Source organism: Cricetulus griseus (genome assembly GCF_003668045.3).
Source record: "Cricetulus griseus strain 17A/GY chromosome 1 unlocalized genomic scaffold, alternate assembly CriGri-PICRH-1.0 chr1_0, whole genome shotgun sequence".
Lineage (NCBI taxonomy): Eukaryota > Metazoa > Chordata > Mammalia > Rodentia > Cricetidae > Cricetulus > Cricetulus griseus.
In genome coordinates this window covers 217948793-218020881 of record NW_023276806.1, presented here as the reverse complement: position 1 = coordinate 218020881, position 72089 = coordinate 217948793, and the positions used below count along the sequence as shown (strand labels likewise).

Here is a 72089-nt window from a genome sequence, read left to right as displayed (position 1 = left end):
TTCCTGTTAAGTCACGTTTGCCACCCTGCGGTTTGTTCTCTGTGGTATGAAAATATCTTATTCTCCTTATACTCTTATTCTTATTCTTATTCTTATACTCTTATCCTCCTGTACTCTTATTCTCCGCCTAGCTGCCTGTCTGCCTTCTCTATCCATGATGGCATTGTTAGCATTTATCTGTTAATTTGCCTAACGGTTCAGTGTAATTTTCCCAAAAACATTTTTACCGGGATGCCTCATTGTTAGATGTTGCTGAGTATATAAAGATTATGAAAGAAACCAAACAAAACAGACCTCTATTTTTTTTAAAGAGCCAAAGAACCAAGTAAAAAGACAGGAGGTCTATGCACCATTTTGTTTAATCCAGATCACTGCTACCCCTTATTATAACTAATGAAAACCTGAGCTATAATAGAAATAAATCTAAACACTCTGATGGAGGAGCAGGAGACGTGGAATCTAGTTCTTGCTTAGCTTTTAATTAGTTATACGAACTTGGGCAGGCCATTTAGTCACACTAGGTCCTCAATTTTTTCATCTCTAAAATAAGAGGTTTGGATGGAAAGTTATTTAAAAGTGCCCTTCAAAGTCTCAAATCCTAGTTTGTGATTACAATAAATTTATGCAAACTAAGCAATCATCTAATTTATTCCAGATTATCAAAAATGACCTTATAATTAACCAGTGTTGCTCTCACTTTAGTTCAGAACACTGAACAAAATTGAAAGTACAAATTGGAACAAAGGTTTCAGTGTTGGTCAGTCGGCAGGGAAGTCCAGAGTCAAGGTTCAAATGTCTATTATATAATCTCCTTGTTTGCTGTGTGCTAATCTACGGTGGCTGCATGGGGTGGTGGTGTTCTCATGCCTTTCCAAAGCATAAATTATAAAACTATGCATATACAGATCTCAACTGAGGACGGAAAGGCAGTTCAGGAAAGTGTTGTGACCTAGAATTCACAACTCACAGACTCTTTCTACCAAATGAAAATTTCCTTTGTCAGGCTGTGGTTAGTCCTGATCGGGGGAGTGGGTGAGCCCAAGACAGGCTGGTACGCACGCACACACAGCTCAGCCAAAGATCCTGCCCAGAACCCAGACCAAAGAGCTTAAAACTGCACAGAGGGGGTCTGGGTCTTTAGGACCAGGGACTGACAGGAGACAGTACAGAAGAGCTCAGATTTGTGTAAGTAGCCCCAGGGTTTAAAAATACATGTATTTCTGCATATCTTTGCTCTCCTTTCATTCTTTTGAGGTTTAAGGGTGGTCACTGGCAGAATTACACAAAAACAGCACTCAGGGCTCAGCAGGCCTTGGATCCGCGTTTGGAGGTCTCCGTGGGTGGCACAGGAATGCATGCCAATAAGAAGCCAGGGCAGATCCGCTAACAGACATTAAATGGCTCAGGATAGATCCCTGAGTGCTCCCACGCAGGGACCTGAAAGACTTACAAATTATAATAGTAGAAAAATGTTGCTTTAAAATTTACTATCAGTTCAAATGGTTAATCTATCAAAACATGCATCTTCTGGGGCCTCAAATTAGTATTTTCAATATTTTTACTATGGGAAATAAAGGTAGCCTTTAGAATTAAGTTTTGGTCTATATTCGATTTAAAAAGTTTTGCCTTTTTATTTAGTATGCTTTTAGGTGTGGTGGGGGCCGAGGTAGGTTCCGGGCACAATGCTCATGTGGAAGTCCTGTGGAGGGCAGAGAACAACTTTACTTTGGGTAGCTGGTTGTCTCTTTTCACCTCGTTTTGGGGGCAGGATCTGTCTTGTGATTTCTGTCACCGCTGCGCTGTGTGTGTAAGCTTTTGGGTGATTCGGCTCTCCCCACCTCCCACCTAGCTTTAGGACTGCTGGTCCTGGGACTACAGATGTGCTAACACATTTGGCTTTTTACATTTGTCTAAGGGGTCAAAAGCAGGTCAAAAGAGTTGTGTGGTAAGCATTCTTACATACTTAAGTAAGCATCCTAGAATAGATTTTTAAAGATTGAAGGGAGCTTATTCAAGCCCAAAGCAAAATGTTTGTGTTTTTATTCTAGCAAAAGTGAGAGGAGACTGTCACCTAAAGCAAAGCATATGAAACACAGCTCACTTACTCCTTAACATCTTTGAATGTTATTCGTTATCTTGATGCAATAAAAATTTAGTGCACTGAACTCAATGAAGCTATCGAATTGCTTTTCCAGAATCCTACTTAGTTCGGGGTCAGTGATCTGTGTCCATCTTTTTGTTTCGAAAATATTGGGCTATGTTGGCATTTTTAACCAATAAAGAGCCTGCTCAAGGCTTTGACTCAAATTTCACAGCTTAACAATTCACGATTTCTCGTATCTAAGAGTCTATACATGTTTTAGAAAGCATTCTCAACCTTAGTCTTCGGGGGAGAGGATATTTCTGATTCTGTCTTTGGCTAGTGACAGGACAAAAATCCAAATAGACAGTAAGAAAAGTCGTTTTCAATATTTCCCTCATGCTCTTGCATATTAGGAGTGACCCAGGTTCAGAATTGTCTTTGCAGTTGTTTCCTGCCTGGTTCTGGGGCCACCCACGCCGAGCAGCAAAGCCTGGTTTCTATAGCAAACGTGAAATTTCCCCCAGGAGTCACCATACCACACTAGAGTCGGCCTTGAATGAGAACCTCAGGCAGGGCTTTCCTGGGACATAGCTTTGTATCCTTCTCTGCTTTATTGCCAGGGTGATTATTCTCAGGGAAAATAGGTTTCCAAAGGGATTATGAAAGATTTACTAACTGCCAAAGGAAGGATTTCAAAAAGAGCCACGGTGCTGAAAGAACTGATTGTGACCACATAAGTTCCGCCTAGGACTCACAGATATCTACCACCACAAGGAGGCCTCTTGGAGAGATTTTTCTATGGTTTCTCGGACTGAAAAACAAGGGGTCTGGCCTCGTGCAAACAAAGACTAGAGAGCCAGTGTGGCAGCGTGCTTCTCTTTGCTGTAGGGAAGCCATTGCCCTTCACATGTAAGTTGACAGCCACAGGTGACTGAGAATCATCAGACCCTGTTGGGTGAGCTAAGAGGTAAGTCAGTTTGTATAGCATCACCCACTTCGTGCAGCATCAGCATCTTACAAGGCTTTCATGAAGACGGGCGGACACGAGGACCCTGAGCCACAGGCTGCACTTGCTAACCTCGCTTCTTGGCCGGATTGCTCCCATCGTATCCTGCCGACTTGACAGAGCCTTTCCAAAAGCCACGTGGGAAGCAAAGATATATTCCCTTTAGTGTGTAGATGTGAGATTTGAAAAATAAGTGAATTACTTCTATTATTTAAAAAATAATGGGGGGGGATGTCTGTCTGTATGCTATGAATACATGTTTCTCTAATTGTTTAATGAATAAATGCTGATTGGCCAGTAGCCAGGCAGGAAGTATAGGTGGGGCTACCAGACTAGGAGAATTCTGGGAAGAGGGAAGGCAGAGAGTGAGCCCGCAGAGAGATGCCATGTACCCACCAAAGGAGTAACATGCTGTAGCATTACGGGTAAGCCACAGCCTTCTGGCAATACACAGTTTAATAGAAATGGATTAATAATCAAGAGAGAGCTAGCCAGTAAGAAGTCTGAACCATTGACAAAACAGTTCATAATCAATATAAGCCTCAGTGTGTTTATTTGGAACTAAATGGCTGTGGGACCAGATGGGACAGAAAATCTGTCAACAATTATTTTTATTTTATGTGTATGAATGTTTTGCCTATATGTATGTATTCATGTATGTATGTATGTATATATGTATGCATGTATGCTGTGTACACACATGGTACCTTTGGAGACCAGAAGAGGTCATCAGATCCCTTGGAACTGGAGTTAAGGACTGACTGGCTAAAAGCTACCATGTGGGTGCTGGTAACCAAACCTGGGTCCTCAAGCAAACTTCTTAAAGTTGACCCTTATAATCAAGATAGACGAAAGCATAAAGCTAGGATTCTTGATTCCAAACTCTGTGGTATGTAAATCCAGTTTGTCAGGCTCATGGTCATGGGAAAAATTGGATAGTGGGCTCTGTACTTTTGGTGGCCGCATTGGTAATCTGTGCTATTTAGAGAAATTACCCAAGCTATGTTGCTTAAAACAATAATAAATATGTTTTAACCTTTCACAGTTTTGACAGCAGTTAAATAAGGACTCAGTTACACAGCTCCTGCTCCTCCATTTACCCCCAACTGTTCTTAAATTACACCCTACACCTAGATGGTTCAGGAACACTATGAAGCAACCTTAGACTTTAATTGCTCTATGGAAATTGTTAATCACAGATATTTCTTCTGGAACAAAGGGCATCCACAGATGTTCTGTTTTGAAGATCAATATTTAACCAACTAAGTATTTTTGTTAGACTGTGGTTTCTGAGTGTTTGATCAGTTTTTGTTATTCTGTTTGATGTGCCTGGGCTCTCAGAGCATTCTGTGGAACTTCCTAGACACAATCCAGCTCCTCAGTCCTACCCATGCCCCAGAAGAGTACGGAGGCCTCTCTTCTATAAATAGTCCCAGCCACAAAGCCCTGAAAAAATAGGTACAACACATATGTACCTGTTTCCGTTGCTCAGGCAGCTACCCCTGTGTCATTAAGTGATGATTCTTTTTCATTTAAAGTCAAAACAGCATAAACAGTCTCTTTTCCAGAGTAATTCTTTGTTAGGAGAGCAAGGAAGATCTACTAGAGGATCTTGGAGCAAGGGTCTCTTGGAGCCTGTGTTTCTAGATTCCTCCCATCAGCCAAATAGAAAACATTTAGCGAGATACTTGCTAGATAAAACATGAAGTACGAGGACTGGGGTTATAGTTCCATCGCAGAGCTCTTGTCTACAAGAGACCTCAACACAGTGGAAGGCAAGAACTGACCCCAAAAGGTAACCTCTAACATACACACACACACACACACACACACACACACACACACACACACACACACACTTAAAGATAGAGATAGACAGATGATAGATAGATAGAAGATAGACAGATAGACAGATAGTGATAGATATTAGACAGATAGATGATAGACAGAAGATAGTGAGAGAGAGGGTGGGGAGGGAGGCTGTAGAGATGGATCAGAGATTAAAAACACTGCTCTTCCAGAGATCTTGAGTTCAATTCCCAGCACCAACATGGTGATTCACAATCACCTGTAACCCTAGTTCCAGGAGATCTGACTCCCTCCTCTGGCCTCTGAGGGTATTAGACACACATGTGGTGCACAAACATGGATGTAGGAAAAGCACCCACACTCATGAAAGTTAAATCTAAAACAATTTGAACATAAATAAACAAAAAATTAAAATAAACTGAACATAAATCTAATATTGTAAACAAAAGTATATGCTTTTCTTATTGATTCGAACCTTGTAATTACTTTGCACTGGTTATTTAATTCAGTCATTCAGTGCAATTTATTGCCATCTTCTTTGTACCATGAACCGTGTTTGGCATTGTGAATTCACTGTTATACATTACCTAGGTCTTTTTGTACCTTCCTGCTTGCTCATTTGGACCTGAGGACTGAACCCAGGTCTCTTGTTGTCTCTGTTACTAGGCTGTTTATTCCAGTCTTGCTGGCCTAGAAGCTTCCAGACAATTCCCCATCTCTGTCTCTTGTCTTGCAGTAGGAGTGTTGGGAATCATAGATGTGTGCCACCACATCCTGCTCTTTTTAATTTTTAGTTACTTATTTGTTTTATTGTATTTTTGGATTGTTTTGCTGATGTCTATAGCATTTGGTCGGTTTCTTTAATCTTTTGTATTTATTTATTTGTTTTACATCCTGACCATAGTTTCCCCTCCCTCCTCTCCTCTCAGTCCCTTGTCCTACCTCCCCTCCACCCCATCTCGTCGTCCACTCCTCTGTTTCTGTTCAGAGAGGGGCCAGCCTCCCATGGTTACCAACAAAGCATGGTGTATCCAGTTGCTAGGTAAGACTAAACACCTCCACATGCATCAAGACTGGGCAAGGCAAACCAGTATGAGGAATAGGTTCTCAAGAACCAGCCAAAGGGTTACACATCCTGCTATATTTTTTACTACTAAGCCTCAGGTCCTCTAGCTAATGTGGCAAGTGTTGTACCAACCCCAGAGTCTTCTATCAGAACTTATTTTTGTGTTAAAATGCCCAGAGATTTTGGGAGAAGGAAGCAGAAGAATCATAAAGAAAAGAATTAAAAATCAACTTTGATTTTATTCTTAAGAAATAATCTGGACTGGAGAGATGGCTCAGCCATTAAAGGCTAGGCTCATAACCAAAAATACAAGAAACAATCGTTGCCAGCATTTAGGTTTATTTCTTCCTGTCTTTTTTCTATGTATATCTTAGTTCATATGTGAATTTTTATGCATATAACTCAAGTACATAGCCTGGAGAACAGAATCATAGATTAAAGGATGCTTTGGGAATTTGCTAAGTTTTCTTCCTTGCTACAGTCTTAAAACAAAGCAAAAATAAATACAAATGTAAATACATATCCACAGCTTGTGTGAGTCATATTAGCTTAAGTGTACATGTTGGGAGCTGGCTATACCAGCAAACATACTTCATATTGTACACAAGCTCCTGTTCATTCTCAGTTTTAAATACATGATCAACTAATATTAAACTAAAGCAAAAAGTGAGATTAAACAAAATCTTGAAATTATTCAGATTTCTAATGTACACAGCCATTGGCAGTGTATTCCGTTTGTCACTTTTGGATTTCTTCTCTGAGGCCTTTATTAAGAAGAGAGAAGCTAGTGCTGCCCCCTTTGGGTTACTCTGCTAGTCAAGCACTTCAGTCACTGAAATCAGCCTCTGAAGGAGCCTCAAGTCCAGAGATCTATGGTGAAGATAGTGCCTGGGCCAGCCAAAGCCTTGAATACATTGGCATCGAAGAATTGGACACTATCCCTGGCTTCCATGAGCCTTGGAAAGCTTTCTGCATGGTTGGCAAAGATTTGAATACCCCTCACCCATTACCACCAATAATGAGTTTTTCTTCAACATGATACTAGGGACTTCTATGAAGGCATCTAGTGTGCAGATAGATGGTCCCTCCTGTTTATTCTGAATTCCCATCTAGCTGCACAGGAGGTATAGTTAGGAGAGGAGAGGGGAGACTGGTATGTGTTCTCTCAATCCTTCACCACAAACCCAGCTGCCAACGCTGAGGCAGCCACACAGCAAGCTAAGGAAACTTTAAAAACTTAATTAAGGGAGAAAAAGCAAACAAAATAATACACCAGTGGATTTACTTAGTGCTGTAGCCTTGCTGGGAAACCACAGAGTCTGCATTTATATGTTTCTTATGTAAGACATATCTAATTAAAACAGGAGATGGAACAACAAGCTTTCTTCTAAGTCCATTTAGATACATGTTTATGTTTTGTTAAATTCCCTGTGGGGTAATATAATGATGATCCAAAGGCATTAAAAGCAATTCAACTAGGCAATTGTGGACCATCAGAAATACTTTTAGCTTTAAGTACTTAGTAATCATCTTGGGTTACCCGGTATAAAAGCTATCTCCCCAGGCCTGGCAAGTACCTGGACTGAAGACCAACCTCCCCAAACATGACTGATGGGCCCCATACTTTTGTAGACTTTTCTTTCCTACCTTTGTTTCAAGGAAGAATCTGGAGATCTTGTTCTTTTTGAAATTTCAGTTCAACTTGAAGAAACTTTTTTTTTTTTTTTACAAAGAACATAAGATACCCATGTTACACATAGACTCTTAAGAATAGTGTTGAATTTGAAAGCCACAAAATGCTACTTTTTGTAAGCACATGATGTGAATGATGTATGAAGATTACAGTCCTCACAGCCTATTGTCCACAGCATTAGTACCAGAGAGGCCGAAAGACAGCCTCAGGCCCCTCCCTGGCCTAACTGAATCTCCATTTGCATTTATCAAGGAATTCATATAATTCATGAGCTCGTTAAAGTTAAAGTTGAGAGCTATCAGTTTACAATGAATTCCTTCTAGAGAGACCATTCTTCCCTCCAGGCTACCTTGTTAAGTTAGTCATAGGTTCTGGGATGAGAGCACCCTGGGAATTGTGGTATGTGTTCAGGACAGACAGTTTTTACTTATCTGGAGCAGTGCTTTGTAATATGGTGACTTAAAAGAGCTTACTAATAGAATAAAAGGAGTCACAGTATAAATTTTAACCCCTTTCTTTAATTATATCTGTATTTAACTTACATTGGTGTGAGGTGTGTATTAGCATATGTGTGTATACATGTATTTAACCTACATTGGTGTGAGGTGTGTGTTAACATATGTGTGTATACATGTGTTCATGTCTCTGTGCACATGTACGTGCAAATGTATGTGTGTTTAGTCCCACAGTTTAACACACACACACACACACACACACACACACACACACACACACACACACACACACAGCTCTTCCAGACAGAGTTGGAACCCTGTGTATACCGATTGTCCTGAAACTCACTTTGTAGGCCAGGCTAGCCTCAAACTCGGCGATTCATTTGTCTCTGCCTCTTTAGTGCTGGGACTAAGTGCATGTACCTAGCTCTACCATATTTTTTGAGGCATGGTATTTCATTGAACCTGGAGCTCACTATTGGCTAAAGCAGCTTCTTAGAGCACTTCAGGCATCCTCCTGTCTCTGCTGCTCTCTTTCTTGGGATTAGAAACAGGTGCTGCTCTGCTTCTGGGGATTTAAACTCAGGTTCTTTTTTTTTCCCTCAGATTTTTTTTTTTAAATTTGAATTAGAAACAAGATTGTTTTACATGACAAACCTAGTTCCCTTCTCCTCCTGTCCTCCCCTACAGCCCCTCCCAACTAAAGCCCTACCTATCACATATCCTTTCTGCTCCCCCTGGATGGTGAGGCCTTCCATAGCCTGTCATCAGAGTGTATCTTATCCTTTGGGATAGGGCCTACGCCCACCCTGGTGTGTCTTGGCTCAGGGATTATTCCTCTATGTGGAATGGGTTCCCAAAGTCCACACCTATGTTAGGGATAAGTACTGAACTACTACAGCAGGTCCTGTAGATTTTCAAGGTTTCCTCACTGAAACCCATGTTCCTAGGGTCTGGTTCAGTCCCATGCTGGTATCCCAGCTATCAGTCTAGGGAGCAAGAGTTCCCCGATGTCTAGGTCAGCTGTTTCTATGGGTTTCGCCAGCCTGGTCTGGACCCCTTTGCTCTTCACTCGTCCTTTGCATCTGGATTCCAGTTCAGTTCAGTGGTTAGTTGTGGGTGTCTGCTTCTACTTCCACCAGCTGCTGAATGAGGGCTATCGGGTAACATATAAGTCAGTCATCAATCTCATTAAAAGGGGAGGGCATTTAAGGCAGCCTCTCCTCCGTTGCTTAGGTTGTTAGCTGGTGTCATCTTTGTAGATCTCCAGACATTTCCCTAGTGCCTGATTTCTCTGTAAACCTAAAATGTTTCCCTCTATTATGGTATCTCCTTTCTTGTTTTCTTCTATTCTTCCCCTGACTCAACCTTTCTGCTCCCTCATGTCCTCTGCATCCCTCCTCTTCTCTCCTTCTCATTCTCCTAGCTCCCTCCCCCCTCTTCCCATGCTCCCAATTTGCTTAGGGGATCTTGACTCTTTCCCCTTCTCTGGGGGACCATGTATGTCTCTCTTAGGGTCCTCCTTGTTTACTAGCTTCTCTGGCAGTGTGGATTGTAGGCTGGTAATCCTTTACTCTAGGTCTAAATTCCGAATATGAGTGAGTACATATCATGTTTGTCTTTTTGTGATTGGGTTACCTCGCTCAGAATGGTTTCTTCTAGTTCCATCCATTTGCCTGCAAATTTCAATATTCCATTGCTTTTTTTCTGCTGAGTAGTACTCCATTGTGTAAATATACCACATTTTCTCTATCCATTCTTTGGTTGAGGGGCATCTAGGCTGCTTCCAGTTCCTGGCTATTACAAATAGTGATGCTATGAACATCATTGAACAGATGTCCTTGTTGTATGAATGTGCTTCTTTTGGGTATATGCCTAAGAGTGGAATTGCTGGATCTTGTGGTAGACTAATTCCCATTTTCTTGAGGAGTTGCCATACTGATTTCCAAAGTGGCTGTGCAAGTTGGCACTCCCACCAGCAGTGGAGGAGTGTTCCCCTTTCTCCACATCTTCTCCAGCATAAACTGTCATTGGCGTTTTTGATTTTGGCCATTCTGACAGGAGTAAGATGGTATCTCAGAGTTTTTTTTTATTTGCATTTCCCTGATGGCTAAGGATTTTGAACACTTTCTTAAGTGTCCTCCAGCCATTCTAGATTCCCCTGTTGAGAACTGTCTATTTAGTTCTGTACCCCACTTTTTAATTGGATTGTTTGGTGTTTTAGAGACTAGCTTCTTGAGTTCTTTGTATATTTTGGAAATCAGCCCTCTGTCTGATGTGGGGTTGGTGAATATCTTTTCCCAGTCTGTGGGCTGCCATTTTGTCTTGCTGACTGTCTCCTTTGCCTTACAGAAGCTTCTCAGTTTCAGGAGGTCCCATTGTTGATCTCAGTGTTTGTGCTACTGGTGTAATGTTCAGGAAGCAGTCTTCTGTACCAATTAATTCAAGGGTATTTCCCACTTTGTCTTCTAATAGGTTCAGTGTGGCTAGGTTCATGTTGAGGTCTTTGATCCATTTGGACATAAGTTTTGTGCATGGCAAAAGGCTTGGGTCTATCTGCAGTCTTCTACATGTCCACATCCAGTTATGCCAGCACCATTTGGTGAAGATGTTCTCTTTGTTCCGTCGTATAAATTTGGATTTAAACTCAGGTTCTTGCACCTGTTTCCTGTCTTAGTTATGATTCTATTGCTGTAAAGAGAAACCATGACTACAGCAACTCTTATAAAGGAACCTTTTAATTGCGCGCTGGGGGGGGGTCTTGCTTACAGTTTCAGAGGTTCCGTCTGTTGTCATCAAGACAGGGAACATGGCAGCAGCAGACAGATGTGGTGCTAGAGCTGAGAGTGCTACATCTTTCAGGCAACAAGAAGTCAACTGGGTGGTATCCCAACCATAGGAACCCTCAAAGCCCACCCCAGACACACTTCCCCCAACAATGCCACACCCACTTCAACAAAGCCAGACTTCCTAATAGTGCCTCTCCCTATGAGTTTATGGGGGCCAATTATATTCAAACTACCATATATGACAAGTGCTATACTGAATGAACTGTCTCCCCAGCTCACCAATATTTTTTTGTTTTTTGTTTTTTTAAATTTATTTATTAGTTCTAGTTAGGGAACAAGCTTGTTTTACATGTCAATCCCAGTTCCCTCTCCCTCCCCTCCTCCCCTGCCCCCACTGACCCCTATCCCATCCCCAGGGAGGGTGAGGCCAGAGGCTCCCTGGAGTGCAGAGGCCTTCCTTTTTCAGAGAAGTCAGGATATGATCAAGAATACTGATGAGAAGTTCGTAGGACAAGATGGTAGAGATTTTATGGGTCTTTATTAAGAGAAGTTTAGGGCTGAGTGGATGTAGAAACCTTTGCATCACTGACTTCCAGACATCTGTGCAGTCAAGTTGACCCCACTTCCAAGGCCCCACTGCTTATGACTTCTAAGTTGGGCGTCCTAGTGGGGCCCAACACTGATCGTGTAATAGAGACCAAGGACCTCGAACCAGACTCTGCAATGAACACTTGTAAGTCTAGATGCATGGACAAAGGGGCATACTGCATGACTTGCTGGGTCGCACTGCAGCTTCCATGACGAGCTTTATCTTATTTTATTTGCTTTTTTACTCTTGAATTTTGTTTTATTTGGGGGCTGGTGCCTGAGAAAAGTAAAGTTTGCCACTTGATCAGAATCCTATCTTGTGGTCGTTCTTTCTGCATCTCTTGTCCCCATTCCCTATCCCTGACTCTCTTGCCCCAGGTTGATGTCCTGCAGGTTGGGACAATCAAGTTTAGTTCATAGGTCCATACTACTAATTTGTGTGCAGTCTTCTAATCCTTGCACTATAATCAATACATGTATTCTGGTCTAAACAAAAGGTACCCATCTTGGATAAATTAAACTATACTTTAATCTTCATTAGTTATTTGGAAAGCTTAAATCATTTTCCAAGATACACATGGTATTTCGTATATGGCGTGTACACAATTACGAGGTGCACTCTGTGGAGAACCTTAAATTCTAAAGGTTTTATAAAGGAGCATGCGTCTAAGAGTTACGGTCTCAGCTGTTTTCATTTTGCATTCTCTTCCTCAGACATGTGTTACTTTCATATTTTGCTTGTGTATTAAATTTTAGGTGCTAAGGACTGAACCTGTGCTGCATGGGTGTTATGCAAATGCTCTACCATTGTGTTGTCTCCCCAGACAGTTTTTAGAAACATTTGATTTTGAAAAAAAGAGTTGTGAAGGTTTCCTGAGCTAGCTTTGAACTGTGATCCTTCTGCCTCAATCTCCCAAGTATCTAGAATTACAGGTTTGTGTCATAAAACATGATACTTTACCACTTAAAATATTATTAATTATATAAGACACTTATTTCCTTTGTTGTAAGACTTCTTAGGATGAGAAGGCTGAACACCTAATAATGAGTTTTCAGCAGTATGTTAGGGTTTTTTTTTTTTTTTTTTTTTTTTGGGAATTGTCTGAGATACTTTTTTCATTGTTGAATGAGGACTCCCCTCATCACTGCAGGCTCATGTATTTGAGTACTGGGTCCCTTTTTTAGTGGAACTGTTTGGGAAGGATTAGGAGGTGTGGCCTTGCTGGAGGAGGTGTGTCACTGGGGGCCAGGCTCTGGGGTTTCAAAAGACTCTTCTATTCCCAGTGTTCTCTCTCTGATTCCTGTTTGTAGATCCAAATGTCAGTTCTCAGCTGCTGTTTCACTGTCACACCTGCCTGCTTGAGTGTTGTCATGCTCCCAGATGGTGGAGATGGACTGCTATCCTGCTAGAAATGTAAGCTCAAATAAACCCTTTATTCTATAAGATGCCTTGATCATGATATTTTGTAACAACAACAGAAAAGTCATTAAGACAATTACAGTGACAAAAATACTTATGAGAGGGAAGATTTATTTTGTCTCAACTGAAAAATGGATAGAGCATATGTGGAACATTTACACAATGGAGTACTACTCAGCAGGAAAAAATGGAATCTTGAAATTCACAGGTAAATGGATGAAAGTAGAAGAAACCATTCTGAGCAAGGTAACCCAATCACAAAAAGACAAAGATGGTATGTACTCACTCATATGCGGATTTTAGACAGAGTAAAGGATTACCAGCCTACAATCCACACTGCCAGAGAAGCTAGGAAATAAGGAGGACCCTTAGAGAGACATACATGGTCCCCTGGAGAAGGGGAAAGGGACAGAGAGATGGGGGTGGGGGGAGTGGGGAGATGGAGGGATTTCGGCAGGTAACTTAAGGAAGTCCACAGAAATAATGCTGTTCAGTGGAGGTGTTTCCACACAGGAACAGAGTGCAGGCCAGAACTTGTGGGCTCACAACCACCTGTAATTCCAGTTCCAGAGGGCACAACTTCCTGTAACTCAATTTCCAGGATATTTGGCAGTCTCTCCTGGCCCCTTAGGCATCCACACACATGTGGCATACAAACACACAGACACATGAAGGTAAAAATGAATTTTAAAACAATAGTAACAACCACACCACTCCCTATGGGCCAAGCACTCAAACACATGAGTCCATGGGAGTCACACCTATTCAAACCACCACAGTTATCATTCCATGCAATTAGAAATTTCATAAAATTAGCAAAAAACCTAATTTCATCTACCTAAATAAATTTTTGGTTAGGAGAAAAAAGGTGCAAATGGCAAGCTTTAGAACAAAATTTGCACTATATGGCCAGAAATAATTGTAGAGGTTTGTTTCAAATATTAATGTAAGCTTTAAAAATAAATTTAAGCCAGCTGTGGTGTCCCACACCTTTGAATCCAGCATTTGGGAAGCAGAGGCAGGCAGATCTCTGAGTTCAAGGCCATTCTACATAGTGAGTTCCAGGATATCCAGGGCTACACAGAGCAACTCTGTCTTGAAACATCAAAAATAAATAAATAATTTTTTTTACTCTTAAAAAGTAAAAATTAAAGTACAAACTCATAAACTTCTCATTTTCATTACTCTCTTTCCATCTTATCCTTTTATCTTCATTGGAAACTTTAAAAAGTTATCTTTTAGTTTATCATTTTTTGCACAACTAAGAAAGCAAAGACATTATTTTTCTATTCCTTTCTGTACAAAACCTTGCCTGTCAGGTGCTTTCCCATTAACTAATACACTGATAATCCACTGGTTTCCATTAAAAATCATAGTTATCAGAAATGTGTGTTGAACTTGTCGATATTTAATCAGCATCTATACAATGATCATTTCATCCTTAAAGCTCATCGTATGTTATCCAATTACCAAAATAGAATTTTATCTAGGTTTTTGACTGATTTCTTCATCCCAATTCATAAGCAATTGTAAATATTTCAAAATGTCACTTACAGACTTAGAGTCTTTCCATCCAGCTACAATTGCATGTCCTTCTCTTTGCTATTATTTATGTAATGTTTCAGAGATTGAGGAATATACTAAAAAGACCATTGCCTAACTTATTTTCATAGAACAGATTTTTTTTCAAGACTGGGTTCCTCTGTGTGGTCCTGGCCATTCTGGAACTCTTTATGTAGACCAGGCTGGCCTCAAACCTGGAGATCCACCTGCATGGGCCTCTCAAGTGTTGGGATTAAAGGTGTGCACCACCACCACCCAGCTCATAGAACAGAGTTTTCATGAATTTATTTGTTTCTTTCATTCTTTGAACTTCATGCTTAACTTGAATTTTATTTATTTCCTCATCATTGTCCTTACATAACTAGAAATATTAAGATACCAAGCCAAGTAAAAGTATCTAAGAATTTGCTCCTTTATATATCTAACACCTCAGTGTGGTGATAAACAATGTTCAAGGTAGGGATGAGGAATATTTCTGGTATTGACTGAGATGACTATAAGGAGTCACTGTGATTAGACAAGCCTTACTCATCTCTCTGGTCATTGAGTTCATGAAAACTATTTAGTGAAAGATTTAGCTGCCACTAGCCAAACATCTGTAATCTCAGTTCTTTATGAGGCAGAGGCAGATGTTCAAGGCCAGACTGGTTGACGGCCTGGCTAGGGCAATTTAGTGAAACCTTGTTTAAGACATTTTTAAAATGGAGAAGAAATGTAGTTCAGTGGAAGAGTACTTGCTTAGTAGGAGGCCCTAAATTCAATCCTTAGTACAGTAAATGAAGCCTGCTACGGACTTCTTGTGTTTGAGTGTTTGCTGTGTGTGTGTGTGTGTGTGTGTGTGTGTGTGTGTGTGTGTGTGTGTGTGTGTGTGTGTGTGTGCACGCCAGGGGCTCATGGAGGCCGGGAGAGAGAGAGTTGGGTCCCCTGGAACTGCAGTTACAGATGTGGGTTCTCTGCAGGAGCAGCAAGTGCTCTTAACTGCTGAGCCATCTCTCCAGCCCTGGAACATGTTTTTAATATTATCTGATAGTAAGACTTCTTCGACATTCAAATATAAAGGTTGGAGTGTGGCATAAAGTATCACTGCAGCATGCCCAGTGAGATGTTCTCTTTATGTTGTTTTTTTTTCCAGGTGTTTTTTTCTTTGTTCACCATCTCTATCTTTTTAGCCAACACTCCTCTCTGCTTGTCAAACACCATTTCTACCTGCTCCTTTCAGCTCCTCTTGTGTGGGAGATGATATGTACAAACTCTGACTGTTTCCATGACCTTCCAATTCTAATTTTCCTCTTGCGGTCAAAATAAAGTGTACTAGTCTGGATTAACAGCCAGGGAATCAGTTCAAATGTCATTTCCCATTCATGGAATCTTTGACCACAAGAGGACAGCTCAGGTGAATGGTCAGAGAAACAGAAAGTGTCATCCTCAAAATAGTGCAGTCTCACTCACTGTGAAAAAGAGTTCATCAGTCACTACACCCATTCTTACTGCTTGGTTTCCTTTCTTAAGGTCTAACTATACCATCATGTCTTAGAACAGTGGTTCTCAACCTGTGTGTAGAGAAACCCATAGGGATTGAATGTCAGATACCTTGCACATCACATATTTACATTGCAACTCATAACAGTAGAAAAATTACAGTTAGGGAGTGGCAATGGAATAATTTTATGGTCATGGATCACCACATGAGGAACTGTATGTAGTAAAGGGTCATGGCATTAGGAGGGCTGAGAACCTGTCTTGGAGTCTTTCTGGCCATCACCTCCATATCTGATCATTGATTTGCCAGTGTTTTATGGAACTTTTCTGTTCCCTTTAGGCCCAATCAACTCTTTTATTAGTTCATTGGCAGAAAAATTTTGCACATTTTTATACAGAGCTTTGGCTCTGAAAGGAGTATTTATTATACCCATAGTTTAACCTGAAGGGAAACCAGAAAAAAGTAAACTAGAATAAGAAAATAACTTTCAATTTACAGGGATATTAACAGATGGAATATGGTTAGAAAATTTTCCTGAAATAAAATAACTACACTGCTCTTCAATCCTCACCATCAATGTGGTCTGGTACAATACCAAATTAAATCCATTAAAAATATCCTGAATTCTTGCAGACAAATATTTTTCTTAAAATTAAGTTAAAGGAAAAACTCTATTCAAGGCAATAAATATTGGAGTACTTCCTATTTGTGAGGCACCATAGAGAGCTCTGGAAATGGGCAAAATCTCTGAGGTTATTTATTGTCCTTTTGGATTTCATAGTTGTTACAAGGACAGAAATCCAGTGTCTGTAAAAGAACTACACTTGTGTTTTACTTACATGAAAACCCTGAGAGGCTCAATATCATTAAAAAACCTCATGTATCAATGCAACAGATATTTACTGTGTGCTTATTAATATATATATATATATATATATATATATATATATATATGGGAAACACCCCTCCTGAAAGATTCCTTCCTTGAGTATTCTAGTGAGAAACAAACAAGTAACTAAGTAAATTTGGTGTAGTAAATATTATGGAGAAAAAGAAAAAAAAAACAGGAGTAGCATGAGAGTTTTGGCTTGGTTATGTTAACAGTTTTAAACAAGGCTGTTAGGAGGGGTCTGATTTGCAGGGTTCTCAAACTGAGCTGAGCAAGGAAAATGGGTTGTTTTTTAAGAGGATACATATGAGAGACGCTTGCAAGCAAATGTTTGTCAAGTGCAAAGGCCTTCGATTGGGAGTGTGCCTGGCCTTCCTAAAACAGAGGAACGACATTATCTAATTTACACCTAGGTAGATCATAACAGAAGTTCAAAATTGCCAGAGGCAGGAACACAGATAAGGAAGCTATCCAGTGGGAAGAGATGATTATGGTACAGGGTATGTTGGAAATGATGTTTGACTTCTGCGTGATTTTGGTGGTGGAGCCATTAGGATTTGCTGGAGAATTAAAAACGTAATGGGAATAAAAAATAAGAATAAGGAGTTATTGGCTCTGGAAAAGCTCCATTTTTCTTGTCATCTCCACATCTAGATTCCTGAGTTCCACCTCACATTATTTAATAAGAATCCCATGGCTGTGGCCTTGGAAAAATACACTTAAAACACCTCACGTGATTCTTCCACAGTCTACTTGACCTGGACTAACAAAGCCTACCAGCTAGTGTTAATGACCCGGGAGAAGTTATGCTTGCAGGACACAGGGCAGCTCTGTGCGAAGAAGCTACAAACGGTTTGGATTAACCCAGGAGTACTTTTTGGAGGAGACTGGTTTTGATGAAGCGTTCTCGAATCTTTAATAAGAAGGCACTGACGAAGAGAAACGGAAACGACGATGATTATCTCTGAAAGGTAACATCTCGTTCACTCAAGACTTACATAGCAGCGTCTCTCTAGGGAACCAAGAAATGGCAGAGACGCCTCCTCTCTAGCAGAGAGAGGCAGGGCACTTTTCTGTCGGCAGCAAAATTAGGGCTTCCGGAAGGACGGGATTCGACGACGGACCAAACCGGATGAAGGTCGGGCGCCCTTTGCCTCCGCCCTTCCCAGTGGGGCGGGGACGCGCCGACCTTCTGCGCAGGCGCAGCAGGGCGAGCAGGCGCGGCGCGATGCCGGGGCGGCACGTTTCGCGAGTCCGCTCCTTGTACAAGCGCATCTTGCAGCTGCACCGGGCTCTGCCCCCGGACCTCAAAGCCCTGGGTGACCAGTACGTGAAGGACGAGTTCAGGAGACATAAAACTGTTGGCTCTGGCGAGGCCCAGCGTTTCTTGCAAGAATGGGAGGCAAGTGGTGCCCCCTCCCGCCCCCTGGGCACCCCAGGCTTCTGGGGTGCTCAGTGGTGTTCGGCTCAGGAGCTCCTTCCTGGCTGCTCCCCGTGGCTCGTGCGCGGCCACACAGGGCGTTTGAGTGAAACAGCCTGGTCGAGCGGCGCTTCGCCCAGTTCCGTCCTGAGCCCCTCGGCTTCTGCAGCCCCCCCTCCCCCCGCTCGAGCACCTTAAGCTTCCCCGGTGTTCAGATCAACTTAGTGAGAGTCTGAGGTTGCCGGGTGTTGGAGAGATGAGGGTGGGGTGCCTCAGAATTTACTCCATCACCCACTGCCAAGTCCTCCAGGTTCGCTGGGCTGTTGTCCCTTTGTGCAGCCCGTGTAATTAACAGTATTCCATTACTTAGCTTCCAGAGTTAAGGAATTTGTTTCGATCATCTGTTAATTTTAACTTTAGGACCTTACTAAGTTTTCCACTTGATAGATCAGTTAGGTAACATGCAAAGACTTAAGCCAAGTGAAAGTTGTTTCTTCTTCTTCTTCTTCTTCTTCTTCTTCTTCTTCTTCTTCTTCTTCTTCTTCTTCCTCCTCCTCCTCCTCCTCCTCCTCCTCCTCTCCTCCTCCTCTCCTCCTCCTCCTCTCCTCCTCCTCCTCCTCCTCCTCCTCCTCCTCCTCCTCCTCCTCCTCCTCACTTAAGCCATGTGAAATTTGTTTTCTTTCTTTTCTCCTCCTCCTCTCCCTCCTCCTCCCGGGATTTCTCTGTGTGACTGCCCTTGTCCTGGAACTCACTTTGTAGACTTGGCTGGACTCGAGTTCACCTGCCTTTGCCTCTCAGAACACTGGGATTAAAGGCGTGCACTACCACCGTGGGGCTGAAAGTTATTTTCTTTAGGCTCTCAAATCCTGGTAAATTTTTAACATACACTGCGCTGTTGGATAATTCTTAAAGAGATGCAGGCATTTGGTTTCAGTTGTTAGACTTTTTGCTTTTCTTTCTTATTGTGTATTTTATTTTTAATTACATTATTTGTGTGTATGGGGGATACATACGTAGGATAACCTAAAGGACTCTGTTCTCTTCTTCCACCACATGGGTCCTGGGGACCAAAAGTCAGGTTGTGTGGCCCAGAGGCAGGGTGCCTTTCTCACTGAGTCATCTCTGCTGCCCAATAATCTTTTAAGAATGAAAGGGGGGGAAAAAAAAAGAGGATTTCATGGTGCTGAGAGTCTTGCAGGACTTCCTCCCGCCTTGTAAATATCAGAAGGCTAAAGAAATTCCGGAGCACAGTGCTTCTCGGTATTTTAAAGAAACTGCTATGATAAAATAGTTTTCGTATGATACAGGCTGAAGAGAAGAGTGATGTTTACCTCTAAAACAAAGGTTATGCTAGGGTAATCATTTTTATTGAATGCTATAATTCTTGATTGTAAATCATTGACATTTTAAAGGGAGTTTAAACTATCTTTAAAGTCTTAGTTTATTAGATGTAATTTGGTTGCCTGAAGCTGGGGAGGTTTAATCTTTTTAAATGCAAAGCACTTTCTATAATCGTGTAATTGATCTTGGAGTCAGAGAAAAAAAACTAGATTTAAATTCAGACCTCTACATTTACTAAATGTCTCATCAGTTAATTTTTCTAGTCTTACAGTGTTATCTGCAAAATAACAGTATTTACAATAAGCATCTCAGAGCTTGCTTGTTTGTATATTATTTTATTTTGTTTGCTTGAGACAGGGTTTCTGTGTGTGTAGCCCTTGGTTGGCCTGGAACTTTCTCTATAGACCAGGCTAGCCAGGAACTTGGAGATCCCTCTGCCTCTGCCTCTGCCTCTGCCTCTGCCTCCTGAATTTTGGGATTAAAGGCATACAAGTAGCACCATGCCCAGCTAAAGCTAGAATATTTAAAAAGTACTTTGTATATTGTTGATTACATTGAAGCCGTGATATATTAAGGTGTTTATAAAGTCGTAACCGTTGAGTTACTTTGAAGCCAGACAGGAAGACTATGTTGGTGCTGAGAAGAAAGGAGTCTACTTTGAGAAGTCCTAAGTTTAAGAATTTGGAATGTTTAAGGGAAATGTAGGAAAGGGTAGAACTTAGAATAAGTAGACAAAAAGCTGAAGCAAAGGGTACAAGATAACTGGGCAAATGTGTTGATCATCATAGGAGGCTTGATAGCAGCAATTTCACTTTTTAAAAAAATATTTTAAAGTAATTTAGACTTACAGAAGAGAGGAGGTAGAGTTCACAAAAATCCACCACTCTTCTTCTCCTTGTGATAACGTATAACCAGGGAATTTTCAACTTGTAGGAAGTAACATTGCTGGGGAACTCTTAACTACAGGCTGTATTCACACTGTGCCACTACTTTCAAGAATATCCCTACTCTGAGTTTCAGGAGCAGGACTGGATTCCACTGGTCTTTTAGGCATTTTTTTCCCCCTCTTTAATCTTCTGGAGCTTGTCAACAGCTGTTCAGTGTTCCCTTATTTTGACATGTACCTTTCTGTTATTTAGATGTATCTATTTGGGTTTATTTGATGTTTACTCATGATTAGATACATGTTGTGCATTCTTGAAAGATTATTATGAGGTCAGTTGTCCTCAGCATATCAGGCAAAGGGTGTAAGTCATGATAAATGTGCTGATAGTTTGGTTAAGGTGATACCTGTCTGGTGTTTTTACTGTTAAGTCAGAGCTGTGGTTTAGGGACAGTTTATCCATCAGGGAAGTCCATAATGTGGGGACAGCTTGTCCCCAGTATGACTTGTTGGGAGTGAGTGGAAAGGCTAAGAGGTGGCACTCCAGTGTGAGGCCATAAACTCATTGGGCATCACTGATGGGAGAGATTTGATGCAGTTTCAGAAATCTTGGAAATTCCTGTTATTGCTGGTTGTTCTGTATAAAAAAATAATAAAATAAAAGCAAAAAACCGCAGCCTGAGCTCAATGTGGTGATGGGTGCTTGTAATCCTGTCTACCTAGGGCCAAGGACAAGAGAGTTAAGGCTAGCCCATGTCATTTAGCAAGACCTCATCTCAAAATGAGACCACAAGAGGCTGGGGTGTGGTTCACTGGTAGAGTATGTACCTAGTATGTGCCAAGTCTTGAGTTCAGTCTCCAGTTCCTCCCTCCTCCCTCTTCTATACCTCATCCCTGAATCTTCCATACTTCCTGCCTAGCCATGGATGGATGTATGATCATTCCCTCTTACATACACTCCTACCATGATGTAGTCAAAAGACTTCCAGCATGCCAAGAAGTTGCTAGTGCCATGGTCTTGGAACTCTACTCTGTGAGTTAAGTAAATGTCTTCATATGCAACTCAGGATCAGTATTTTTCCTTTGGAAATTACTAAATATTTTGGGCCAAAAATCTGAGGCTACATAAGTAGCCTGTTTCTCCTTAAACTTTGCCTAATTCAGCACTCATAGCTATATACTCTGGCTGTGTTCCCGTGTTAATTTTCTGTTCCCAGTATTCCTTCTGAATGCATTACTTGAAATGTTTTCATAGAGAAGAAATGGCAACCATAAACTGCTTCATAAAAATCATTAAGAAAAACAAGTTGAATTCACATTCTTATATAATCCTTTATGTTTTAAAATTCAGTGTAGAATTTGAGATTTTGGAGATTGCATATTATATATACCACTTACTAGTCTGTTGTTTCAGAACCATGACTAGTATCATGCTAGTGATTTCATTATTTTATATTAAATCTGTGAAGTTCTATTTAAATCACGGAAACAAATGGCTTGCCAACTCCATGCTCTAATAATACTATAAAATCAATATATGCCATACTGATCATTACTTCCAAAGCACTTTTACTTTGTAAGAATTGTTTTTTTAAAATTTATTTAATACCCTTAGCTTTACAAAAGTCCCTGTACATACTGTTAAGAACCAGTGTAGGAAAACTTATGATAATAAACAATAAATAAATGGGGGCTGGGGAGATGGCTTACTGGCTAAGAACTCTTACCACTCTTGCAGAGTACCCAGACTTGGTTCCCAGCATTCACATGATCAAAGGCACCAGACACACATGTGGTACACAGACATACATACAGGCAAACACTTACATACAGAAAATCAAAATAGATCTCTTTTAAAAAAAGAACAAGATATTATTATTTTTTGTTCCTTAATTCATCTCTTCTTTGGGGACATTTGTATTATTTAGTCTGTTCGGTGTCTTGTGAATTTTGGTAATGTGTCCATACTTTTGAGTAAAACAAGAAGTTGAGTAGAACTCTTCACATGTCTAGGTATGGTTGACCGGGGAATTGCATTTTGGATTACAGAGTTTTGGTGAACTTCATTTCTGTTGGCTTTCCACTCTATATTCAGTTTCCAGTGTGATGCTTGAGTTCAGGTGGCTATGGTATCTTGACTTTTTTAAAGCTGCCTCCTCCTCTGCTTGGGCCCTGAGGCTTCCTCTGCCTCTCTACCACCCCACCTGCCTCTGTCTTCCAGTTCCCTGAAATGTCTTAACTGAGTGAGTTTGTTTTTGTTCTTAGCGACTATGGATTTTCTTTAAAACATTTTCTTCCTGCCAGTTCATTGTCGTTTTGGAAAATAGAAGAGGTAAGAAATAAGATCCTGTCATTTAAACGGAAGACAGTATGGCTTAAGGAAGTAAATAACTTAATTATGAAAATCTTGTGTTTTCACCTCATAAAAGCATACTTGGAAAATTTATATTTTGGAATATTTGGATTTGGAAAATTTATATTTTCAAGAACTTTTAAGCTTTTGTAGTATAAAATGATTACAGTTTTTTTCTTTGACTTCTTGTTTGTCAGGTACAATTTCCTTTCTGGCATCTGACAAGGTCGGCTTCTGTATGGAAGGTTTGTTTCTTCTATTCAGGAGACATGCACCTGCTGCTGTATAAATTGTTTAACACAACCCTCTGTGTTGAATATAAAGGCAGTTGTATACTTGGTAGTCTAATGTGATTTTTGAAAACAGTCTCTAGAGGGATGAAACTTCAGTGGACTAGACCTGTGATATCTGCAACAAGGAGATTGGGGCACGTGGTGGACGTCTGTCATTTTTGTCTGACTAGCATTCACTTTCCATTCTTTTCACAAAAAATGATCTCTGGAGAATCATTTGTTCTCCATTCTAAATTACTGTGTTTTGGTTTAAATTCAAGTCACATCTTCCAAATATTTTTGATAAATATTATTTCTAGGGATTTCTCTGCAACCGTCAGGACACAGAGGATCACATCCCGGTGGGATGTCAAGTCTGGAGAGAGGATACAACTCCACATTATATAACTTGACATATACAGAAGACTATTCCTGAGATAGGAAATTGTCTATTTGATTTTTCACTCTTTCTTGAGGGGAATGGCAACTTAATAATCACTACTTTATTTTCTCTACATTTGACATAATATCTCATAATTAATATTTAAATAGTTTAATAATTTCTATTTGTTTTTATTGTGAGTTGCTTTTGCCTCACATTTGCATTTTAATGATGTATTTTCAGTCATGAAATGAAAGTGGAAATTGCTGGTATATAAATATTAAACTGTCATATTGACAAGGTACATATTTATTTTCTGTGTAAATGTTTAAAAAATTTCTTTAGGCCTCTGTTGTCTCAGTAGAAAAAAACAATATATTTTGCCCTTGAAATTAATGGCAAAGCAGAAAGTGCTTTTTCTTCTTATCCAATTGTATCATGAGATGTGTTAATCTGTTTAATTAAATAGTGTAATCTAGTCCATATTCTCCACAGGCAGTCTTGTGTGTTTTTTTTTTTCCCCTTTGGTCATCTCTGTTAACAAATTTAACGAAAAATTCCATAATTTGAGTTTTAAAATGTTTAAAAGGCAAATGGAAAATAGTTGAAGTTAATATAATATGTGGTTGATGGGAATCACAAAAAAGGAAAAAATGTGGTTGATGGCACTAATATATAAAAAACCTTATTTAACTTGGTAAAAAACACTAACAGTTTAAATGTGTAAAAGATGGGCTGGTGTTAGTGGTGCATGCTTTTAATCTCGGCTCTCAGGATCTCTGTGAGTTCAGGACCAGCCTGGTCCACCTGAGTGAGTTCCGGGACTGCCAGGGCTACAGAGAGAAACCCTGTCTGGAAAAACAAAACAAAGATGTGCAAAGGAGAGTCTAACAGACCTTTTTTGATTTACATATGAATAATGCAAATTGATATATTGCTTGGATATAGTACAAGCAAGATGTTGAAAGCAGTGTAGCTGCCCAACAGTAGAAAAGAATTCTAACATAGGAATAAAGATTTCTTGCCTTTTTCTTCTGCTTTTGTAGGCTAATCTAGGAGTTTTCATATTTTTGTATAAATATTGATGCCAGCTACATAGTTCTGATTTCTTACTGAATTTTAGAAATGAAATGGAACTCTAAATATATGCAGCTTCAAACTCCAGTGTTTTACTCTTTATCCATCAGCATTTAGAATGTATACATGTAGCTAAATATTCCATGGTTTTCCAATAACTTAATTTGCTAAAAATTAAGTTACTACCTAATAGTTGTATTGTATTTAGTTTTTTACTTTTTAAAAAATTTTGTAGGATAACAGTGGTTGGGGGATTCATTAATATTTGTTTTGTCTTGTGAAAATGTGTTAATGTGCTCCCTTTGTGTCTTAGAAACTGGTACTAGGCTTAAGGAAGAGACTTGAGGTGGGCAGCTGTCACCCCTGTCATTACAAGGCCCAGTAATGATCTTGTGTTCTGGAGTGGACTTTACCAAGATGCTCAAAGATGCCGAATTAACTCATGTTAATTAAGCTTATACAATAATGAAATATAAACTGAAATGTCAGTTGGCTCTTTCCACTGGAGACTAGTGAAGAACATGTCCTTTTCTAGAAATCAGAATATTTGACTTGATTTCCAGGGGACCCTTTCTCAGTTGTATCTCAGAAGAAAGAATTACTTTAGATTATCTAAAGGATAATAAGGAGTCTACAGCTGACATTACAAAATATCCCTTTGATATCTGGGATGGTACCTGTTACCTGTAATCAAATACATTGTTTGCTGGAAACAAAATTGACCATTCACATTAAACGTAGTAAATAAAGACTTCATGTTCAATTATGTCAAAATTGACTGCCAGATCTAAGGCTTTTGTTGTTGTTGTTGTTGTTGTTGGCATTGTTTTAGGATTTCTTTGACTTTAAACTTGCAAAGAAGGGATTGTGGACCTCTACTAACCTTCCTGGGAGATTGGATTCATGTCTACATGGTTGCCTAGTGAACATGACAGTAAAATAAGGGAAGTGGGGTGGGCAGAAGAATGTTTTTATCAGGCCTCATTGCATCTGCAGTAGCAAAGGGTCCTGCGGCTTCCTTTCTTGTTTTTACCTAGACAGTGCTGGACTCAAACTAATGTTTTCTCTCAATCCTGTGTTTTAATGTACCCACTTTTGCTTGACATTATTGCTGTATCTGTTAATAGATTAAGCGGATTAAAGCAACCTCCTAGGCCTCAGAGACATCAGCTTATTCTCCTTGTGTGCAGATTTAATTAGCCCATTTCCCAAGGGGGGATTGAATTTTCCTTGTTTACAATTTTTTGCTCCTAATTCATTATTACTGAGGCATGTCTAAAGGGAAAGGTATTTTTTTTTTAAGTTCTAAAACACTGAAGTGTTAATGCTTTATTTAAATTGGTTTAAAAAATGCTAGACATTTGAGGCCTTTGATGCTGTGACCCTTCACTTTGCCGCCCATGAACAGGTCTGTAGTTTGCTTAAAAACTATCCCACACAATAAAAGAAGTGCATATACTTTGTTAAGTATAAGTGTATACTCCCTTTGTGTACAATACTCAGAGCGGTGGAGGATGGCATAGCTAGCACATACTTCCAGAAACAGCTACAGTGGTTACACGAGTAACAAGAGTACTTTTCTAGCTTCAGACCATGGAGTTTGAACTGTGAACTCTCTAAAAGACATCTTGTTTAGTGACTCATGTAAAACACAGCCTAGGGAGTTTGTTGTATCACTTACTCATTTGGCAAGCTGCAAATACACATAGCAATTGGGAACTTCAGAACTTGTAGCCAGCAGCAACAGTTACCATTGCTTTACCTGAAGATATATACAGTGCATTGGGAACTTCAGAACTTGTGCAGTAACAGTGGTTAGTGCTGTTTTAAAGGGGCTTTGTGCTGGTCTTCAATGCCTTTGGAAGGCTAACAGAAAGCGATCCAAGGCCAGAATTACTATGAAATGTTTGGAAAGATGTACATCTTTGACTGTGGTCAAGGTGTTGATCAGATCTGGTACATTTTATGCAAATTGCTGGTTTCTAGAGCACTTCCAGAAACAGCAGTGTGATCATACTTTAATTATGTTTTAAGGTCAGCAGAAACACTTTATCTAAGGGCTTATTTTGTAGACTTACGTGGAAACAGGTAATTCAGTTCTGTTTCTTTATAATTACTTCCTCAGACCTTTCTTCTTGTCATTCTTTTGGTTTTTGTCATCATGGTTTTCAGGCTACTATAGCCATCCTTTTTGATGAATCCTTGTCGTCGTCGTCGTCGTCGTCGTCGTCATCGTCATCATCATCATCTATGCTTTCAGCAGCTGTCCTTGTCATCCTTTCTTTCAACTTCACCTCTTCATTATTATAAGGCTGCTTTTCCCTGTCATTCGTATTGCTAGCTTTTTGGTCTATATTGGAGATGCCAGAGATAATGGATCTGTTCTTAGGATGACACTCTGAAACAGGAAGAAGTGAAGAGTGGTGAGTTGGGCTCCTCAGGATCCTTCTTCTTGTTTCTGTTTAGCTGGTGGCCCCAAATACTTCATTTCTAGATTATCAAATTTGGATTGTTTTTCTAGGCATAGCCATTGTGGTGGTTTGAGTATATAGGGCTCTATAGACTCAATGTATTTGAATGCTTGGCCCATAGGAAGTGGTACTATTAGGAGGTGTGGCCTTGTTTCACTAGGTGTTGCCTTGTTGGAGGAAGTGTGTCACTGTGGAGGTGGGCTTTGAGGTCACATGTGTGCTTAAGCCACGCCCAGTGTTACAATTCACTCGCTACTTCCTGTGGACTAAGATGCAGAACTTTCAGCTCCTTCTCCAGCACAATGCCTGCCTGCATGCTGCCATGTTTCCTGCCATGATGATAATGGACTAAGCATCTGAAACTGTAAGCCAGCGCCTGTGAAATATTTTCCTGTATATGAGTTGCCATGGTCATAGTATCTCTAAATGGTAATAGAAACCCTAACTAAGACAAGTTAATGTCTTGTGGGGTATTTGTTATGATAGGCCTGACCATGTTTTGGGGACTTTGGGTTAGGAAAACAATGGAATGCTTTAAGTGCTGCTTAATGGGCCATACTAGTAGAAACATGGACAGTATTGGGGCTGAGGGTGATTTGAACTGTGGGAGCCTGGCTGAAGAGGTTTCAGAGAAGAATTTCAGTATGTTGCCTAGAGATTTTTCTTGTGATATTTTGCTGAAGAATGTGGCTGCTTTTTGCCCTTGTCCTAACAATCTGCCTGAGGCTAAAGTGGAGAGTTTTGGATTAATTAATTGTACTGGCAGAAGAAATCTCAAAACAGCCTACTATTGGCTCTGTCATGTGGTTATTAGTGGTTACCCTTAAGAAGATCTATAATGAAAAGGACAAACTGATCTATAATGAAAAGGAGCAAACAAGATGCAAATACATAATGTACAATTTGAAGAAGAAAGAGTCACCTCACCAGAATGTGGAATGGAGCTCACTTCTGTGTTCAAGGAGAAAAACTGATTAGGAAATGGAATAAAGGGAGTGGTGACCACAGGGTAAGACGTTCCAACTTGTGAAAAGGAATTAAAGAACAGCTGAGGTCCAGGTGTGGCAGCACATGTCTTTGATCCAGCATTTAGGAGATGGAGACAGGCAAATATCTGAGTTCAAGGCCAGCGTGGTCGACAGAGCAATTTAAAGGACAGCCAAGCTTAGGCAGTGAAGGAAACCATGGAAAACAGAAAACTGGTGAGGATGTAATTGAAAGAAGGAGCCATGTTCCAGTTCCAGCAAGCAGCAGAACTTGGCAGCTTTGGCCACATGGTTCTGACTTTAGAGTCAAGGATAGAAGAAAGGGGGTTATGGAAACTCCCTTTGTGACTAAGAAAAGACACTGAGGCCAGATATGTTGTCAGGGGAATTTGTGAAGTTAAAGCCTGAATTGCCTTGGAAACCCCAAGATGTTGGAGATGCCTGAGTTGTGGGATACCTGCCAAGGAGAGCTACTAACCGAGAGTGGAACTAGCCCAAGAAAAGTGTGTTTCAGACAACAGAGCTTAAAGGAGTTGGAGGTCTGAAGAGTGTTTTGACATCAGACATGGAGATGCAGAGCTTGGAGTTTTCCCATCTGGTTTTAGATCTTGTTTTGGTCCAGTGTTTCCTTACTATCCTCTCTTTCATCCATTTGGAATGGTAATGTATATCCTGTGCCATTGTTTGTTGCAAGTATGTAATCTGTTTTTTTATTTTATTTTATAGGGGTATTACAGATAAGACATTGCATGAATCTCGAGAGACTTTGAACTTTGGACTTTTAAACATTGTTGAGACTGAAAGACTATGGAGACTTTTGGAATTGGACTATATGCATTTTTCGTTATGTTATGGCTACAAGCCTGTGGGGGCCAGGGAGTGGAAAGTGGTGGTTTGCGTACATATGGCCCCCATAGACTCATGTTTGCATGTTTGACCCATAGTGAGTGGCACTATTAGGAGGTGTGGCCTTGTTGCACTAGGTGTTGCCTTGTTGGAGGAAGTGTGTCACTGTGGAGGCGGGCTTTGAGGTCTCATATATGCTCAAGCCACACCCAGTGTTACAATTCACTTGCTGCTGCCTGAGAATCAATATGTGGAGCTCCCAGCTCCGTCTCCAGCACCATGTCTGCCTGCACGCTGCCATTTTCTCCACCATGACGACAGTGGACTAAACCTCTGAAACTAAGCCAGCACCAATTAAATGTTTTCCTGAGTAAGAGCTGTTATGGTCATGGTGTCTCTTCCCACCCTAAGACAGCCTTCTACCTTGTAAGAGTTTTTCTTAGAAACAAAGATAAATGAGGATCTCTGGGCTTCTTTTTTCTGTATTTCCTTCTTGCATGGGGCCACCTTTCAACATTTACGCCATTCTTTGGTACGCCTGGACTATATTTTTAAGGATGAATTTTATAGGTTAATGGTTGTTAGTATAGTCATGTGAGTGGCTCAAACTATCCTAAGTATACATTTCTATGTCATTTTCAGCCATTGTATTTAATCCATTCATTTCCCCTGTTACCTTTGTCACCATATCAGGACAAAGACTAGTAGTAGGAGCACAGAGTGGGAAGTGTTGATGAGGGGTTTTATGTTTTATCTTTAGAAAAGACAACGAGATTCCCATATCTCCATAATTTCTTTTTCTTTAAAATTTTGTATATAGTATGCAGTTATAGAATTGGATATATAAGGTACTTTTAAATGTGTTAAGTAGTTTGATTATATCTAACAGGTTACTGACTTTAAATATTTAGATAATACTAATGATAATTTACTTTTAGTTTGAATACAGAAATATAATTAGTCATAAACAACTATTTTCTTCCTTAAAATCTTTTAATTAATTTTGTTTTGTTTTTGAATCTGGGTTTCTCCGTATAGCCCCGACTGACCTGGAATTCACTTTGAAGACCGGATCTGCTGAGATCTGGCTTCCCCTTCCTCTGGCTCCCTAAAGACATGAACTACCACCACCAGGCTTTATTTTTAAAGATAGGGTCTCACTGTGTAATAGACCAGGCTGGCCTCAAACTCATGGAGCTATGCTTGCCTGTGTCTCCCAAGTGCCGGAGTTAAAGATGTCACCACTCCACCATCACCCTCAGCATAGCTGTTTCTTTCTTCTCTCTCTTTTGTTATTTTATTTTTTTTTAGACAGGGTTTCTCTATGTAGCTCTAGCTGACCTGGAACTTGGAGTGATCAGCCTGCCCTTGTCTTCCAAGTGCTGGTATTAAGGCATGCACCACCACGATACATACAACTGTTTGTTAATGTAGCTAAGTATGATAGATTATAACAAAAAAAAGATAAAATATGATTGTCATGATAAATTTAACTGTGCTGTGGTTTAAGTGGAAGTATTTTTGTGTGTTATCTTTTTGTAGGTTTGTCTAGGAACCTACTATTCTTACTTATTGGATTTTTGGATTCTATTATCTCTTACTTCCTTTTAGAAGCATAAATGATTCTTGAACAAGGTAGTCTTATTGGGGCACTACCGTCCTCTGGTCAAAAACCTTCATAGAACTTGTGAATTTCCCCAAATTGAATTACTAATGGTTTGCTATTGACTGGAAGTCTTTTTTTTTTAAGATTTTATTTATTCATTATGTATAATACATTCAGCTTCCATCTATATCTGCACACCAGGAGAGGGCACCAGATCTCATAATGGATGGTTGTGAGCTACCATGCGGTTGCTGGGAACCAAACTCAGGACCTCTGGAAGAGCAGTCAGTGCTCTTAATCTCTGAGCCATCTCTCCAGCCCAACTGGAAGTCTTATAATAACATGAGCAGTCCAATAACACATGCTTTGTATTTTTTATGTGTATTTGGTAGCCTGTTTTTCTAGCCACTTGTGAGGCTGAGCAGGAGAATCTCAAGGTCATTGATTGACATTGGGTTAACAGGTAGTCACTGAGTGTGTGTTGTTGGATAATTAGACCATTCCAAGCCGCAGTGTTCCTATCAATACCACATTTAAGGTTAAGGATCAAATAAGATAGTATTGGCATGCTAGTTGGTCAGTGCCCTGTGGACAGTGTCTGGTGAGCATTAGTGATTTTGGCTCTTGTATGGAGTAGGAAGAGGGTTAATAAGAAGGTTGAATTGACAAATAAGAGATTTGAGGGTCCTGAAAGGAAAGCAAATTATATAATTTTATATTCACGTTTCCTTGTCTTCCATATCCAACTAGTTGTGAAATCCTGTTGACTCCCTTTCCCTTATGGTCTCAGAATTCTGACCTGTTGGTCTCATCCCAGTTGCTGCTACCTCCAGAAGTTTGTGGTAAGTTTATAAGAAATCTTGCCACACTCTTTTTTACCCGTTGAAAGCATGACTTTCTGTTTTCCTGTTGACCTCTCCTGACCCTGGAGTTCGAAAGTATTCAAAGTATCACCCCAGTGCTTTTTCCCTCCTGTCAATGATGACTTTTGTCCTGAATTCTGTGTTTTAGTTACTCATTTGAGAATTTTGCTCCATAATTGACCCAGTAGTTTTGTTTCTTACAATTCAGTTGGCTTAAATGGTTCAGTTTTTCTGCATGGTCAGAGTCTAAAATGGTTTCAAAACAGCCCCAGTCCTGTAATCCTGAGCTATCTTTCTTCTGTCTTTCAGTGACAATCAAATATTTCTGTCTTCTAATTTCCTAAAGCATTGCTTTCATTTGGTCTTAGTGCTTCCAGTGCTGTATTGTAGCTGTGTGTGCACTTTGCCATCAGTATATGGTAGTTGGGTGAGGACAAGAACAGTGCTTGCTTATATTTGTGCTTTAAAATTACTAGGGATGTATTTTTATCTACAGCACAGGTTCAGCAAAAACAACAACAACAAAAACAACAACAACAACAAAAACTTTCTTCACTTAGGAGAAAAGCCAGTGACTATGTGAATGTCCCCAGTTGCACAAAAGCTAACAATTCAGTTGTGTTTACTGTGGCGTTTATAGAGATTGAGAATTTATATCAAGGCTTAATTTCTTAAATGGTTCTTCCTAAGTATGAGAACACAGAGTTATGTTTCACACAATACTGGCCTTTCTCCAAACACTTCAGTTCCTGGTTTGGTCAGTGTTTAGTCTCTTGCTATGTGGCAATTAATACATTTTTGATCTTTATAAAAACTGGTACCAAGTGGGGTGGAGAGATGGCTTAGTGGTTAAGAGCACTGGTTGTTCTTCCAGAAGACCAAGTTTCAATTCCCAGCATCAACATGGTGGCTCACAACCATCTGTAACTCCAGTTCTAGCGGATATGATGCTTCTGCTGATAGTCAAGGGCACCAGAAACACACATGGTGCACTTATATACACACATGAATACAGGCAAAACTCTCACACACAGAAAATAAACACACCAGATTTTAAAAACCTGATACCAGGGATCTGAGATTCCTAATTATTCAGGATAAGTTTGATTTATCTTTTGTCTAATTTAGTATTTTAAGTGCCTGGTGTATAAGAGTATTTAAAGGATAATATGGGAGCCAGGTGGTGGTAGCTCATGCCTTTAATCTGAGTTCGAATCCAACCTGGCCTACAAAGCAAGTTCCAGGACAGCCAGAGCTGTTACACAGAGAAACCCTGTATCAACCCCTGCCCCCCCCCCCCAAAGTAATATGGGGAAAACCTGAAGTTGAGTGTCAGCCACACAGTGTCCTTACGGCAGTTTCAACACCATTTTCTTTAGGAAGAAGAGAGATGAAGCTTGTACACAGATTTACATAGAATTTAACATTTGCTTTGAAGTAGTTTACAAATGGGTTTAGCTATTCAAATATTTGAACCTGGGGATAAACTAATAGCTCTAAGTAGATAAAGTAGTTTTTAAATTATGTGTAATTTTACAACCTTCCACACGGTGGCAGAAAATCCTTATGGATAGAAAGACTTACAGCCCTTAAGTCAGAAAACTGTTTCGGTTTTAATCTGTAATATTTATCTGACCTATTCCAAGTACTAATCTTCATGAATTATTTAAGTTATTTATCTTTTTGCCATTTTATATTTCTTATGTGATTTACTGACTTTAATGAAGTTGCTATTTCTGTGTCTTCAGTTTAGTTTTAAACCATTTTGAAGGGTTCGTGATTATCCCTGAACAACATTTTATGTAACTGTTTTGGTGAATCTTTTTTCTTAGAGAAATTTGAGAAGAGTTACTTGTTATTTCTAGATAAATGTGTAAAACTGTTGTGTGAAATGATTTTATTTTAAAAATTAATAATTGGTTCAGTGTGATCTTTAGTATTAAGTTATCTAGAATTTTGCATAGCCAATTTTATGCTTTCATTTCTGATTTGATTTTTACCTTCTTTTTCTTGCACTGTTGTCAAAGTCTTCATTATATTTTCCCAGTCTTATTGAAGAAATTAATTCATCCAGTATATCTTTATATAAATGCCCACTATGTTTGAGGTACCACCCTAGACACTGATGGTGTAGGTAGTAAAAAAACAAACAAGAAGAATGCTAAGAAAAGGCTGGTAGAATTGCTCAGTGGACCAAGGCACTTGTGGTCAGGACTGACAGATTTTGTTGGATCTTGGATCTACAAGAGAACATGTACACACACACACACACACACACACACACACACACACACACACACACACACACAATTAATTAATACAAGAAACACAAACCCTAACAATATAGGATTTTTCTTTGTTTGCTTTAGATTTATTTTATTTTCTTTGTATGTGTACATGTGCATGAGTGTACAGATAGCTTTGGAGGCCTAAGGGGTGTCAGATCCACTGAGGGTGGCGTATAGGCAGTTGTAAGCTGCCCAGCGTGGGTGCTGGGAACTGAAATCCAGGAGTCCGGGAGAAGAGTAAGAGCCATCAATCCCTGAACCATCTTTTAAGCTTCAGGACTCTGTTTTCTGGTGTTTCCAGTCAGCAGGCTACAAGACACCAACTATAAATTGTATTTGAACTAATGTTTGTCATTCTTTTAGAACAAAATATATTTTCCATGAAATTTTTGAAGAGTATAACATACAGCTTTTACATGAGCATAGCAGATTATTGGAGTGTGGTGTTATGAATGATATAATGACCTAAAATGGTCAAATTAAAGATTTAGAAAATTTCTGGAAAAACCAGAAAAGCTATTTTCTGTTTTAGAATACTAGATGTTAATGATGTAGACTTTAAAAAGAGAAAATAAGATGTTGGCTACTTTCATTTTCTAGTGTGCTAGTGTGCATAATGTCTTTTTTAAAACTTTATTTGTTCTTTGTGTCTTTCCCATCATGCCTCCTGATCCCACCCATCTCCCTTCCCCCCAAAATAAGCAAAATAAAATTTAAGAGAAAAATGAAAAAAAAAAAAAGAGAGAAAATTTCCTGATGGAAGCTGTGTTTAAGTATTAAACATTTAAACCTAAATATTTTTTAAAGATTTATTTATTTGTTTTATGGGTACTCGTGTGCAAGCACATCTGCACGCTGGAACAGGGCATCAGCCAGTTACGAGCCACCATGTGGGTGCCAGGAGAATTGAACTCAAGACCTTCGGAAGAGCAGTGAGTGCTCTTAACCGCCGAGCTCTCTCTCCAGCCCAAATGTGAACATTTTTACAGGCATTATCTTCTTGTCTCCAATTTGATGAGTTTTCTTTGGAAGTTTTGCAAAATAATTTGTCTGATCAGTTGTTCCCTATTTAGGATTATTATGAGTGCTTTCCTGGAGTCATGTGCTCCAATCGTGTGTCTTTTCAGTTTTCTTCTACTTTGGCATCCATGTGAGCTTGTCCCATTTTAAACTGGAGCCTGCCCCCCACCCCCATACTGTTCCCAGAGGCTGGATGCACAGTGACAGAATTTGTCAAGATGAACCTTCATAAACTGTTCTTCCATAGCTGGTCGGTCCCTCGTGGTGACTCAGTCTCCAGCTCACAAGTGTTCTCTTAAACACCAGCTGTTGGAATTGTCAGCTTTTTGTTTCTCTATTTGTCCAATACTTTGATTACATAGTGACCACTGATTTGAACAAAATGCAAGTAAAATTTAGGGTGTCAGATTACAAAAAGCCCAGTCTCATTGTAGGTCATTTGGGCTGATGTGCACATGAGTTCTGCAGATAATGTAGGGCCCGCCACCATGCTGAAGAGCTGACACCCCACTGCAGATAATGTAGGGCCCGCCACCATTGCGAAGAGCTGACACTCCACTGCAGTCTTGTTGCAATATCTTGACAGATTACTTGTGCTGTAATAGAGGACAGATTTTCAGGACGGTGTCAATTTGACAGTAGATTGTTTGTGTCTATGACAGTTTGGGCACAGTTTGAATTATACATAGACTGCAACTCAGGTAAAATGCATTCCTCTCTAATGGTTCTCCATTTAGCAGGGACATGGCTACTTCCTTTTGCATTCTGCTTTTAATGTGTGTTGGTTTTATCACTTTGAAACTAAATAATTTTGTCTTCACTGCTAAACTTGTAAGAACCCAATTTACAATAGCATTCACAATGCTGCTTCTAACAGCCCGACTGTGACTCTGTGAGTTTGATAAAATAAATCATGATGTTATTAGAGCTAATTAATTGGCTTTTTATTTAAAGCATTTTTTAACCGCTGATACAATATATCATTTAAATATTTGCCAAGCCACTCTTTTTCTATTAATTTAACAATTACTTACTTATTTTTATATGTCCACCAAAAAAGGACAAGGATAAAAATGACTGAAATTAACTTAGATGAAAAGCTAGTAAATTGATAGGATTGTTAAAAAGTATGTTTCCCAGTGTAATATGTGAGTGTCCTATTTGTAGCTGTTGTGTGACACTGTCGAGCCCCTTCGCCCTACTCCCCAAAACATTGAAATGTTCCATCCTATGGGAGTCAGAAAGGTTTAACTCGGAATAGCGTCAGGAAGGTCTGAAACTGACCAGATTCCCTAGGCCGCTCCCAGCCAGAGTAAACAATAAAAGCTGAGGGTGACCACCTCAGGTGAAGAGAAGCTCAACAGCAAAGAAGATTCTGAGATGAAACAGTTGTCTGGAAGACTCAGAAACCAGACAAGCTTTTGGGATGCTTTTAGACCAACCGAGGCACCAGGAAAGGACAACCGCCTGGAGGCTGTGCAGTGTGCTCTAGTTCCCAGCTTTGTGAGCTGACATCTGTTCTGGTGTGGGCTTTGGTGATCCAGCTGTCTTTGGGTCATTTCTGCTCCTGTAAGTAACCCTGAAAGGACCGGAATCCACACAAGACACCCGAAGACCTCAGCACAGAGGAAATTTATTTGTCTTGGAGGGGCAAAGGACAAGGAATAAGAGATAAAAACAGGAGATAGAGGACAAGGGAGGAGTTGCCCCAGAGGGACAAAGGACTGCCTCTGGACATGACCCATAGACAAATGGCGGTTTATAATGGCAAAAAGGGATGAAGCATTTAGTTTTGATTGGGCATGCTAGTTAGGACAGAGAAAACGGGGTTTTGATTGCTGGACTTCAGTACTTTGAAAGCTGAGCCTTGGCAGTCAGCCTCAGGGGAAGGAAGTGGCCAAAGAAGGGACTGGACCTTGATGTCCAGCATTAGGAATGTAATCTAACAGTTTTTAGTAAAGCAGAGGGAATAGGGAAAAGGGTAATGCCTGCTAGAGCCATGTTTGCCATGCTTGGGCCTGCTGGAGCCCTTCAGCTCCTCACCCATAGTCCTGTAAGTCCCCCCCCCCCAAAAAAAAAAACCCATTGGTTCACATTGTTGGGGTTTGGTAGTATCTGTTCTTTGTTCTGTCATGGGTTCTGTATCTGGTATGAGTAAACATGAATGTTGCGTCTCCCCAGGAAATTGGAACACATCACTAGCTATACATGTTGACTATGTACAGCCTTAAAATAATTCCAAGTTATCTTTAAGGTAAATATTGATGCTTAGTATATATGTGTATATTTGTTTGTATGTGGCTAGTGATTTTGCAGTATATTGCATATTTATCATGAAGTTGTGTAGTAGTGGAGATTTTGTACTTTTTCAATCAAGATAGACCTTTTTTGTTAAAGTAAAAGCATTATCAAACAATAAATAAATAGTTACAATGTATCGTATATTAAATGACAAAATTATTGTCACAGGAACAATTTCTTCATTGGACTTGGTGTATTTTCAGTTTACCTTCCATATTTCGCATGTACCTAACCTGTACTTTCCCCATGCTTCCATGCAGTGCTCTGGCTGACTGGCTTGTATGTTCTGTAGGCCAAAACATAGTACAGCACAAATTGCTAAAGACTAAGTAGCAGATAGAGCAATGAAGACAAATCCTTGCATTGTTCTGTGCCTGGAGCTACATGTGTCTGAGTGGACTTGCTGTATCAACACTACCTGGTATGCCTTCTTAGAAAAGAGAGCTACGTCCATTGAGTCATGAAGGGCTCAGCAAAGAGGGGCTGTCAGTGCTCACCTTCTGAATTTAACCACTTATTAAAGCAAGACCTTGTGTGCTGTGTCTCATGTAGCACTGACTAGATTGTGACAAAAGCATTAATTCAGCTGTCTTACGAAATTATTACCACTTTGGCAAAAATGAAAAGAAAATGGGATAGGGGCTTGGCTCAATGGTGGATCACTATTCCAGCATTGTGGAGGCCTGTTGGAACCCCAACACTGGAAGAAACAGGATGAGTAAACTGTTAAGAGCACTGGCTGTTCGGCACCCACATGTTGGCTCACAATCATTTGTAACTCCAATTCCAGATGATCTGACTCCTTTTCTGGCCTGTGTGGGCATGCACATGATGTACAGACTTACACAACCAAAACATCATATACTTAAAAGTAAATAAAGGTGTATATTTCCGTAAGCCAGAATATGAATGATTAGGATCATATTCAATATGGTAACAGTAATTTTTTTATAGAGAAATGTGCTATGATTTTATGAATGGAAAACTGGTATGTGGTGTTGGGTGCTGGGCCCAGGGCAACTCACACATGCTCATCCTTGTCTTGTTTCTGGTTTTCATGGAAATGCTTTGAGTTTTCTGCTTTTGTTTTTTCCCCTGTTACAATGTTGGCTGTACCTTTGTTATGTGTAGGTTTCCCTTGTAAAGAATTCTGAGTCCCATTGAGTTAAAAAGCAAGATTAATCAATCACCGTAGGGATATTGCTTGCTGTAAAGATAATGAGCATGTCTCTATATGCATTGGCCGGCTGCTTGTTTTCTCGGGTGAACTGTCTGCTCCTGTCTTTCATCCCCTTTTCTGGATTGTTTTTCCGTTTTTCAGAGTTTTCACATCTTAGATTCCAGTCCTGTCATGTATGTGGTGTGCATTGTTTTCTCTTCTTCAGTTTGCTGTTCATCTTCTTCAAAAGAGTCTTTACAGAGCAAACGTTTTAGTTTTGATGGTCTAGTTTATCAGGTTTTTCCCTCATGGATCAGGCTTTTGGTGTCAAGCTTTTCATCTGCCCTGGAGATTTGCTGCTGCTGTTTTCTTGATAGATTTTTTTTTTAAGCTTACATTTGATGCAGTTCATTTTGAATTAATTTGTGTATGCAGTACAGGGTTTAGTTCAAGGTTCTTTTGCTTTACTGTTGTGGATGTTCAGTATTACTTGTTGAAAAGGCTGTTTCTCTTGCACTGAATTGCTTTTGTAACTTAATAGAAAGATCAGTTAAATTTGTGATGTGTTTCTAAGTTTACTGTGCCGAAATATTCCAGTTGCAAAGTTAAAGTACAGCTAAGATGAAGCAAAATGAATCCTATTCCTCAATTTATCTCAGTAATTGTGTGTTAAGTGCTCATTGGTTGTGGGCACTAGTGCCCTTGGACCAGGTAGCTGGCAACACTTCTCTGTTTTTAGGCCCACTCCTTATCTTTTAATTTTAGATGCACTTTTAGGTTAGCATGCATACAAAGTGGTGTGTTTCATATGTCATTATGCTTTGTTATTGTCTGTTCTCTGTCAGTCCACACCCCCCAACCCATGCCCTCTGCCCCCCTCTCGAGCATCCCCATAATCCCCCCCCCTTATTCCTTTAGATTTAGGTAGATGACACTTTGTTCTGGAGACCTTTTCTGCACTGGTTCTCATTTCTCAGCCTAACTGTTCCCTTTGACTCTTTGTTCATTTCTATTTATGGCAATTATTATACACTCATTCTTTTTTATTATTCCTCAGTGGTAATTACTTTCCCCCTTGTCTACTGCACCATTAAATTATAAGCTGTTTTGAACCAGAAATTGTGAGGTCATTTTGTATCCCTCGTATCTGACATTGAGAGTCCACACAGTAAATAATTGCTGATGTGTGGACAGGAAGCATCACATCTTTTCATTTTTATGGTGATGGATATTATTTGCTAGAGTTATGATCTCCATACTTTTTTGAAGCATGTACCATCTATGTGAACATTTATTGTTTTATAAATTCTGAAATGTCAAAGGTTAATATCCACTTAAGGGAAGAGTTATTGTCAATAAGGAATGCAAATTTGCACACCAGCTATTTCAAGATGGGCTGAGTTTTTTGCTGAGTAAACCCAGCTAGATAGTAGTTTGTGTGGGCATGTTTATGCAGCTGCATGTGCCCATCTGGCTTGAGGGCAGACGTGGACATCACAGTGCCTTTCCCAGTTCTTCACCTTAGTTTTTAAATTTTAATCTTTATTATTTTACACATGTGGGTGTTTTCCTGCATTCCTGCCTATGTACTACTTTCATGTGTGGTGCCTCTGTAGGCTAGAAGAGTACGTTGGATCCCCTGAAACAGATGGTTGTGAATTGCCGTCCCCCAGGTCCTCTGGAAGAGCAGGAGGGACTCTTAACCAGCGATCCATCTCTCCAGCCCTCCACCACTTTCATTGTGACAGGACTTTCACTGAACCTGTGGCTCATCCATTCATCCGGACTGGCTGGCCACTGAGCTCCACATGCCATTCTGTCTCTCCCTCTCCAGGACTGGTGTCATGGATCCCTGCTGCTCTGCTTGGCTTTTTCTCTGCATGGATTTTGAGGAGGATAGACCTTAGTTCCTCATGTGTGAGCCATTTCCCCAAGAGATATGTGGAGGTTTTTTTTTTTTTTTTTTTTTTAGATCTGATTGTATAGCCATTTTTGAGTACATATGAGAAGAGTATTGACACAACATTGATACATTACTCTCAAGTAAAGTTCATTATTCACACTGGTCTGCTTTTTATCTGGTGACCCCTTTCTACTTCCTAATTGCATCTAGAAGACCATATGATATTTAGCCATCATGTCTCCATAGCCTCCACTGAACTCCACCATACTGTGATAGTTTTTCAGGTGTTCTGTGTTTTATGACTTTGATACTAGTCAGTTATATTTTATAGAATGCCCTTTGTTGGCATTTTCTGATTTTTTTTTTAATCATGAACATAGGAAGTGTGTTTGAGAAGACCACAGATGTATTATATCAAGGAAGCATTATTGCTATTGTTTTTACCTATTTATTTATTGTGTATAGTGTTCTGCCTGCATGTACACCTGCAGGCCAGAAGAGGGCACAAGATCTCATTACAGGTGGTTATAAGCCACCATGTGGTTGCTGAGAATTGAACTCGGGACGTCTGGAAGGGCAGCCAGTGCTGTTAACCACTGAGGCATCTCTCCAGCCCCTGTTTTTACCTTCTTAATGGTTGATAAGCTTATATTGGTAGCTGGACAAGGCCTGTCTTCTGTTATTTTTATCTGTTGATCGTACTTATATTAACCATACCATTTTTGATCAGAAGACTGTGTGTGTGTGTATGAGAGAGAGAGAGAGAGAGAGAGAGAGAGAGAGAGAGAGAGAGAGAGAGAATGAGAGACTGAATCTGAATCTCACTATATAGCCCAGAATTATTTCAGACTTCTGCTTCCCTGGTGCTGCGGACTGTTCATGATAGGCATCTTTTAAGCGTTTTATTCATTTTGTTGTCAGTTTAATTAACCTAGATAATATGAATTGTAAATCATTTAAGTGATTGCCTTTTTTTTTTTTTTTTTTTTGGTTTTTTCGAGACAGGGTTTCTCTGTGTAGCTTTAGAGCCTATCCTGGCACTCCCTCTGGAGACCAGGCTGGCTTCAAACTCACAGAGATCTACCTGCCTCTGCCTCCCAAGTGCTGGGATTAAAGGCATGCGCCACCAACGCCTGACTCGCCTTTTATTTTATTTTATTTTATTTTATTTTTTTATTAGTTCAGATTAGGAACAAGCTTGTTTCACATTTCAATCCCCTCTCCCTCCCCTCCCATACCCCTCCCCCTCCCACCCCCAACCTACCTGCCACCCCATCCACCCTCCACTCCCCAGGCAGGGTAGTGCCCTCAATGGGGGCTCCCCAAAGTCCACCACATTATCCTGGGTCGGGCCTAGGCCCTCCCCCATGTGTCCAGGCCAAGAGTGTATCCTTTTACGTGGGATGGGCTCTCAAAGTCCCTTCTTACACCAGGGAAAAATACTAATCCACTACCAGGGGCCCCTGGAGTGCAGAGGCCTCCTCATTGACATCCATGTTCAGGGGTCTGGATTAGTCCCGTCCTGGCCTCCCAGACAGCAGTCTGGTGTCCATGCGATCCCCCTTGTTCAGGCCAGCTGTTTCTGTGGGTTTCAACAGCCTGGTACCGACCCCTTTGATCTTCATTCCTCCCTCTCTGCAACTAAGTTCCAGAGTTCAGTTCAGTGTATATCTGTGGATGTCTGCCTCTGCTTCCATCAGCCACTGGATGAGGGCTCTAGGATGGCATAAAAAGTAGTCATCAGTCTCATTATAGGGAAAGGGCGTTTAGGTTATCCTCTTCACCATTGCCTGGATTGTCAGTTCGTGTCATCCTTGCAGGCCTCTGGAAATCTCCCTAGTGCCAGATCTCTTCTCAGACCTATAATGGCTCCCTCTGGTATGGTATCTCTCATCCTGCTCTCCTCTATTCTTCCCCCAACTTAATATTTCTGCTCCTCCATTTCCTCCTCTTCCCTCCTCTCCTCCTCCTCTCATTGTGGCAGCTCCCTCTCATATATGAGTGAGCACATACCATGTTTGTCTTTTTGTGACTGGGTTACCTCACTCAGGATGGTTTCTTCTAGTTCCATCCATTTGCCTGCAAATTTCAAGATTCCATTGTGGTTTTTTTTTTTTCCACTGAGTAGTACTCCATTGTGTAAATGTACCACATTTTCTCTATCCATTCTTCAGTTGAGGGGCATCTAGGTTGCTTCCAGTTTCTGGCTATTACAAACAATGCTGCTATGAACATGGTTGAACATATGTCCTTTGTTGTATGAACGTGCATTATTTGGGTGTATACCCAAGAGAGGAGTTGCTGGATCTTGAGGTATAACACATTCACATTGCCATGTCTGTATACAATTAATATAAGCAACAATAAAAGATAAAGATTGCAAAAGACAGACACTTGCCCAGCTAACACTATGAAATTTCTGAAGGAAGCAGTAAACAGACTATGGCTTAAAAGCTGGATCCATTTGGATCACATAAAGATTGTTTAATTTCCAGAAAGGTTCTCCCTCTGCTTATTTTCCAGAGAGCTTTTTAACTTTGACTAAGTTTTTTTTTTTTGGAATAAGTAATTTCATTCTGCAGTTTTATAGATATTTTTATAGATAATTTATAGATATATTTTCAACTTACAGAGATTTGATTCATAGACTTTTCTGAAAATTGCTATAAATGGGACACACTGTGAAGTTCATTGACTGTAAAAAGCTCTTAGCAACCTACCAAAATGCGAGTAGAACTAATCAACAAGTTCAGCAAAGTCACAGGATACAAAATGAACACACAAAAGTCAGACATTTCTGTGCACTAACTGCTATCTGAAATTGAGCCCATTTACAGTAGCAGCAAAGAATTAAAATATTTGAAGATAAATTAAGAAGACAAAGTAGTTGTGTGCTAAAAAATAAAAGCATACTGAAAGAAATTGAGGGCAAAAATAATCGGAAAGGAATTTTATGTTCATGGACTAGAAAAATTAATATAGTAAAAATGTCTTTATCACCCAAAGCTACACACTAATCCTATCCAAATACCAGCGATGCGGATGGAGACAGGGCTCAGTGGTTAGGAGGACTTTTGCTCTTGTAGAGGACCCAGGTTCAATTCCAAGCACTGAATGGTGGCTCACAACCATTTGTAACTCTAGTTCCAAGGGGTCTGATGCCTTCTGCCCTCTGAGGATGCTAGACACACGTCGTACACATATAGGCAGAATACTCACATAAATACATCTGAAAACCATTAAAACCATAAATGATTTTCTTTACAGATAAAGAAAAATAGTCATAAAACTCATAGGGAACCTCAACCTTTCCTTTTTTTTTTTTTTGGTTTTTCGAGACAGGGTTTCTCTGTGTAGCTTTGGAGCCTATCCTGGCATTCACTCTATAGACCAGGCTGGCGTCAAACTCACAGAGATCCGCCTGCCTCTGCCTCCCGAGTGCTGGGATTAAAGGCGTGCGCCACGTACGCCCGGCTGAAACTGAGTATCTTTCACCATCCAAAGAATATCAATTCAAAATTGGTTAAGGACCTGCAAGCTAGACAGGGCACTATAGCAGAGCAGGCGCTATAATAGACCAGGCTTTGAATAGACCATGCACTGTAAAATGTCTAGACGTAGAGGTAGGGAGAGTGTTTGGCTATAACACTAAAAGTACGGACAGTAAAACTGAAATTGGGCAAGTGGGACAATATAAAACCAAAAGCTTCTTTCTGAACAGCAAAGAAAATAGTCATAAAATGTTAAGACTACCTGAGGAATTGAAGAAAACATGAAAACCATTCCTCTCATACAGGATTTATATTCAAAGTATGTAAGCAACCCCTACAATTCAGTCACTAAAAGCCAAACCACCCAATTAAAAAAAAAAAATGGGGCAAAGACTTGAATAAACAATTCTGTAAAGAAAATACCCAAGTGATAGAATGCAAGAAAGGAAGCTCAGCATCAGGATCGTTAAGGAAATGTGAACCCAGCCACAGTGAGATCTCATTGCATACCTGTTAGGACAGGATTATCAGCAAGACATAGCCAATAGTGAGTGGTAAGAATATAAAGGAGTTAGAACATTTGCACATGATTCCAAAAGCAAAAAGTATAGCTACTGTGGAAAACGGTATCACAGGGCCCCAAATTAAAAGCAAAACACTGTACTATCTAGAAATCTCAAATACATACATTTATTCAGAATTGATGGCAAGCTCTTGAGGAGAGGTTACCACTCCTGTGTCCACTGGAGACTATTCAGAATAGCCAAGGTGTAGTAATAACTATCAGGTGAATGGCCTGAAGAGTGCTTAGAATCTCACAGCATTCAGCATTCCAAACAAGTATCTGCTACGAGTAGCAACTTAGATGACCCTGGAGGAAGTGCACTAAATGAAAAAGACCAGGCACGGGTGATGGACTGCCTGAGCCTTTACATAAGGTGTCTAAAATAGTCAAACTCATAAAACTGGAACTTGGAGTGGCAGTTGTTGGGATGGGTTAAGGGGAAACAATGTGGCTGTGTGCTGGAGATCTGCAGTTCATTGTGCCTATTCTTAAAAATATATAATACAATTACTATATAATACAATTAAAGAAGTGCTTAGGTCTCATGTGCTGCACTCACATAATATATTATTGATCCTAGCCACTCTGACAGGGGTAAGATGATAGTTTTGATTTGCATTTCTCTTAAGGCTAAGGGTGTTGAACATTTCTTTAGGTGTTATTCAGCCATTTGAATTTCCTCTGTTGCCAACTCTCTGTTTAGATCTGTACCCCCATTTTTTGATTATTTGGGTTTTTGATACCTAGTTTCTTGAGCTCTTTTTATAATTTGGATTTTAGTCCTCTATTGTATGTGGAGTTGGTAAAAATCCTTTTCCATTCTGTAGGCTGCTGCTTTGTCTGAAAAATGGTTTCCTTTGCCTTACAGAAGCTTTTCAGTTTATGAGTTCCCATTTATTAACTATTGATCTTTGTGCCTGCATTTATGGTGTTCTGTTCTGGAAGTCTTTTCCTCTGCCAATGCTTCAAGGTTATTCCATACTTTCTCTTATGTTAGGTGCTGTGCACCTGGTTTTGAGAGCTTTGATCCATTAGGAGTTGAGTTTTGTGCAGGGTTATATGTTATTTGCATTCTTCTACATGGTGACATCCAGCTTGACAAGCACCATTCATTGAAGGTGCTGTCTTTTTTCCAGTGTGTGTGTATGTGTGTGCCAGATTGAACCATCTTCTGATATCTTCAGTTTGTTTCTTCAATGTCTTAAAGTTTTTATGATATAAATCTTTCAGTTGCTTGAATAGAGTTATTCCAAGATATTTTGTATCATTTGAGCAATTGTGAAAGGTGTTGTTTCTCAGGCTACTTGTCATTTGAATATAGGAGGGCTATAATTTTTGTGAGTTAATTTTGTATCCAGTTACTTTGCTGAAATTGTTTATCAGCTGTAGGAGTTTCCCAGTGGAACTTTTGGGGTCACTGTCATATCATCTGCAAATAAAGATATTTTGACTTCTTCCTCTCCAATTCGTGTCCCCTTGATCTCCTTCAGTTGCTGCCTTACTGTTGTGGCTAAGACTTCAAGTACTATATTGAGTAGGTGTAGAGAGACTGAACAACCTTATCTTGTCCCCGATTCTAGTAGAATTCCTTTGAGTTTCTCTCCCTTTAAGTTGTTGGCTATGGGCTTCCTGAAAACTGCCTTTATTATGTTTAGGTATGCCCCTTGTATCCCTAATCTCTCCAGGACTTTTATTTTGAAGGGCTGTTGGATTTTTGTCACATGCCTTTCTGCATCTAATGAGATGATTATGTGGTTTTTCTCTCAGTTTGTTTATATGATGGGTTACATTTATTGATTTCCATATATTGAATCTCTGCATCTCTGGGATGAAGCCCACTTGATCATGGTAAATGATCTTTTTGATGTGTTCTTGGATTTGGTTTGCAAGTATTTTATTATTTTTGCAGCTATGTTCATAAATAAAATTGGTCTGTAACTGATTGTCTTTCTTTGTTAAATCTTTATGTGGTTTGGGTATCAGGGTGACTGACACCTCATATTTGGCAGTGTGCCTTTTGCTTCTATTTTGTAGACTAGTTTGAGGAATATTGGCATTCATTTTTTTTAAAAGTCTGGTACAGTTCCTGTGCTGAAACCATTTGGCCCTGGACTTGTTTTGGTTGGGAGACTTTTTTTTTAACAATTAATTTGTATTTAAATTAAAAACAATCTTATTTTACATTCCAATCCCAGTTCCCTCTCCCTCCTGTTCTCCCTCTCTCCCCACCATCTCCCCATCCTACCCCCATCCACTCCTCAAGAAGGGTAATGCCTCCCATGGGGAATCATCAAACCAAGGTCCTCTCCCCTGTATCTAGGCTGAGACAGTATCCCTCCATAGGAAATGGGCTCCCAAAGCCCATTCGGGCACTAGGGATAAATACTGATTCCCCTGCCAGAGGCCCCATAGACTGTCCAGGCCTCTCAACTGACACCCACATTCAGAGGGCCTGATTCAGTCCTGTGCTGGTTCCTCAGCTATCAGTCTGAGGTCCATGAGCTCCCCCTTGTTCAGGTCAACTGTTTCTGTGGGTTTCCCCAGCCTGGTCTTGACCCCTTTGCTCATCACTCCTCCCTGTCTACAACTGGATTCCAGGAATTCGGCTCAGTGCTTAGCTGTGACTCTCTGCTTCTGCTTCCATCAGCTACTGGATGAAGGCTCTAGGGTGGCATTTAAGGTAGTCATCAGTCTCATTATAGGGGAAGGGCATTTAAGGACTCCCCAAGAAGGGGAAAGGGAAAAAGATCTCCTGAGGGGGGTGGAGGGAGGTAGGAGAAAGATGAGGGGAGGAGGGAGGAGAACATGAGGAACGAGGAAGTCAAGTTGGGAGAAGAACAGAGGAGAGTGAGGAAAGAGATCCCTTAATAGAGGGAGCTTTTATGGGCTTAATGAGAAACAATCACTAGGGAAATTTCCAGGAAACTACAAAGATGACCCCAACTAAGAATCTAAGCAATAGTGATTGGGAGACTTTTAATAAGTTTCTATTTCACTAGGGGCTAGAGGTCTATTTAAGTTGCTTATCTGATCTTGATTTAACCTTGTTAAGTGGTATATATTGAGAAAATTACCCATTTCTTTTAGATTTTCCAATTTGGTGGAGTATAGGTTTTTAATGTATGTCCTTATATTCTATAGATTTCCTTGATATCTATGTCCCCCTTTTCATTTCTGAACATCTATGATTTTATAGCCAATATTTTCTGGGCCTTTGAGCTGGGATTCTTCTTCTATTTCTATATTCTTGGATTTGGTCTTTTTATAGTGTCCCAGATTTCCTGGATGTTTTGTGTCAGGAAATTTTTAGATTTTACTTTGTTTTGTTTTGTTTTGTTTTTGTTTTTCGAGACAGGGTTTCTCTGTATTGTTTTGGAGCTTATCCTGGAACTCGATCTATAGACCAGGCTGGCCTCACACTCACAGAGATTCACCTGCCTGTGCCTCCCGAGTGAGATGTAACTTTTTTTGACCACTGTACCAATTTCTTCTATCGTTATCTTCTATGCCTGAGATTCTTTCTGCCATCTCTTGTATACAGACTGTTGGTGAAGCCTGCCTCTGTAGTTCCTGTTCAAATTCTCAAACTTTTCATTTCCAGAATTCCCTGTTTATATTTTCTTAATTGGTTCTGTTGGAGATGGGATCAGAGAGGAAAGGGAGACTGTAGTGTGTTTTCTGCTACAGAGCTAGGAATAAGACTGGGGGATTGGATCTGGAGGAGCAGGAGAGGTGTGGGACCATCAACAGCCTACTTGTTGCCCTGGCAGGAGCTGCCCTTGGGTCAACGTAGGGGATGCCTACTGTGGTTGGGGGCTGGGCCAGAGCAACACGTGGGAATATGGAGATATTTGTGGGATCCACAGAAGGTGGAATGGGGCACAGGGAAGGCTGTCCCAGGTGCTTTGCTGCAGAGCTGGAGATGAGACGAGGGATTGGGTCTACCTGGAACAGAGAGCCACTTGTCCTGGATCTGTTACCTCACTCAATGTGATCTTTTCTAGTTCCACCTTTTTGTTTGTTTGTTTTTTCGAGACAGGGTTTCTCTGTGTAGCTTTGGAGCCTATCCTGGTACTTGCTCTGGAGACCAGGCTGGCCTCGAACTCACAGAGATCCGCCTGCCTCTGCCTCCCGAGTGCTGAGATTAAAGGTGTGTGCCACCAACGCCCGGCTCATGATTTAATTTTTACAGGTAAATAGTATTCTTTGGTGCACTACATTTTCAGTATCCTTCTGTTTCATAGCTACTGTGCATAGGGTGACAATAAACATTGCGGAGCAAATGTCTGTGGAGTAGGATGTCAAGTCCTTCAGGCATTTGCCAAGGGTGGTGTAATTGGTCATAGGGTAGATTTACTTTCTTCTCTGATTTCCACAGTGACTGTACTGGTTTTCATTCCCACCAACAGTGAATGACGGTTCTCCTTTCCCCACAACCCCACCAACGTTCGTTCTCAGTTGTTCTGTTGATCTTAGCCATTCTGAATAAGGTGAGATGAAGTCTCACAGTTGTTTTAATTGGCATTTGCCTAGTTGTTAAGGATGACAAACACTTTTTGAGGTATTTCTTGACCATTTTTATATCTTCTGTTGGGAATTCTGTTCAAATTCCTAGCTCATTTTTAAATTTATTTTTATTAACATAATTTTTCATACAGTATATTCTGATAACTGTTTTCTCTCCCTCATCTCCCAGATCCTTCCAATCTCCCCACCTATGCTACTTCATGGCTTCTTTTTCTCTCTCTTTAGAAAACAGGCAATAGCAAAATAAACCAGATTAAAATAAAACAACCAAAAAGCATGAAAAACACACATACCAAATCCATAAAAATCACAAGTTAAACATCCACACATAAGAAAATACATACCACATTTGTCTTTTTAGGTCTGAGTTACCTCACTCAGGATAATTTTTTCTAGGTGCATCCATTTGCCTGTGAATGTTATATTTGTTCATCTTTTAACATCTGAGTAATAGTAATTATGTAGATGTAGCTCATTTTCATATCCATTCATGTTTGTGGACATCTAGGCTGTTTACAGTGTCTCCCAGTCCAGCTTTAGTTGGTCATTTGTTTCCTTGAATCTGCCTTTACGTTCTGTGTATTCTGGATATTAATTCTGTGTCAGATGTGTAGCTGGCAAATATTCTCATTCTGTGGTTTCTTCTTTACTAGATTGACAGTTCCCTTAACTAGCTTTTCAGTTCTGTGACTTCCTACCTGTCAATTGTTGGCCTTAAGTCCTGGGCAAATAGAGTCCAGTTTAGAAAGCCCTTTTTCCTCTTTCTTTTCTTTCTTTCTTTCTTTCTTTTATTACAAATCTGATAATTTGAATTTATTTTGTGCTTTTAAAAATTGAAGTGTAAGCTACATACCATAAAATACAGTTAAGCATGTAGTTTGATGATTTTTAATATTGCAGCCAACATTTCAAGCAAATTTATGGAATATTCAATTTTTCCTTTTACTAGTTTTTTCTGCTTCCTTTATTGTTTTCTTTTTTTAAATTTAAATTAAAGACAATCTTATTTTATATACAAATCCCAGTTCCCTCTCCCTCCCATCCTCCCATGCACCCCACCAGCCCCCCATCCTACTCCCAGTCTCCTCCCCAAGGAGGGTGAGGCCTCCCATTGGGGGGGTCATCAAAGTCTGTCACATCATTTGGGGCAGGGCCTAGGTGCTCCCCCATGTATATAGGCTAAGAGAGTATCCCTGCTCCCTCCCCTTGCCCCTTCCTGCATAGGGTGAGCTATCCAGGGCAGTGCTGGAGAGCTTACCCTGGTGGTAGAAATGGGGGAGAGCTTCAACTACCCAGGCCCAGAACCAGGGTTATAAGTTGATCCACCCCATCAGTGATTGGCTTGAGCAGGTCCCACGGATTCAAAGCTGCAGGATCTCCATGGCACAGGACAACAATGGGATGTCCTGAGAGAATTCCCAGTGAGGGCCTAGTATTGATGGTTTAGCCGAAACCGGAGGCCTCAAGCCTGACAATGACTTTGCAATGAATACTTGCAAGTAAAGATACAGGGACAAAAAGGTTTACTCTGTGACTCACTGTGTCACACTGCAGCTTTCATGACAAGGTTTTTCTTTTCTCCTGAATTTTATTTTATTTTATTTTTTTTGGGAGGTGTTGCAAGGGCAGAGGGTGGATACAAAGGAGATGAATGGGATCCAGATGCATAATACAAAAGACACAAAGAACAAATAAAAAGAAAGTTAAAAAAGTAATGGTTGTAGTTTTTCAAAAGTCTGGTAAAATTCTTCTATAAATTCATCTGGGCTTAGGATTTTTTTTTTTTTTAAAGTTGGAAGATTTTGTTTTAGTTACCTCCTTTGTTATAGATCTGTTATGCTGGTTTTTTTTTTTTTTTTAGTTTAACTTAGTTTTGATGAATCAAAAATTCATCCATTCTTTAGATATTCCTCCTTAATGGAGTACAGGTTTTAAAAGTATTCCCTTGTGTCTTTCTGCATTTCTTTGGTGTCTATTACGTTTCCTTGTTCATTTCTAATTCTGTTCATTTGAGTCGGTCATCTTTTTCTTTTCATTTGTTGGGCTAAATGTCTGTCCTCACAGCAACTTGTTTGTTCTTTGTATTGTTTTCTTTGATTCTATTTCATTAATTTCTGCTTTGGTTTTTAATTACCTCTTGCCATACATTGGGTTTGGAGTTGGTTTGTTCTTTTTTCACATTCTTGAGTTGTACAAGTATGTATTTATTTGTCTTCCTTCTGATTTTTTTAATGTACACTTTTTAGAGTTTACTTTTTTGTTTTTGTATTTGTTAAGGTTTGTTTTGTGTCCCAGCATATGGTCCATTTTAGGGAAGCTTCCATGGGCTGCTGAGTAGACTGTATATTATTTTCTGTTTGGGTGGAGTATTCTACAGATAATCATTAAGTCCATTTGCTGTAAAATGTCCTTTAATTTATATTTCATCTGCACACACACAAAACAATAGAGAAACCTGTCTTTTGGAGAAGGTGTGGTATTGTTTTTTATGAAATTGTGTGTATCAGAGTTTGTGTGATCATATATTATTATTGTAATATTTTCTTGATTAGTTGATCTTTGTTTAGAATGAAGTACCCTTCTTTGTCTCTTCTGATTAGTTTTGACATTATTTTTTGTGCAGGGTAAGGAACTAAATAAACCAATCCCCCAAATCAAAAATGCTTAGTGAATAAAACTGACACTGATGCCCCAGCCCACTCTAACGCTGTGGCCTGTGCAATGATAATTCCATCACTACTTTGCACTTATAAGAGGCACTTACGTGTAAAAGCATCCTTAGTGAAACAGTGCACACTTGTCTTATTAAATGTTGACTTTGAGAATATGTGGAAAACTTAAGAAGCAGGACATACTCTCGACTAGGACCTCTGTGTCTCCCCCAGGTATGACTGCCTTGAGTAAACGGCCTTCTGCAAACATTAGACTTGCAAGCTAAAGCCACCCTTCTCATTTTACAGTATTATAACTGAAAGAAAAACTGACAAATCATTGTTATTCTAAGATTTTCTCCAGAATTGTTGGAATGCATCTCTCATTTTAAGTGTATTTATTGCCAGGAATAAAATTTGTATTTAAAAGCTTAGGTTATAATTTTGTATAGCACTGTATGCTTTGCAAATAAAAATATCATTTTAAATTTACTGATCCTTGTAAAACTCTGGAAGATTTAGTCACTTAATATTTATTTCCTTATTATTAACAAGTCACTCCTGAGCCCTGTCTTTGTTCCAACTACTGCTTTTCATGTTTGTCAATGGAGGACACAGAATGTTTCATATCTGGGTAAGGGTGAGCAGGGTAGACAGAGTAACAGGACTTAAGTAAGTTAGGAAGGCCTCCCCAAGAAAGACATTTATGGGGACTGGAGAGATGACTGCTCTTCCAGAGAGGTCCTGAGTTCAATTCCTAGCGTTTGCACAGTTGCTCACAATTCTCTATAATGGAATTTGATGCCCTCTTCTAGTGTGCAGACATACATGTACATAAAACCCATAAATAAATAAATCTTTAAAAATGGGAAAGATGTTTATACTATACCCAAAGATAGCAGCCGCCAGCTATGAAAGGAGCCCTGTAGATAGGAACCAAAACTCAAATGTATTATCTTAGCTACCAATGATGCTTTGTGTGGATCTGAACTTGTCTGTCTTAGTGACTTGGCAAGTGAGCCTCAAATCCAGAAGGTGTCTGGAGGCCAACCTCCTGTGTTTCTATATAGAGAAACACACTGCCCCCCAAAGTTTTTTTTTTTCCTCTGCTAGCCTGTATCATGGATTTATTTATTTATTTTTTGACCTTTGGTTTTTGACCCTTTTGCTTTGTGTCTGGTTACCAGCATATGTTCAAATCCTGTTCTCATCTTAAACTCTGATCCTTATTGGCATCTCAAGAAAGCTGTGGCCCAGCTTTGTTCTTCAGAGCCAGTCTCGGTGTTTGTGGAAGTCTGTGAGGAATTTTATGCCCCTTTGCTTCTAGCTTAGGAGCAGAGCAGCATCCATCTAGTTGTTCACACTCTGGATATAAGTTCTAATTTAGTGACAGAAAAAAGTATCTGTCACTAGCTAAAGTGACAGATCTGGAGTCTTGGGCCCTTACGGAGGAAATTTCTGTTCAGTCTAACGTTTAAACAATGTTTTAGGTTTTAAAATGAGTGAGGTAGAAAAAATTATGCTAAGGTGTTTAAGAAGAAATGTTGCAGCCCAGGAGGCCAGCTCCCAGGTGTGCGCCCAGGGTAGCATAAAGAATGTCTTCTCAGCAATATTTTTTCTATGAGGGGTCAATAAGGAAATGCATACTGCACACTGTCTGATGGTAACTTAAGAAAAAGGAACAAACACAGGCTTTCCTGGTGGTGACCTTCTCTCTTATTTTATTTTAATAATCCCTCTTCCTTGACAATCTCTCTACACAGTTACATCTCCTTACGTACAGTTCCATGTCTCTCTTTACGAGTATATATCCGTTTTCTGCACAGCCATCGTCTCGACACAGTCTCATCCCTTTGCATAGAGTTACATCTCTTTTCCCAGCTATGCCTACCTTCTGACAGCCACGCAGCTCTATACACAGTTAGTTGCATCTAGATTCACAGTTACATTCTCCACACAGCCGCATCTCTCATCTCTTTTGCACTTCTCTCTCTGCACTTTCAACTGCATATTCTGACCAACACATGCATACCCCTCTCACATTTCTCTCCTAATTCTCCCTACATCTCTTCTGCTTCTCATAGCCCAAACCTCTGAACAAATACGAATCACATCTTTCAGGGTCACGAAGCTCTTCTTGAATAAACAACAAGAAACAGAGCCAAACTAATCATACAGTCTCTCTCAGGCAAGGGAGGTTGCGCTGACCAGCCAGTGAGCCAACTAAGCACGTAGCTCTGAGTGTTCAGGGCTTCCAGACGGAAAGTAACATTGAAATTTACTTAAAAAATAAACGGTTAGCTGGCTGAACCCTGAGGTTGGGAGAATGTGCAGAAAGTCCATTGCTGAGAAAGTTACGTCTGCTAAAGAGGCTTCATGCTCTGCTCTGACCTTCAATCAGCAATGAACACCTGGGAAACTGACCTCATGCTTTTGTCTCTAGGGGCAACCATATATTTGTCTCCAGGGACAACCAGTTTGCTTTGAATTTGTACTGAAGTCTAAAATTAGCTGTCTTAGTGGCTGAGAATACTATTACTTTTTTTTCTATTTCCATTTTTCATTTTTTGATTTCATTCTACATTCCAGCTACAGTTCTCCCTCCCACCCCTCCTCCTACCCCATCACCTTCCACCTTCTCTCACCTCACCCCCAACCCACTCCAGTCCACTCCTCCTCACAGGTGAGTGCTCCCAAGAGGAGTCAACATAGTCTGGCACAATAGGTTGGGGCTGGGCCCGGCCCCTCTCCCATGCATTAAAACTGAGCATGGCCTCCCACCATAGGGAATGGGCTCCAACAAGCCAGCTCATGTACCAGGTTTGTATTGTGGTCCTACTGACGGGCCCCTCTGATAGTTCGAGCTTCACAACTGTTTTCAATAGTTTGGTTCTCTGGAGTCTCCATAGTTGTTGGTCTAGTGTTGACGAGTTTCCACAAGCTTGGTTCATCTGTCTCTGTAGATTTCTCCATCATGATCTTGACCTCCCTTGCTCATGTATTCCCTCCTCCCTCTCTTCACCTGGATTCCCACTTTCTTATGTCAGTCAGAATAATGAAAAATATCCTAGGGTTTGTATTCATCAGAATTATACAGGTTAAGCAGAAATCATTTTCCTGACTATCCACAGCTATATGTGTGCCCAACAGAGGGAATATTTTCACAAGAAGTGGGAATAATACCCGTATCTGTTTCTAGTGGCACATGAGAAAAATTACAGAGACAAGCAGTCATTCCTACTCAGTGACTCCAAGGTCTTTGTCAAGTGGGGCTCCCTATCAGAGAATCACCCATCAGGTGGATCAGCCTGTTGAATACTAGTTGTCACCTGCTGTATACTCCCATATACTGGTACATGCAAGTGTTCTTACTGTCTTCTCTAATGAACACTTGCCAGAGGTGGGAAGAAATGGTGAAATGATTAACTGGAGTCTGAAAACAATGAGGATCAAACAAGATTAGTTGATAGCAAGAGTTAATAAAGGACAAAGTTTTGTCACCCAAGCTGTCATTTTTCTCTTATTTAAATATAAAGGATTTGTGATTGAGAAAGATAGTTTCAAAAGTAACTAGTTTTTTTCTTTGAATCCTGATAAACCCACAAGAAAACTATCTGAGGGTTATTTTAGAAGCCAAGGCAAGAGTAGATAGTATTTGAATCTCATCAAAATACTGCCTGTTTCTTTACTGATTCATGAAAATAATTTAAATTTAACCATGAACACATGTGTGTCATGAGAGCTATGCTTTTCAGGTTGGTAAAGCAGTCTGCGGTATGTATAAGAATCCCATTTCCTTTATTCATTTGTTAGTTGCTGGCCATGTAGGCTGATTCCGTGTCTTTATGTTGTGAAAAGAGCAGTGGTGACTATGGGTGTGCAGATTGGCTCTGAAGTCAGGTGTAGACTATTCTGGGTATGTGCTCAGGAGTAATGCACTTGTACTTGACTTCTTTGACAAGCCTCCACACTGACTTCCATAGTAGCCACGCTGCTTTACACTCCCGTCAACAGTGTATGGTCACCCTGCCACCTGAAGCAGCTCAGTTTAACCTGAGGAAGAACTGTGATTCTCTTTGGTTCAAGACATCAGTCACTGGTGCCATCTACTGTTGAGTTAGCTTTTTTTTCTTAGAGGCTAGAATGACTGGAGCTTTAGGCCAAAGGATATTGTAGCTCATGTGCAGGGTTTTTCTTTCCCTGAAAGTAGATTTCCCTGGTGTGGTAACCTGCTTAGAAAGTTTATACTTGACAGCTGTATCTGGATACTTCCACATTGCTGTTCTGACAGTCTTTCTACTTAAAGCTTCCATTGAGGGGCTGGAGATGGCTTCATGGTCCAGACCGCTTTACCTAAGTGGTCTTGCAGAGGGTTGGGTTCTGTTCCCAGAAGGTCCATTTCTAGGGCATCCTTCTGATCCCCTCTTCTGAGCTCTGCACGAGTGATGCACACACATAAACTTTGACACACATATTCACATAAAAAAAATCACATTTACTATATGTGAAATGTGTCTCTAGTGTCCCCAAGTGAAAGGGACTCCAGCACAGCAGGGGATCCCTTCTAGACCCCAGATTAGGCACTAGTTTTCACAGAGAGATCCTTTATTAAGTGGGGGAAGTTGACTCAGTCAGAAAACAGCAGCAAATGACCTTGCAGGTGCCATTTTTAAGAGGAGGAAAAGGGGAGGTCTGCGTTTGAATGGGCTAGGAGGGAGAAGGGGAAGGGATAAGAGGAAGGAGGCAGGGACAAAGGACTGCCTCTGGATAGAGAAGAAGCAGACACATAGGCACATAGGCAAATGGCAGTGTATAAAGACAAAGGGGAAACCCCATGCCAGGATGAGGCATTTAAGTTTAATTGGGCATGTTAATTAGGTGACCCAAAGGGGCTTCTGATTGGTAGACTTGAATACTTTGATAGCTCGACCTTGGTAGTAAGGCTCAGGAGGAAGAAATGGCTAAAGAAGGGAATAGAGCTAACAGTTTTTAGCAAGGCAGAGGGGATGGGGAGAAGGGCCAGGCCTGCCAGAGCCATGTGCTGTAGTTGGCTAGTGCCCTCTACTAAGGATGGTTTTTTTTAAATGTAAGTGTTACCTTATTTTAAAGTGTAAACCAAGAGAAATACTCTGAAATTAAAAGCATTAAGTTCACAAGCTCCAGTTTATGAAAATTTTAAAATTCTGAAAAAGAAAATAAGATGTTGACATTTTACGGTACATTTTAGATCACTCTTTAAAAGTGTACCTAAACTCACACTCTGGACTTTTTCCCCTTTCTCCCTCGAAAGGCAGTTATAGCTTGATGTTTCTATCTTTTCTTCCCATGCTTATTGTCTATTTTATATATTGGGGGTGGGGAGGTTCACGACAGTGATTCTGTGTAGCCCTGGAACTTTTGGAACTTGCTCTGTAGACCAGGCTAGCCTCAAACTCAGAGATCTATCTGCCTCTGCCTCCTGGGTGCTGGGACTAAAGGCAGCACTGCATAGAGCAGCCCTCTGATATTGATTTGCAGATGAAGTATTCTTCTAAATGTCTGTAAAAACCCTTTAGAATGCAAAAAAAAAAAAAAAAAGATCTATTTGAAATCATGTCTGGAGACTAAAACCATGACTTTGTGTCTTTTTGATCAATTGCAGAAAATGTATTGATGGAGCCCAATGGTGACTTGGGAACTGGAGACTGTTTTTCACTCTCTAACCCTTCCTTTCTCTGTTTCTTTACTAGGCCTATGCTGCTGTGTTATGGCAACAAGCTAAGGATAGCAGACAAAGTTCAACAGGAAAAGCTTGTTTTGGCACCTCTCTCCCGGAAGAAAAACTCAATGACTTTCGTGATGAGCAGATTGGACAATTGCAAGAGCTGATGCAAGAAGCTACTAAACCCAATCGGCAGTTTAGTATCACTGAGTCTAGGAAACCAAAATTGTGATACATAAATCTTAACAAAGCATGTTAAATTTATAACCTCTTACCTCATCTGTCATTGTTTTTTTGAAAATATATCCCTGCAGCTTTAATGGAATAGTCTCTTATTTTTGGATTGTATTCATGATAAATGGATCAGGATCACAAATGGCACACTGTGCCATCACCGGAGTAACATATTTACTGTGTGGAATGTAATTTTGTGGAATTTAATTCTTGGACTAAAAAGACTTAAAAAGAGCATACTTTGGAATTGTACTGAAAATTTCTTTTTTGTAGATGAATTTGTTTCAGATTCTATTCCCATCAAGCATTAGCTCATGGTTTGTTTCTCTCTTCATCAGTTAAACAAATATATGGGTATAATGATAGATGTAGAATTCCAGTAAGCTTATTATTTGATGTATTGTCATTCTGAAAGTCCCACCATGTCTCCTCTAATAGTGCATTCCTGGCTATCACTTAGAACGTTCTCTTTGAGTCACTCACAATAGAAAAACTTAAGATTTAATTTTTGAGAATACAATACCTATTAAAATCTGTGTGTAAGCTGGGCAACTGATTGGATACTGGAGTGACAGAAGTTAGGCCAGGGAGCAACCTCAGCTGGCAAAGTGTTTGCTGGGAAAGCATGACACCCTGAGTACAGACCTCGAATACCCACGGGAAAAACAGGTGTGGTACTGTATGTCTGTCACCCTAGTGATGAGGAGGCAGAGACAGTGCATGCCTGTGGCTCACCGGTCAGTATAGCCGAATCAGTGAGCTTTGGGTTCAGTGAGAGGCCCGTTCTCAAAAAGTGGAGATCAATAGAGGAGTATGGCTTCTATAGATTGGCTACATGTGACACCTCCCATAAGATGGGTTCTGTAGACAATAAGAATCTGGGGGAGGATGGTGTGGTCTAGATCACCAGGCTATTAGCAGCATATGATCGCAGCCTTCTAGGCTAATAACAGGTTGTGCATCTCTTCCTTTGATGGAACAACCCTGTGTATTTAACATTCCAGACTTGACTAGCTTATCTGTGAGCACAAGGACCTCCATGCCTCCTACACAGAACTAAACCTTATTTCCAAAATTCAAGTCTGTTTTTCAAATTATATGTGATATTTCAATCATATTAAAAATTAAACGTATTTTTCTTCCCTTCTTAATAACTGAATATTAAAATATTTTTTAGTTCATTGGTTAATCTGTCAGCTTAGGTTTTACGTTTCCCTAGAGGCTTGCTTATCAGGAATTCTAAGGTGCCATGTAGTAGATCACCAAGTAGCCCTAGATCTCTGCTACCCTTGATAACCATTTCTGTCTGTAAGTCAGTAACTTTGAAGCTCTTTCCTCCTACATTCACCTGAGCTGGTCTGAAACTTGATTTGCTCAAAAGAACCCCAAAGCCTGGCACACCTCCAAGTTTTAAGTAGACATGGAGAGTAATGCATAGGATAACAGTGCAGCCAGTGTAAGTTTGGATACTTTGAAAGGAGATTAACCAACATTAGTTATTGGTTAAGTATGAGTGTGATTTGTAGCATAACCAATTAAAATAGCCATCGAGAAATTAGTATATAAATCTGTAGCTAATAGAAGAGAAACTGAAATAGTAAAAACAGAAAAAACAGAAGATCAATTAAAAAAATGAGTAAATAGATGTTCTGATTTGGTAATTGTTGTCTCTTAGGAAACTCCTGTTGGGGCTGATCCTCATTTAGAGACACTGGGTGGTAGAAAGAATCAGAAGACAGAATAGTGGGATGGAGCTCCCATGGCTGAATATTGGTGACTTTATAAGAAGAGCTAAAGACAGGACACAAGGCATCCTTCTTCTCCATCAGATACCTCAGTAAGAAGGCCAGCCATCGCCAGATACAGCCCCTCCACCTCTGACCTGACCAGGACTCTAGAAATAACCACATTGATACTATGATGTTAGCACCCGAAAAGGACTACAGTGATTGATAGAACTCAAGATGTCATTGTGTTTGCTAAAGGTAAAGGACAAGTTCTCCAGTTTAAAGGCAATTCTTAAGTGATTAAGCGAAACCAATTTAAGTTGTATCTTAAGCATAATATAAAGATTGAACATCATACCAAAAGGAAGCTGAAATTATATGTGCAAACATCCAGATATGCACACACTTGTGGACGTGTATATATGTGTGTATGCACATGTGTCTGGTAAAAGTTAAGGCAAAAACATTGCTAGAAGTTTACGAGGGAGATAATTCAGAGTTTCATTTACATGGTAAGAGAATGATTAAACAGCCTCATACTTCAGAAAGCTAACACAATTCCAACTAACTCACATGTCAAAGAAGAAACCAAGAATAACTGGAACTCTCCAACAGTGAAATTGCCCAGTAGGATGTATGGGCTGTGACTAAAGCAACACGTGGTGTAAACTGATCCACTTCGATGTGTCTAGCAGGCACAAAAAAGGTTATATATGAGAAGTATGTATCTTAGCAAGGCAGAGTGGCAAACACCTATAATTCCAGCACTTGTGAAGAGGTGGTGACAAGAAGGTCAAGAATTCAAGGTCGTCTTCAGCTAGAAGGTAAGTTTGAAGCCAGCCTTTGTGACATGAGGAACTGTCTCAAAAAAACTAAAAGGAAATACTCATCTTAGTAATTTAGAAAAACACAAAGTCGGAAGGAAATAAAGATTCAACCAAAGGTTTAAATAAAATAAATTGATTTTTAAAACAATCTACAACTGATCATATGTATGGTAGATCCCTAGAAATGGTAACAGGAAGCAAATGTAACCATACAGGAACAAAGGAGGATACAGCTATTTTTGTTTAAATGATATGATAAACAACTTCAAAGTAATACATTTGTAACATCCAGAAGAAATTGACAAACTTTCTAAAACTTAAGCTTACCAAAATAGATAAACACCGAGACAAAAAAGACTCCCTGGAGAAAACTAATTTTTCACTTTCAAATGACTATTAATTGGAGATGACTTCCAGGTTAGGGATGAGGCATGTGTCCAGTTCTCTTTTTAGCTCTGGGTGTTAACTGGGGCAGACACATGCAGGCCCTGTGCATGCTGCCTGAGTCTCCTAGGACTCATGTGCATCCATTGCACTGTATGTAGAAGGTCTTATTTCCGTGGTGTCCTGCATCCCCTCTGTACCTAACACTGCGTCATCTTAGGCAGGGTTCCCTGAGACATGAGGAATTTGATGGAGACACTCCATTGAGGGCTGAGTGTTCTAAGGCCTCTCACTCTGTACACATTGGGTGGCTTTGAGACTCTGTATGTGTTCCCATCTGCTGCAGAAGGAAGCTACTCTGATGATGACTGATCCATGAGAAAAGTAGATTGTCCTTGGAAGTCATTTTATAGCTAGATTCCTTTAACCTAACAGTAGTATTTGGTTCTGCTGTAGGCTCCTGGCCTATGTGGTCTCATGTTCCTGGCCACTGGAGCAGTGTCAGGAATGGGCTCCATTTCCTAGAGTGGGCCTTAAAGCAAATCCCATACTGGTTGCTTACTCCCATAAGCTTTGTGCCAATATTGCACCAGCATATCTTGTCGGCAGGTCACCATTGTAGATGAGTGGGTTTGTAGATGGGTTGGTATTTATCTTTCTCCTTTGGTAATCTGCAGAGTACCTTCTAATACCACAATATACACACACGGTAGTAGGAAAGGCTCTCTAGGTAGGCTTCACTGTGTTCAGTGAGTTGTATGGGTATTGTTTTCATCTATAAGACTTCACTGTTAGCTGTCAATCAACAGCTTTGACAGTAGTGTGGGCTATTGGGCATTCCTTTAGGACCCGTTTGACCAACAGCTCAATTAGATGTAACCCATCCTAGTTATTATCTCAGCCATTATCTGAGCAAATTGGAAGCTCCATTTGGTGATGACAGACATCCAGTTAGGACTTTCTCTCTCCTTTATTTGGTGATTTCGTTTAGGTTGATTTCATATATGTATACATTTTAGGGAGCTTCCACTGTTGTAGATATCCACATGACCCTTCCAATGGCCCTGAATTTTAGCTGTCTCTCCTTGTATTTCTTCCCTTACCTCCCTCCCCACCAACTTTGATCCTCCTGTCCTTGTCACCCCACCCCATTTCATCCATCCATAACTATCTATTCTATTTCCTCTTTCTAGGGAGATCCAGCCCTCTCTCTAGTCCCTTACTCTATACTGAACCTTTGTGGTTATATGAGTTGTAGCTTGCTTATCAATGACTTAACAGCTAACATCTACATATAAATGAATGCATGGTGATTTCTTGTTTATACTCTAACAAATAAAGCTTGCCTGAAGATCATAGAGCAGAACTAGGTAACTATAGAGGTCTGGAGGTCTCTATAGACAGGAAGTGATATGGCTGGGTGGAGAGGAGACAGGAGATTGGCCTCCTTTTGGTCTGAGGATTTCGTAGAGATAAGAACTTTAGTGGCTGGCTGCTTTACTTCTCTAATTTTTCAGCTTTCACCCCCTAATATCTGACTCTGGATTTTTATTATTAAGACCAATTAGAACTTGTGCAACATACCATATTTGTCTTTTGAGGTGTGGGTTACCTTTTTTCTAGCACCACCCATTTTTCTTCAAGTTTCTTTTTTTTTTAAACAAGTGAGTAAGTAGTTAGTCCCAGCATATCTTGTAGGCAGGTCACCATTGTAGATCAAAGGGTTTGTAGATGGTGAGTAATATCCCATTGTGTATAAATATTCCACATTTTCCTTATCCTTTCATCCATTGACAGACATCTGGGTATTTCCAGTTTCTGTCTACTATGAATAGAGCATCAATGGACATGGTTGGACACGCGTCTCTGTGGTAAGATGAAACATCCTTTGGGTATATTCCCGAGAGTATTAAAGCTGGATCTCTCACACTGCTTTCCATAGAGGCCATACAAGTTTTCGTTTCTACCAGCAATGGATGGGTTGGTGTCTTTATTCCACATCTTCATTAGCACAAGCTGTCATTTGTTTTATTGATCTTTGGCATTATGAATGGTGTAAGAGAAAGTGTTTAAGTGGTTTTGGTTTGCATTTCCCTGATGACTAAAGATGTTGGATGTTTCTTTGTGTTTCTCAGCCATTTGAGTTTCTTCTTTTGAGAATTCTCTGTTTAAATCTGTACCTCATTTTTAAAATTTGGTTATTTGTTTCTTGATATTTAGCTTTTTAGATATATTGAATGTTTAGTTAGTAAAAATCTCTTTCTATTCTGTAGGCTGTCGCTTTCTCATAATGAACCAATTAAGACTTCACCCCTACATGCTAGCCTATTTGGTACAGAAATGTACTCTGCAGAGAAACAAACACCAACACAGCCACAAAGTCTTTGATCTAACACGGCTCCTATCTATGAGATATGCTAGGGCAATGATGCACAAACTTGTTGGCGTAACCAATCATATTTAATTTGACTTAAGGCCCACTCTAAGAGATAGAACCCATTCCTGACACTGCTTGAGTGACCAAGAACCTGAGACTATGATAGAACCAGGGACTTTTGATAAAACCAACTAATACTGTTTTAAGAACAAAAACAAATGAATAAAAAACATAGCAATAAAATGACTCCTAGGGACTTTCTGCTATACTCATAGATCAGTGCCTTCCTCAGCCATTATCTGAGCAGCTTCCTCCTACAGCAGTTGAGAACAAATACAGAGATCTATAGCCAGACATTACACAGAAAGTGAGAGACCTTGAAACACTCAGCCCTAAATGGGATGTCTCCGTCAAGTCCCTCTCCAGGGACCTCAGGGAACCTTCTGAAAGAGGAGGCAGAAAGAGTGTAAGAGCCAGAGTGGATGCAGGACTCCAAGAAAACAAGGCCCTCTAAATAAACATGATCAAACACATATGAACTCACAGAGACTGTGACAGGATTCACAGGACCTGCATGGGTCTGCACCTGCCCCTTTGCATATAGACTATGGCTTCCAGTTTAGTGTTTTGATGGGATTTCTTGGTGTGTGAACCTGTGTGTTTCTCTTTTGTTTTCTCTTAGGCTCCTTTCCTTATGTTTTGTCCAATTTTAATATGTTCCTTCTTATTTTATCTTTATATTATTATATTTCTCATTATCCCTTAGAAGTCTGTTTGTACTCAAATGAGGGACAAAAAGTAAGTGGATCTGGATTGGAGGGTAGGCGCAGAGGATCTGGATGTAGAAGAGGGAGGGAAAATCACAATCTAGATACATCATGATAGAAAAAAAAACTATTTTCAATAAAAGGTAACAAAGCAGAAGTTAGTTTTTCAATAAACATTCATGATCCTCTTGTGAGGAAATTTGATAGAAGAAATAGCAGACAGCTTTTATAGTAACATTAGCTTTATATACAGTTCCTGAGTTGTCTGTGTGAAGAAGTTGAAACGGACGCTCTTACCACATTTCCCATCCCTTCATTTTCAGAAGGCCGCCTGTTCAAATAATGCATTCTAACTCTTAACATTAGTAATTTTTAAACAAAATCCACTTATCCTGCCTCGTTTTTATTGATTTGGAAATCTCTGCGATCTGCTCAAAATAATTATGAGCCTGTAAGAAAAATATTATTGTTGAACAAGTTATAAGATTAACTTGTGTTGGTTTAGTAATAATAAAATAGGGTTGAATGTCAGACGCCTCAAATTGCACAGCCTTTAAGGGTTTCAAATGGTCTTAGCCTAAAAGCCAAAAGGAGGTGACTGTTGAGTAATTGTTGCTAAGCAACTTGAAGGAAATAATGAAGTGCATAGTACTGCATAGCCAGTTCAGGCTGACACATTGGAAAATCAAAAACGAGCTGTAAGAACAATACGATTTTACATGTAAAATGTATGTCATAGTGAACATGTATGACAGACTCACTAAAAAGCCATTTGATTTAAACATCAGATTAAAAAACATCTAAATGAATTGGGTTTAGATTAATTGATATTTTATAACAATTTCTTATCTATTTTTATTTTTTTTATTTTTTTTTATTTTATTTTATTAGTTCTAGTTAGGGAACAAGCTTATTTCAAGTCCCTTCTCCCTCTCCCTCCCCTCACCCCCAAACTTTCTCCCCCACCCCCAGCCCATCCCCCCAACCCCATCCACCCACTACTCCCCAGGCAGGGTAGGGCCCTCAACGGGAGCTCAGCAAAGTCCACCAAGTCTTCCTATGCTGATCCTGGGCCCTTCCCCATGTGTCCAGGGCCAGAGTGTAACCCTTCATATGGGATGGGCTCTCAAAGTCCCTTTTTGCACCAGGGAAAAATACTAATCCACTACCAGAGGCTCCCTGGAGTGCAGAGGCCTCCTTATTGACATCTATGTTCTGGGGTCTGGATCAGTCTTGTACAGGCCTCCTGGACAGCATCTGGGGTCGATGTGCTCTCCCTTGTTCAGGCCAACAGTTCCTGTGGGTTTCTCCATCCTAGTACAGACCCCTTCGTTCTTCATTCCTCCCTCTCTTCAACTAAATTCCCGATTTCGGCTCATTGTATATCTGTGGATGTCTGTCTCTGTTTCCATCAGCCACTGGGTGAGGGCTCTAGGATGGCATAAAGAGAAGTCATCAATCTCATTTTAGGGGAGGGTTTTTAGGTTATCCTCTCCACCATTGCCTGGATTGTCAGATCGTGTCATCCTTGTAGGTCTCTGGAGATCTCCCTGGTTCCTGATCCCTTCTCGGGCCTACAGTGGCTCCCTCTGATATCGTTTCTCTCATCTTGCTCTCTTTCCTCTATTCTTCCCCCAACTCAATGTTTCTGCCCCTCCATTTCCTCTCCTCTTCTCCTCTTCTCTTGCTCTTATTGTAGCAGCTCCTTCCCCCCCCCACCCTCATGCCCCCAATTAGTTCGGGAGTTCATGCCATTTCCATTCCTGGGGACCATTTAACCCTTAGAGTCCTTCATGTTTCCTAGTTTCTTTGGTGAAGAGCATTATATACTGGTAGTCTTTTGTTCTATGTCTAAAATTCATATATCAGTGAGTACATACCTTGCTTGTCTTTTTGTGACTGGGTTACCTCACTCAGGATGGTTTCCTCTAGTTCCATCCATTTGCCTGCGAATTTCAAGATTCCATTGCTTTTTTCTGCTGAGTAGTACTCCATTGTATAAATGTACCACATTTTCTCAATCCATTCTTCAATAGAGGGGCATCTAGGTTGTTTCCAGGTTCTGGCTATTACAAACAATGCTGCTATGAACATGGTTGAACATATGTCCTTGTTGTAAGTACATGCCCTATTTGGGTATATACCCAAGAGAGGAATGGCTGGATCTTGAGGTACACTGATTCCCATTTTTCTGAGCAACCGCCATACTGATTTCCAGAGTGGTCTTACAAGATCGCACTCCCACCAGCAATGGAGGAGTGTTCCTTTTTCTCCACATCCTCTCCAGCATAGATTGTCATTGGTGTTTTTTATTTTAGCCATTCTGACAGGCGTGAGATGGTATCTCAGAGTTGTTTTGAGTTGCATTTCTCTGATGGCCAATGATTTTGAGCACTTTTTTAAGTGTCTTTCAGCCATTTCAGATTCCTCTGTTGAGAATTCTCTATTTAGTTCTGCACCCCACTTTTTAATTTCATTGTTTGGTGTTTTGGTGGCTAGCTTCTTGAGCTCCTTATATATTTTGGAAATCAGTCCTCTGTCAGATGTGGGATCGGTGAAGATCTTTTCCCATTCTGTGGGTGGTCGTTTTGTCCTACTGACTGTTTCCTTTGCCTTGCAGAAGCTTCTCAGTTTCAGGAGGTCCCATTTATTAATTGCAGACCTCAATGTCTGTGCTTCTGGCGTAATGTTCAGGAAGTGGTCTCCTGTGCCAATTTGTTCAAGGGTAGTTCCCACTTTCTCTTCTAGAAGATTCAGTGTGGTGGATTTATGCTGAGATCTTTGATCCATTTGCACTTAAGTTTTGTGCATGGTGACAGGTATGGATCTATCTGCAATTTTCTGCATGTCCGAATCCAATTGTACCAGCACCATTTGTTGAAGATGCTATCTTTTTTCCATTGTATAGATTTAGCACCTTTGTCAAAAATAAGGTATCCATAGGTGCGTGGGTCGATATCAGGGTTTTCAATTCGATTCCATTGGTCTATCAGTCTATTTTTGTGCCAATACCAAGCTGTTTTCAGAACTATGGCTCTATAGTAGAGCTTGAAGTCGGGATGGTGATGCCTCCAGAAGATCCTTTATTGTAAAGAGTTGTTTTGGCTATCCTGGGTTTTTTATTTTTCCATATAAAGTTGAGTATTGTTCTTTCAATGTCTGTGAAAAACTGTGTTGGGATTTTGATGGGGATTGCATTGAATCTGTAGATTGCTTTTGGCAGGATTGCCATTTTTACTATGTTAATTCTACCTATCCATGAGCATGGGAGATCTTTCCATTTTCTGGTATCTTCTTTAATTTCTTTCTTTAAAGTCTCAAAGTTCTTATTGTACAGGTCTTTCACTTTTTGGTTAGTGTTACCCCAAGATATTTTATGTTGCTTGTGGATATTGTGAAAGGTGATGTTTCCCTGATTTCTTTCTCATTGGATTTATCATCTGTATATAGTAGGGCTACTGATTTTTTTGAGTTAATTTTGTATCCTGCTACCTTGCTGAAGGTGTTTATCAGCCGTAGGAGTTCCCTGGTAGAGTTTTTCGGGTCACTAATGTAGACTATCATGTCGTCTGCAAATAGTGAAAGTTTTACTTCATCCTTTCCAATTTGTATCCCTTTGATCCCCTTTTCTTGTCTTATTGCTATAGCCAGAACTTCAAGTACAATATTGAAGAGATATGGAGAGAGTGGACAGCCTTGTCTTGTTCCTGATTTTAGAGGAAACGCTTTGAGTTTCTCTCCATTTACTTTGATGTTGGCTATTGGTTTGGTGTATATTGCCTTTATCATGTTTAGATATGTTCCTGTTATTCCTGTTCTCTCCAAGATCTTTATCATGAAGGGATGTTGGATTTTGTCAAAGGCTTTTTCAGCATCTAGTGAGATGATCATGTGGTTTTTCTTTTTCAGTTTGTTTATATGGTGGATTACATTGATGGATTTTCGTATGTTGAACCATCCTTGCATCCCTGGGATAAAGCCTACTTGATCATGGTGGATGATTTTTCTGATATGTTCTTGTATTCGGTTGGCCAATATTTTATTGAGTATTTTAGCATCGATGTTCATGAGGGATATCGGTCTGTAGTTCTCTTTCTTAGTCATATCTTTGTGAGGCTTGGGTATCAAAGTGATTGTAGCCTCATAGAAAGAGTTTGGCAATATCCCATCTGCTTCTATTGTGTGGAACAGTTTGAGGAGTACTGGAATTAGCTCTTGTTTGAATTTCTGGTAGAATTCTGCAGTGAAGCCATCTGGCCCTGGGCTTTTTTTGGTTGGGAGGCTTTTGATTACTGCTTCTATCTCATTAGGGGTTATAGTTCGATTTAAACTGTTTATCTGATCTTGATTTAATTTTGGTAAGTGATATTTATCCAGAAAGTTGTCCATTTCCTTTAGATTTTCCAATTTTGTGGAATACAGGTTTTCAAAGTATGACCTAAAGATTCTCTGGATTTCCTCAGTGTCCGTTGTTATATCTCCCTTTTCATTTCTGATTTTGTTAATTAGCATGCTCTCTCTCTGCCTTTTGGTTAGTTTGGCTAGAGGTTTGTCTATCTTGTTGATCTTCTCAAAGAACCAACTCTTTGTTTCATTGATTCTTTGTACTGTTTTCCTAGTTTCTACTTTGTTGATTTCGGCTCTCAGGTTGATTATTTCCTGGCGTCTACTCCTCCTTGGTGTGTTTGCTTCCTTTTGCTCTAAAGCTTTCAGTTGTTCTGTCAATTCTCTAATGTGACTTTCCTCCAGTTTCTTCATGTGAGCACTTAGTGCTATGAACTTCCCTCTTAGCACTGCTTTCAGGGTGTCCCATAAGTTCGGGTATGTTGTGTCTACATTCTCATTAAATTCTAGAAAGTCTTTGATTTCTTTTTTTATTTCTTCCTCAACCAAGGAATGGTGCAATTGGGAGTTATTCATTTTCCACGTAAATGTAGGTTTTCTGCAATTCGTATTGCTGTTGAATTCTAGCTTTAATGCATGGTGGTCTGATAAGATACAGGGGGTTATTTCAATACTTTTGTACCTGTGGAGGTTTGCTTTGCTGCCAACTATGTGGTCAATTTTTGAGAAGGTTCCATGTGGCGCTGAGAAGAAGGTATATTCTTTTGTGTTTGGATGGAATGTTCTATAGATATCTGTTAAACCCAGTTGTGTCATAACTTCTTTCAGATCCTTTGTTTCTTTGTTAAGTTTCTGTCTAGTAGTTCTGTCCAGTGGTATAAGGGGGGTGTTGAAGTCTCCTACTATAAGTGTGTGTGGTTTTATGTGTGGTTTGAGCTTTAGTAATGTTTCTTTTACAAAAGTGGATGCTTTTGTATTAGGGGCATAGATGTTCAGGATTGAGACTTCATCTTGATGGACTTTTCCTGTGATGAGTATGAAATGCCCTTCTTTATCTCTTTTGATTGCTTTCAGTTTAAAGTCTAATTTGTTAGATATTAGTATTGCTACCCCAGCTTGTTTCTTGAGCCCATTTGATTGGAAAATCTTTTCCCATCCTTTTACTCTGAGGTATCGCCTGTCTTTGAATTTGAGGTGTGTTTCTTGTAAACAGCAGAAGGATGGATTCTGTCTTCGTATCCATTCTGTTAGCCTGTATCTTTTTATGGGTAAGTTAAGACCATTGACATTCAGGGATATTAACGTCCATTGTTCATTGGTTCTTCTTAGTTTTGGATTTATTGTTGGTGGTATCATTGCGTGTGGATTTTGCCCTTCTGTTTCTTTTTGTGTTTGGTGAAATTCGATTAACTACTGACAGTGTTTTTGTGAGTGTAGTTATGTTCGTTGGGTTGGAGTTTTCCTTCCAGAGCCTTCTGTAGTGCTGGATTTGTTGATATGTATTGTTTAAATCTGTTTTTGTCGTGGAATATCTTGTTTTCTCCATCTATAGTGATTGAAAGTTTTGCTGGGTACAGTAGTCTGGGTTGACATCCATGCTCCCTTAGTGCTTGTAGGGTATCTATCCAAGACCTTCTGGCTTTCAGAGTTTCCATTGAGAAGTCGGGTGTGATTCTGATTGGTTTGCCTTTATATGTTACTTGGCCTTTTTCCTTTGCTGCTCTTAATATTTTCTCTTTATTCTGTAGATTTGGTGTTTTGATTATTATGTGTCGGGGCGACTTCTTTTTGTGGTCCAGTCTGTTTGGTGTCCTGTAAGCTTCTTGTACTTTCATAGGCATATCCTTCTGTAGGTTGGGGAAGTTTTCTTCTATGATTTTGTTGAATATGTTTTCTGTACCTTTGAGCAGTGTTTCTTCACCTTCTTCTACACCTATTATTCTTAGGTTTGGCCTTTTTACGGTGTCCCATATTTCCTGGATATTTTGTGTTAGGGTTTTGTTGGACTTGAGGTTCTCTTTGGTGGATGAATGTATATCCTCTAGCGAGTCTTCAGTGGCTGAGATTCTCTCTTCCATCTCTTGAATCCTGTTGGATACACTTACATCTTTAGTTCCTGATCGTTTATCCAACCTTTCCATTTCCAACATGGTCTCATTCTGTGTTTTCTTTATTGTGTGTATTTCAGCTTTCATGTTTTGAACTATTTCAAGAGCTTCCTTCACTTGCTTGGATGTTTTTTCTTGGCTTTCTTTGGATTCTTTAAGAGATTTATTTATTTCTTGAATTTTTTGGTTTGTCTTTTCCTCCAATTCATTTAATTTTTTGTTTGTTTTCTCTTCTATTTCTTTAAGGGATTTTCTTGTTTCCTCTTTAAAGGTCTCTATCAACTTGCTGAGATAATTTTTGAGGTCCATCTCATCTTCATGCTCTGTGTTGGGCTTTTCAGCTCTTGCCGGAGTGGAGTCCCTAGGTTCTGGTGGTGTCATGTTGGTCTTTGTGTTGTTGAGTGAAATCTTATTCTGTCTTCTCCCCATATCCTTTTAGTGGGTGCGGGTGGGTTCTCTCTATCTCCTCTTGTGGCCCAGTGGTGTGTGGGGGCTAGGAATTCGATGTCCACAACTCTAGATGATCTCGACGCTCCTGGTGGTCTCCTCGCTAGTTCCTAGTTTCTTGGTCGTTCGGCGGAATGGAAGAGTGGGGTGCTACCAGATTTGGGGCACAGGGAGCTCCTCCCTGCCTGGGCTTGTCTGGCCCAAGCCGGCAGGCTCAGGAGGGGGTGGTGGGATGGGGGTGGTGGGGTGTTCTGGCCTGGAGTCGGGAGCGGGCAGGAGCTCACTCACCTAGTTCCAGGTCAGTCTGCGGCGGCGGAATGTAAGAATGGGGTGCTAGCAGATTGGTGGGGCAGGGGGCTCCTCCCTCTCTGGGCGTGTCTGGCCCAAGCCAGCAGGCTCAGGCGGGGGTGGTGGGATGGGGGTGGTGGGGTGTTCTGGTCTGGGGTCGGGAGCGGGCAGGAGCTCACTCACCTAGTTCCAGGTCAGTCTGCGGCGGCGGAATGTAAGAATGGGGTGCTAGCAGATTGGTGGGGCAGGGGGCTCCTCCCTCTCTGGGCGTGTCTGGCCCAAGCCGGCAGGCTCAGGCGGGGGTGGTGGGATGGGGGTGGTGGGGTGTTCTGGTCTGGGGTCGGGAGCGGGCAGGAGCTCACTCACCTAGTTCCAGGTCAGTCTGCGGCCTCTATTTTTATTAATAAAATTTATTTTATTAACTAAAAATGTTCATACAATTCATTTTGATTATGTTTTCTCCCCTCTCCCATTCCTCTCAGATCTCTCCCACCTTGCTGCCCACCCGACTTCATGTGTTCTCCCTCTCAGGACACACACACACACTCACACATACAAACACACAGACACACACACACACACACACACACACACACAAACACATACACTCTCACACATACACACTCACACACACAACTCAGAGATCTGCCTGCCTATGCCTCCCCAGTGCTGGGATTAAAATGGAGCACCATGCCCGGCTAAAAACAACCAAACTTCTTTTGAGCAGAAAATATGGGAGTTTGACCTTCAAGTTTAGCCTTGTCCTTTTAGAGCCAAGGATACATCCCTCTCAGTCTATTCTCTAAAGGGCAATGAGGGTATTTTTTCTCAAATTTAAATTTGAATATGTTCACTTCTCTGCTTTAAAAATCCTACAATATTCTTTTATTTAGGGGTAAATACAAACCCTTAATTGATACTATAAATGTTCCATGATCCAGTTTGTTGCACAATAAATAAAAAGACCCAGAGACCAATACTAGGGTTCAAACTTCAAGCTGAAGAACAGAAAAGCAAAGCAGCCTTCCCCTGACTTTCACCTCAAGCTCAGGCTGAAAGGGCTGACCCAAACTGCTGCCCTTCCTCAGCCTGTCTGGAGAATCCTGATACATCAATGTTTTTCTATCCTCTGAAACTGAGCCTTCCTATCTTCAGTGAGGCTGGGGAATCAATGCCTGATACTGACCTGTCTTATATACCTCCCTAATGCTGGGATTAAAGGTGTGTGATCCCAGGTGCTGAGATCTTTGTGTGAGCTGTTTCTCTTTAGGACTGGAACAATCTTGTGTAGATCTGGGTGGCCTTGGACTCACAGAGATCCCTCTACCTCTTTATCCTGAGTCCTAGGATTAAAGGTGTGTACCACTGCCTTCTAGCTTCTGGTTGCTGGAATTAAAGGTGTGTGCCTGGCTTCTACCGTTTGTCGCTGACTTTGCTTTCTGAATCTCCAGGCACGCTTTAATAAATCAGAAAGAGTATATCACTACACTCTCCATGCTTATTATCATGTAGAGTCCAGTCAGAGGACAAAAGCTAACAGAATTTAGCATGAAAAATAGTTGACAATTGAGGATCTGATAGAAGAAAAAGAGCACTGGAGACAGTGCAGGGACAGCGACAATAGGAAGGATCAGCTCAA

At 40.3% G+C, this 72089-nt stretch overlaps 1 protein-coding gene across 1 annotated transcript; it reads left to right on the top strand.

The window, feature by feature from the left end:
- The first annotated feature begins 18025 nt into the window (after positions 1 to 18025).
- Positions 18026 to 57420, top strand: Sdhaf3 (succinate dehydrogenase complex assembly factor 3). Its single transcript, XM_027389893.2, has 2 exons — positions 18026 to 18243; positions 56976 to 57420. Exons 1-2 carry the CDS (start codon positions 18070 to 18072, stop codon positions 57177 to 57179), a joined length of 378 nt encoding a protein of 125 aa, XP_027245694.1. The 5' UTR covers positions 18026 to 18069; the 3' UTR covers positions 57180 to 57420.
- Positions 57421 to 72089: the final 14669 nt, after the last annotated feature.

What these genes read in the sequence shown, in the direction of transcription:
- Sdhaf3 (XM_027389893.2), top strand. Translation starts at nt 18,070, where the DNA reads ATGCCGGGGCGGCACGTTTCGCGAGTCCGCTCCTTGTACAAGCGCATC. An exon ending in GTTTCTTGCAAGAATGGGAG is followed by an intron (nt 18,244 to 56,975) that starts GCAAGTGGTGCC and finishes TTTCTTTACTAG; the next exon opens with GCCTATGCTGCTGTGTTATG.